Here is a 60,948-nt window from a genome sequence, read left to right as displayed (position 1 = left end):
GCATACCCTTTACTTGATGCCCATACGTACTACGGAATGTGGCAAAACTGACTTTAACTTACAGTAATGTGTTTTTAATGTGTTTTTTAGGTTAGGCTTAATTAGCGTGCTGTCATGGACAAAGAATCCTAAATAAACACAAAAACATGTGAAAATGCGGTACGCTGTTCAGACAATGCATGCCAATCTGACAGAACACCAGAGGAACATGAAACTCTGGCTATGATGAAGCAAAATTATGCATGAGGAAGTCAGAAAACACCAGCTCTGCGTTCAGCTGCATCAACCCCAGCCGACTGATCACCAAACTGCAGACACTGCAGCCTGAAGCCTCCTGCTGTCTGTGGAGCAGACTTCCTGCCTTACACACCCCAACATGACAGGATGAGCACCTTCACATCCTCAACACTGGCGTTCCTCAGGGCTGTGATCTGAGGCCAGTCTTGTACATGCGACACACACGACTGCATCACTACCCATGACTCAAACGCACTCATCAGATTTCCAGACATCACTTTTCTCTAGAAGAACACAAGAAATCAGAGAGGACAAGGCATCTGAGGTGGTAGCCAAACGTCTTGTCCAGTTGGACACTGGTGCTGCCGTGTCATGCAATCACACAACATTGTTGGGCAGATCAGCAACAATGAGCCGCTAAACAGAGAAAGGTCCAGATACTGTGTGCAGTGACCCTGAACCGCAAGACCATGAAAACCTCTGGAAGTTAAGAACCACGCTGCATCAACGGGGAAGAATTTTCTCAGAGAACCTTGGCTGGGCTGTGGACACCACCTGCATTATTGAAGTGGACAGAAGCGTCTCCTTTTCCCCCTAGAACATTGAGGAGGAACAAACTCCCTCCACCTCAGCGGGACTGGATCCAGGTCAAGACCCGATGCAACCTGCTGGTTTTACTCTTCCAGACTATGGCTTGAACTGACGTGTGTGTAAAGTGTCCTGAGATGGCACCATTATGAAGGGAAGCTCAACAAAAACCACTGAACTGAACTTGTTACCACGGTAACTTGGTTATCCTGGTCCAGATCAGACTGGTTCTCCAGCACCAGTTACTGCACTAACTCAACTGGGAGTCATTTAACCCTTTCATGCATGAATTAATAAAAACAATGCAACCTTTTTTTAAATACAGTATTTACCTCCACAGACATGTGCAATACTTTATTAATATTTAGAATTTATCATGATTTATTTAAATGTATTCTATAAAATATATCATTATAACCATATTATGTAAATCTTCTATAAAATGTAGCTGTATGATTTTGTTTCCTGTTCATCACAAAGGCAAACTTATATAACTATTTTATGTTCAATTATATCATATATTTATTTATTCTCCAGTGAGTGGAAACTGGACTCCAGAGGTGGCAATTCCTGGTCCAGAAAGTAAAAGTCCTGCCGTGTTTTTGGATCTACCTGTACATTTAGAACAGGTGTTTTCACTAACAGGCTGGTTTACCTGGAAAATAAACTCTGCTCATCAAATTCAGCTTGTTTGGTGACTGGTCGGAACAGCTGGCGGACTGGACTTTTACTTTCTGGACCAGGAAGTACCACCTCTGGATGACTAACATTCACTCAAGTGGTTTATTTACAAAAATACCATCCTAATTCATGGATATGCAAGAAAAAAGCTCGTAAAAAGGTGTCCAGTATATGGCCACGATGCATGAAAGGGTTATACCACAGTGATGGAGGAGAAGTCTCATTTTGTTGGTAATCAGCGAGACTTCCTGCTGGACGTTTTACTGCTGATAAAGTGAATAAAAAACCCTCAATCGGCAGTTTGCAGTCAGATGTGTTTAATCCAAGCAACCAGTTTTAAAAATAAAAAACACACTAGTGTTTGTTTAAAATAGTCCACAGTGAAGCATCTCGTGTCCTTCATGTCATTATATTAGGTCAACATTCATGTAGCTAGATCTAAACCAGACGCACAGCGGAGGGAGGGACAAATGATCCAACCCCCCCCAAAAAAATACATAACACACAGAGCCGAGGCGACGCAGGCCGAGGCGATGCGGGCTGAGGCGACGCAGGCCGAGGCGACGTGGATACATCCAGACTGTTTGAGCCAACGACAGCGAACAAGCTGGTGACATCGTACAAGTCTGGACGTTTACATGCTCCAAAAACATTTGACACGATTTCTGAGGAAATCTCAGGTGGTAGAAACGGAATAAAGTTAGACTTAGAGCTAAAGTTACCAGTTTTTACCTCAGTTTTATATCAAAATCTATATAAATAAAAATAAAAAAACATTTACACCCTACAGGAACAGAGCGACAATTTCTGGTCATTGCGTTTCTTTTAAACACATGAATAAATAAGACACTCAGCAGCATCTGTACAGTGTACAAACATCTTTTGGTTTAAATAACTTCCCCCAATTTAAATAGCATTAAATCGACATGAAAGCTTTCATTTATTCTGCTACGAGTTAAAACAAGCGTCCATCTCTCACACATCACAGGCAAACACGTCACAGACGTGTTCAGACGGAGTCAAGTGGCACGTTAGAACCAATAATGGCAGCACGTCGTGTCAAACAGAAAACTGAACGGGACTTAGTGACAAACATGTCGGAGTAAAAACAGATTGGCAGAAGGGATGTTCGCAGACACGAGCAGATCTGATGTTCCAGATCCAGTTGGCTGAGGCCGATCAGGAGTCTCCGTTGTCCTCCGCTGCTTTGCCGTGCAGCTCGTACAGCACGGGGGTGATGATTGCTTTCAGCGTGGCGTACATGTGGGCGGTCTTGTCCGAGGCCGGATCAGTCTGGAGAGAGGAGAGAACGTCTGAATGTCCACGCTTTCAGGAGACAGAGAAACACCGGTAAACACTGACCTTAGTAAAAACTCTGATTGCTTGGTTTAGAAAAGTTGTCAGCACTTGTTCAGGCAGTGGCAGGAGATGAGCGGCACAGTTCAGGATGCACAGCAGAGTGAGGCGGGAACCCTGACGCAAGGAGGAAGAGGAGGCACGACGTCATCATCACGTTGCACAAAAAACAAAATAGACAGAAAAAATCACAAGCAGATCAATCACAAGCAGATTTTAACAACAAAACACCACAAATCCAATGAAAAACCAAACTGCAGCCTAAAGACCAGAGATCGCGCAGAAAACGACTTGCTTCTGGAAACGTTTCAAGCCATTTCTTTACTAACTTTTAGAACTTGTTTTATGGAGGTTTGTGTTTTGTACTCCAGAGTGGATCGTCTTTATCCAGATGGGATCCCAGCTCAGCTAGGTCCTGCACAGGGTCCTGGTCTTCTACAGGGTCTCCTCCAGGAGGGAGATGTCCAGGAGGCATCCTGTCCAGATGTCTGATCCACCTCCTCTGGCTCCTCTGGATGTGGAGGAGCAGCGGCTCTACTCTGATCTCCTCCTGGATGATGGAGCTTCTATCTCTAACGGAGAGTCTAGACACCCTGAGGACCAGGATCTGAACTAGCTGAGAGCAGGAACACAGATCTTCTTCAGCAGGATAAACCGATGCAGAGTCCAGATCACTAGACCCATCCTCCTGTAGATCTCATGCTCAGTCTTTCCCCGACTCCTGAACAAGACCCAGACTTACAGGAACTTTTCCAGTATGGCCTCGGATTCAGAGGTGCTGATTTTCATCCCAGCTGCTTCGCATGGCAGCGAATCGGTTCAGTGAGAGAACCTCATGAAGCCAACAGAATCACATCATCCAGCTCACATTTGATGTTTTTATGTGGTTTTAGGGCCAGTGTTTCAAAACAGGAGGCCAGAATGACAATAAAACTATAAAATCTCATACATGAGGTTGAGAAGTATTAAACAAGGCAGGTAAACAGATGAAATATTAAACAGATAAATATATTGTGAAGCCCAGATAAAAATAACTGCAGAACATCGATAAATCTGAAGACGTCCAACTGGAAACCTCTGAATCTGGCAAACAAAAACCGTCACATCCAGCTTCTTCAAACTGGAAATTGTTGCTGAGGTGGAAACGTACCTTTTCCAGAGAGTTGAGGGCGTTTTGTGGGCTGATGTTCTTCTCAGAAAGGGTCTTTACGTCGTGGCTGCTGAGGATCGGATCCTTGAGCTGCTCCAACCAGGACCACATGAGGCTGGACAGGACCAGAGGATCCCTCTCGGAGCACAGCTTCTCCCACGTTCCCTCTCTGGAGTTTAGCTCCATCTGCACATCACAACAAGGCTGATGATGAACTTACTGAAACCAAGACGACTGGCATATTAGTTTGTTATTGGTGGCGATGATAAGGGACCGTATTTTCACCATTACAAGGCGCACCGGATTTAAAGGCGGTCTCAGATACGAGTCGGTCTTCCAATTCAGGCCACCTCGCCTTGTTTCCGCGGAAACTCAGCTTTGTGTTATTGACTTGGTGAAGTTCGTTTTCCTACTTCCTCCACTTGTGAACCACTGATTCATTGATCTTGAATTCTGTCATGGTGGCTCGATTCCCATGTTTGTCCGCATAGGTGATAGGTTGCAGTTTGAACTGTGCTTCGTAAGCATGTCACTTTGCAGGTGCAATTTTAATAAGGCGTCATTACCATAGAACGTATATGAAAGATGGACGGAGCCTCCGGCGGTTAAAAGTGAAGCCTATGCGGAAGTACATAAAACTGCAGTTCCCCCTTCATCCACTAGGGGCTGCAAAACAGAGCGAATCCCCATAGACTCCCATGTTAAAAAGACCAGCTTCACAGCAGGAATAAACATGTTTACAGCAGAAATAAACATGTTTACAGCAGGAATAAACACGTTTACAGTCTGGTTCAAAAATCCATTTTAGGTTTAATAGGTCAGGTTTACCTTCATGACAACTGTGGGGGGGGAATCTCGAAGTTCAGTATTTTTGGGGGCGTGTCCTTTTGATTGACAGGTACCAATCTCCCGCTTCAACAAAGAAGAACGTAGAACAACCGCGGTTTTTAGCCGGCTAACAACGTGACTTAGCTTTAGCCCACTTACCTCTGTTAGCTGGTTAGCTCCTGTTATCTCCGGGTTAGCTCGGTTAGCTTTAAGCTACAGAAAACTTGAAGTTCGCTTGATGTCAATCATCCACCATGACGCTCACAGCCCCTCTCTCAGCTCCACCTCTTTGCCAATATTTGTATTTTCCAGGTAAGACGACGCGCATGCCCCTGCCAAGATGGCGATGGTAGGAACCGCCCACCGAGCTTCAATTCAGCTCTTCAGACCTACGGGTGATGTCATGGAGGCTCCGTCCATCTTTTATATACAGTCTATGGTCATTAGTCACACCGATGTTGTTCTGCATAATGCACATACTGGCACTATATACCTACTGAGGACATGCCTTTAGAGTCCTCTTTCACGCCCACACTTCCCCCTTTAACGTTCTCATCCTCTGTTACATCCGCCTTTAATCTATATAAGCAGCATGTCGGAAACACGCCCAGTCAGTCAAGCGAAACGCTCATCAAAGTCGCACAACATTTACAGATATTGGAACTTGGCACACACATAAGGCGCACTGCATTATAAGGAGCTCTGTCTATTGTGGAGAAAATAAAAGACTTTTAAGTGCGCCTTATGGTCCTGAAAATACGGTATATTTATAGACGAGTTACTGGGGGGTACCTGCCAAGCCGAGACCTTGGAGTCGAGCTCCGTGTCCGTCAGATCCAAGGCCAGGGCTCGCGCCACCAGCAGGCGTCTGCTCTCTGGAGAGAGCTCAGATTGGAGGGTGATGGAAGGAAGGTTGGGGACAGACATCTTGTCCTCACTGGGAACCAGTTCCCTCGTTGGTGACGCAGCATTGCGAAGGGATTTCCTTTCACACTCAGAAATACCTGAAGTCAAACTTTGATGGCGTTTATGCAGAACAGGGAACCTGGCGTGTTGGTTTGGTCCTGCTTGGTGTTTCTGAACGTTGTTCGCGACATCCTGCAGGGAGAGGACAGAACTGGGACGGCTCCAGGATGTAAGGCTGCTGTGGGAAAGCGAAGCTTTCATCAGGCGGTTGATTGGTTCGTTGCTTTTGTGAAGCAGCGAATCACTGAGGCTCCTGTTGTTGGACAGAGACGACCGGAGAGGGCTTTCTGGATTCTGCTGCCTCCACAGAGGATCCAGTTCGTTATCGCTGACGAGAGGCTGATCATAAGCCCCGCTGGGACGAAGTACTGCGGGGCTTAGAGTGGGCACCGAAGAGGGAAGAATCAGGATCCCTTTTCCTCTCATCTCCTTCCCAAGCTGCTGCAAGGCCTGCTGGGACACGGTCTTCTCCACCTCTGCTGTGAGGTCCGGGATCTCTAGCCACTCCTCCTCCATCACTACTTGCCTGTTGGCTGTGATTTGGACCAGAAGACGGCACACCAGCTGGACGATCTTGGGCACGTTTTTCATCTGCCGAGCTTCGTAGCCGTGCAGCAGGTGGCGCTGTCGGGTCAGGTACTGGGACAAGGTGACGGCATTAGCTTTGGGTTCGACGCACCAGAAAATGGTCCGCAGAGGGACCAGGAACTGGGCGAACTCCCGGACGCAAAGCAGCTGGCCTCGGGTCTGGATGGAGTTGGGTCTCTTGGCTCGGACAAACAGGATGGCTTGGTCAGCGTTCATTCGGGTGGTAAAGATCAGGTAACACGCCAACAACACGCCTGAACAGGAAACAGACATTTTAAAAGCAAAACCAGAACAGAAGAAATTCAAAAAAGGCGTTCAGATACCTGTTCTTCCAAGACCGGCATGGCAGTGGACGGCCATTTTTCCTTCCTGCACAGCAAAGGACATGACTTTCACCATATCCAGAATCGTAGTCAGGGACGCCACTCCGTAGTCCTTCCACCCAAAGTTGTAGTAATAAACTGGAACACAGATCAGAATCAACTTCACAGCAACAAACCCAACGAGAACAGATTATTTCTCCGTAACAAACTGTGTGTGAAACCATGTTGGTGTGAGAATAAAGCTCCATCAGAGGTGGAAGCATCGCTACAGGTGCTGCCGTGTTCCAGTAACTCAGGAAGATATGAAGGATTTTACTGGATATGAAAGTAAATAACTGCTTGAAAATGTGCAGCATGAGAGAAAAAACCTGCATAAAAGCATGAAGCAACATGTGGACGTTATCTGCTCAAACGTTCATGGAGTTAAAGTACAGAAAGTTCCAGAGGTTTTACTGAAGAGGAAGCTGCTTTCAGTCAGGTCCTCAGATCAAAGCCGCTGCTGCACGTTTAAAGTTTAGTTTATTTTATTTCAAACGAATGAAAGAAGATAAGAAAATATGAGTACCTACCTATACATACACATATACCTTCATATACACACTAAGGAAGAAATAATAATATTCATTATATCAATATTAATAATAATAACAATAATAATACTTCTTTAATAAACTCAGGGGAAAAAACAGGAGTTTGAACGTTAGCTTGTCCATTCAGAGCCACCGTAGTAAAAACGGCCCCGTGGAGCCTCGGTGAGTAGATATAAAAGCTTCATTCTGAGAGAATAAAAACATCAGTTATATTGGTAAACTGATTAGATATCAATATGAAACCGTTTTAATGATGAATAATGAATAAACAACGTCTCAACTTTTCCTCAACAGTTCTGCTGACTCTGCAAATCTCACCATGATGACTCATGTTTACTCATGCATCATCTCCACTTCCCAGGAGAACACCAGACAGCCGGCAAACTGGTTACAAACTGGTTCTCCGCCGTGGCCTGACGAGTCCGAATGGTTCTGCACGTTAGGCCTGCACACACGCCTCGTCTTTCGGATCTCTGGTGGGAGACTCTCTCCATCCCAGTTAAAGATCTCTGGATGAAACATTAAAAGAAGCTTCAAGGGGCCAAAACTCAGCTGATGCGTAGACAATGTGAGTCCGTTGACGTCTCAGGAGAGCTTGTTAGGAAGAGGAATCAAACCTGCGGTCCCCCCAGAGACGGGATGCGGCGTCCCTAAGCGACCAGTCAGCTGATGGATTGGAACAAAACACTGCTGCTACTGGTGGAAACCTTAAAGTTTCTCCATCACCCACAGTTTGTTCAATACAGCCAACAATTACTGATCAGCAGTGTGGAACTTCAGCGTGTTCGAGTGTGAGATCCGCGTTCTGCACGTCACCAGGACTTTCACCACCGTGGCAACAGGTGAACACAAGCGTCTCAATCTGATTCCAGTGGAGCCACAACCATGAACACTGACTCAGACGCCGTTTTCATCGCCTTATGGCGACATTTTAGTCCCAAACGAGGTGAATTTGTGGAATTTAGTCCGAACTTAAGAATGAAAGCAATTTATCAACTTTAAGACTAAGAACCAGTCCTACTCCCCCAGATGTTTCCTACAGAGGTGTCCTCAATGGTTCGGACACATTTCTCTAATGCAGGCACAGTTTCCTCATTCAGAGATTAGAAACGTTTTAGATTTTCTAATAATGCAGCGAGCTTCATGTTTATACAATAAGCATTAAATTGTGATAATAGGGCTGGGCGATATGACGATATATTTCCTCTGGACAACATAAAATGTCTATAGTTTCATATGAGGCTCTATCATTTACGCCACGATAAGGTGCTTTACTGCAGTATGTGCTTTACGGCACGCTGCAATACATAAACATGGAGGAAGACGGCAGCAGACGCGTTTCAGAGGATAATTCACTAAAAGATGAGCAGCCAACCCAAACTGATGAGCTTGTTCCTAAAAGAGGGAAATTTCTGTCTGGATGCGGTTTGGATGTAAAAAGACGTACGTGGAACCGACAACAGACCAGCTCACAGTCCCAACAACGGACTCCGACACAACTAACTCATTTTATCACCTGCAGGAATCAGGATAAAGAATCCAGAGTAAAGAATAGAGTCAACCAGCAAAAGCAGCGTCAAGTGGAGGCGAAGGCTCATAATAAACTCCAGCGCTGCAGCAGGTATTTACCTGTGGAACGTCATGCGGCCACAGTTCCCCCAGATGGATGGAGATCACTGCTGCTGTTGCCTAGCAACATCTGACACATAACTGATGACTGACACAACATTACACAAACAATTTTATATTATGTGGGTTATGTGTATCGTTATGGGGATATAAAATGAGCTGTATCGGGATATGAAAGTTTGGTCGTATCGCCCAGCCTGATGCGATAAGGCTCCTGTGCGTCTGTACGCCAGTTATACCATTCATTTCTTTTTAAAAGGGGTTACATTGGGAAAAAATTCTTTCCGATTCATTACTGATGTTCGTATTTTGTAAATATTTTTTTTTATTATTGTCATTTTATACACTCCAATCGTCCATTTAACAGTTTCCTGAGTTATCTGTAAGATATTTCCGTATTCTTAGACAAGACTGTTCCATTAAGCAGCTGGTCAACCCAACAGACGTGGAAACGACGTCATCCAAAGCCCTGTTTCTGCTGGGTGCTTCCAATCGGGACAGTATGGTTTGGGAGCCTTAGAACGATCCAGATCATTCAGGTCTGTCCACTGCAAGTCGGACCACCACTGTGCATGTGGGGTTTAGACCAAATATCTAGTCATAGTAACGTCGTAACGATAACTAACATAACTAACTTACGATAAACGATGGACAGAAACGGCTACAGCTGGGAAAGTTTGAAGTTCCAGATCTAACCAGAGCTTACGGATCTTTGAAGGAATCCTTTCCCTTTATTTTGCCAACATTGAGTACGGTTACATTATGCTTTTTTTTTTTTTATTTGAAATTAAAAATTCGGAATTAAATAATCTGAGTTAACGTATTCCCCTATGAGTTTAAATGAAAATAATAATTTCGAAGGAAGGTTTACATGAAACACGTCTTCACTTAATACCTCTTTAGAGAGGCGGGTTGGGAAGGGTTCTGATTGGACAGAGGGTGCACGTGACGTATGACGTATACCGGAAATAAACTAGTTGACTCCCTGCTTCTCGTCTTTTCAGTCGTAACTTGTAAAAACTGCATAAAAAGTACCAGTGTTGCTGCTATTTATTATAAATGTGAAGTAGCAGCTCAACACGAGCATACTACTTCACTTTCTGCAGCAACTGAGAAGGAGAAGAAAGATAGACCACCGAACACGGGAGGTAAAACAACAGACGTCATCGGGACAGGACAAGGTAACGAGCATGCTCAGAACAACCGGAGTTAACTTAGAGCGGAATGAAGGTTTACATGACAGAGGAATTAAATAGTTGGGGATTAAAATGCGAATAAACCAGACACTTACATCGGAATTAAGTTTAATTCCGAATAGAAATTAGCATTAGGAATTAAGTGTTTACATGGTCGTTTTTTTTATCAGTTTAAAGTGGAATTAACTTTTATTCTGAATTAAACAAGAATTAAAACAATGAGACACTTGATGAGTTCCTGTGCAGCTTTTAGCAAAGACATTTTTACTCATAAGTCGACTCTTGTCACATCATGTCCCCCTGATGCGGTTTCCCAATAAAAATAATAAAAACCCATCACCCTACAAAAACAAACAAAACAATGGAACACAGGAAGAAAACAGTGTTCAGACAGAGGCTTCTTCAGGAAGCTACAGGAGGTGCTGCAGCTTCCAGGAAAATAAATCACATGGAAGTTTAATAACATGCAGACTGAACAGTACCACTGCCCTACACACCTGAATGAATTAGTTGGCTCGTTAACAGACTGGCAAAAGATCTTAATGAGCAAGTTCATTAACCTGAATCAGGTGTGTAGGAACATGTAGGAACACGTCTAAAGGCCTTTACACACCGGGACCGATGCGAGTAAACAACATGAAACAAAGATAATTCAGAGGTGAATTATCAATATTCCTGTCTAAGCACATCAAGTCCGATAGAAAACTGTGAATAAATGATGAAAACTCAAAGAAACTCGCAATGGGTCAAAGTGGATTCAAGACAACAGAAAAGAAATTTACTGGGTTCATCCTGATCCAGAAAAGAGAAGAGAACTGTTTAATCCAGGATCTGAAGCTGGAACACGACCGCTTCGGGACGGACTTCGGGACGAACATGGGACAAGTTGGAGGACCTGCTTTAGCAGTTAGCTGCTTGCTTTAAGAAGCAGAGAAGAAGTAAGAAAGACGGTCAGTCATAATGATACAAAGTTTGACTGAAATAGCAGCAAAAGTGACGCCTGCCCAGCTGCAACCTATCAGTCAACACGCCTTCTCTGATTGGTCAATCATATGCAAATTAGGGCTGTGACGATATGAATTTGTCCCAACACGATTCCAATTTTTTGGCATTTGATTTGGACTAAAAACAAAAAGTGAGTGAAAAACAACCCAGTAGCCAGACCATCATTCTGCTGCTATAATGCCAGAGAAGACAAGTAAAAATATCAATAAAAACAATAAAAATGACTAAAATTTTATAATGGATTTTTTTTATTTATTTGGAAAAAACACTTTTTTTTTTTTTTAAAGAAAAAAATCTATTTTTAAAATGTGAAGCAAAAAATCCCGATGCTCAGTTTTTTCGAATTTAATTTCCCATCCCTGATGTTAATATTTTTTTAAAAATGAACCTCAATTTGAAAATAACACTGGACGGAATTTCATCGACGATGAGAACGTTCACATCAATCCAATAAAAAAATATTTCCATGTGAATTATTCTGACGATATACTCACAATAGTTGTGTAAAGGCCTTAAGACATGCAGGGCAGTTGTACTGGTCCAGGAGTGGGAAACTGGTCCAAGAAGAGGAAAGTAAACTTACTTCCAGCTTCCATGAAAGCTTCAGGTCGATACGTGAAACCGCTTTCCTGCTCCAGAGCGTTGCCACAGCTGGCATGTTCCCCAGGTCGCTGCAGGTTGATGACTGTCTTCAGACCGCACCTGGGAACAGCCAGTAACAACCAGTCACACACCTGGGAACAGCCAGTAACAAGCAGTCACACACCTGGGAACAGCCAGTAACAACCAGTCACACACCTGGGAACAGCCAGTAACAACCAGTCACACACCTGGGAACACCGACCACAACCAGTCACACACCTGGGAACACCGACCACAACCAGTCACACACCTGGAAACACCGACCACAACCAGTCACATACCTGGGAACACCGACCACAACCAGTCACACACCTGGGAACACCGACCACAACCAGTCACACACCTGGGAACACCGACCACAACCAGTCACACACCTGGGAACACCGACCACAACCAGTCACACACCTGGGAACACCGACCACAACCAGTCACACACCTGGGAACACCGACCACAACCAGTCACACACCTGGGAACACCGACCACAACCAGTCACACACCTGGGAACATTGACTACAACCAGTCACACACCTGGGAACACCGACCACAACCAGTCACACACCTGGGAACAGCCAGTAACAACCAGTCACACACCTGGGAACAGCCAGTAACAACCAGTCACACACCTGGGAACAGCCAGTAACAACCAGTCACACACCTGGGAACAGCCAGTAACAACCAGCATCACACCAACACATGGCAGATTGGTGTTACTGGGAGTCACAATGAAACCAGTTGAAGAATGAAACCGACCTCTGGAACTGCTGAATGATGTTGTACTTCTCCATGATTTCAGTGGAAGGCCTGGCCATCGCCAGCAAGTTGTCGGTAATCCTGCAGTCAGACAAATAATTAAACAGTCACATTTAATTAGAAAAAAGTTTTTATCTTCAGTTTTAAATCAAATCTTTTCATTTCTGATCAGAATATGAATCTTTACTTGAAGTTAACTGGTCATGTGACCCTCCTACGTCACATCCGATACCAGTATTCAAGTAAAACTGCAGTAAACCGCAGTATTTGGACCACTGGTCCAGTGGCACGTTCACATCCGCCTTTCTGATCCAAATTCAAGTCAGTTTGGTCGGAAAGTCGCTCGTTTGGGGAAATGTGAACGCTCCAAACTAATTCTGATTCAGACCAATGAAGTGGACTCGGCCCGCCTACAAACACAGGTCTCGGTCCGTTTCAAGCGGACCAAATACAGGGAGAAGGTCCCTTCCTGCACGTGGCATAGCATTGCATTGTGGGTAAATCCATAGCAATGGTGTTAAGGGTCCTCTGCCTTGTCTGGTGTTCATACTGCGTCCATTGTTGCAGTGGATTTCTGCAGTATACTTGCATAAGACACAATAAAAACCCAAAACAGCCATAGTTTGGTCTCCATGTTTAACTGGCAGGTGGAGGAAACAGAGTTTTCTTCTTCACGCTGGTCTTGTCCTCTTTTCTGCTAAATACTAGTGCAGCGCCACCTCTGGTGGGAATGGTGATATATTATTCTAATGGTTTGACTGGTTTGACCAAAGTGCAGCGTGAACACGATCTCAGTTGCCATGGATACACCCCCCCTATACTGAGCCGAGACTCCAATCGGCTCGATCCTAGCGGACTGCTCTGATGGGAATGTAGCCTTAATCTGATCTTGACGAGGTCTATTTTTCCTGCCTCCAGTCTAAAAAGACAAACCCAGAATAAATAAAGTATATCTTGCACATAAGAACTGGGTCTCTACCAGTGTTGCCAACTTAGCCAATTTGTTGCTATATGTAGCGAGTTTTCGGAAACTTCTAGCAACTTCCTTTTTCTCCAAAAAGCAACGAAACAATCTGGCAACATTTTCTGCTGTTACTGGAGGCTTCTGGAGACAGATGTGAAAGCAAGAATCTTTCATTTATTTTCAATAAGCATGATGCTCTTCCTGCATCCGAAAGCTCTCGGAAGAGGCTCGGTGGTCGTCCAGTGGCAGTCCCGCCTGCTGCTGGGACGGCAGTCGGAGCAGGACATGATCCCTCTGCTCCACCACCAGACTGAAAAGGAAACATGCAAACTGGCTGATCCCGTCCTGGCTTATCGTCAGATATTAATGTCTCCTGATGAAGAGTGTGAAGAAAAACAAAAGTACAGTAACATGTTGTAGACTCTTAATTAAAAATCAAACTTCTCACAATTTTTTCATATTGCTAATTTTTGTAGATTAAAAACAAAATAAATGTATAAAACCTTTTTTTTTTGCTCGTCATTTTTCTTAATTTCAGTGAAGAAAAAACACAGTAGGCAGACCTTCATTCTGCTGCTGTAACGTCCAAGAAGACATGTAAAAAGATAAACAAAAACAATAAAAATGACAAAAAATTTATAATGGATTATTTTCATTTATTTGGAAAAAAAAAATCGATTTAAAAAAAAAAAAAAAAAAAAAAAAATCGATTTTAAAATTGTGAAGCAAAAAAATCCAGATTTTTGATTTTTCGATTAGAATTTCCCACCCCTATTATTTAGTGCCTTTCAGCTGCTTTTCTTACTGAGGAGCTGGGAACACTGGTTTCTACAGAAAGCATGTGAGATGACGACAGACGTGTCAGAGAAAATTCACCTGGAACGCAGAACAAAATGTCAGTTTTATCCCAAACAAAGCTCTACTTTCAGCAGAAACCAGAAGACAGACGCTCCTTTAAAGGACTGGGCAAAGTAATCCTGGGACTGTGTGGAGTACTCTACTGGTAGTGTCTCATGGTGAGTCCTGCACGGGGGGGGGGTGATACTGCAGGCCTTGCCAACGTACCAGGAAGAGTAGAGTCCCTTGATGGCTTGCTCCTCATCACTCCAGCGGGACGGGTTTTCGTATTTACAGGCTCTGCCTCCACACGCCATGGAGCACTGCATGTGTCCCGGGATGACATGCCTCAAAGTCTCCCCCATCTTGGTGTACTTGGCTGTGGGGACTCCGCCGTTTGCTGCAGAACAGAAATAAAACATGAAGTCAAACGTGCTTTATTAAACGTTCCCTGCATCTAAACCGCACCGAGTAAAGCGGGGATCATTTCTTGTGCTCCATCGGCCGGTTCATGACGACGGGCTTCAGCCAGCTGATCGGATCCGCAGCAGCGTTTGAAGTGTCACCATGACAACCATTCAGACAGCCGTCAGCGGCGCTTTGAACAGATCTGAGGTCTGGAGCCGAACGGGCCTGAACACACCAATCATTCAGCTGGTGGAGATCCAGCAGCGTGTGGCTGAGCCCGTAAACATCGTCGGCGAACACACATTTATCACACCTGCTTTCACCCCAAACCTGCAGAAGTGCCGGCGCGTCTGGAAACGGCCGAGTTTTAAAGCTTTTCTTTTTCCTTTTATCGTCAATAACAACAACATTTCATATTTATACATTCATTCACACATTTTACAATAAACTGCTTCCAGTCAATTCATATCACTGGGATTTTATTTAATTTACTTTAATTTATTTAATATTTATGTATTTATTTCTGGGCAGAGTCCCCAGTCGGAGTCTAGCAGACTATCCTGACGGGATGCAGATTTAATCTCATCTCGACGGCGTCTATTTTTCCTGCCTTCAGTCTGACAAGACAAACCCAAAATAAATAAAGTTTATCAACATTTACTTATTCATTAATAATTCTTTTCATATTTCATCTCTAGTTAATGTTATTACAGTATTTGTCTTTTTGGGTTTTTTTTCTCTTATTTTATTTTTCATTGTATTTAGTTTTTATATAAACAGTAAATAAATCAGACATTTTACAGGATTACATTTTTAATCTTATTTTTTTAACAGTTATTCTATTAATTTGCCATTTATTCTGATTTAAACTTTATATTTATTGCCACCTTTCACTGTTATTTTTTATCAAAAAATATTTTGGCTTATTTGTGTAAAATATATTCCATTAATGTAGTCTTTTTCCTAATTTAATATCCTCTAATTGTTTATATAAATTGATGATTTTTTTTTTTTTAATTTATTTGACCTCCAGTGTTTCCTCACACACTTCTATTATTGCTCTTATTATTTAGAATAATATTCCTTTTAGGAATTTGTTGTTTTTTATCATTATTATGATTATCATTATCATTATTATTATTTTTATTATTGTTATTGTTATTTTGTAAAGCACTTTGTGCTCCACTGAGTGTCTGGTTCAACTAAAGCAACTCTGATATTAAATGTTAGGATTGTGTGCGACGCTGGTTGCTGTTTTTCCGTCACGCTGGGATCTACAGATGGAAACAGAGTTTACAGAGCTGTAAGGAAGGTTACGCGGCGGTAAAATCCTGATCATGTGGAAAGGAGCGAAGCAGCAGAGGCTGTAACGGCGACACCTCTGCTGCAGACGGTTCCGTTTTCACTGAACCGACTCAACATGCAGACAGAAGGATCACTCAGACTTTCCTCATCTGAGTGATAAAAACAACGACCAGGGGACGCAAATATTCAGGTGAATGATGGAAAATCAGATCTTTTCTGTCCTCTAATAAACACATTTTTATCTGTCAGAGGAGCCGACTTTTCTTTTTAATTTCATCCCATGTTGGGCAGATCCTGGATTAAAAGCAGAATTTACAGCTGTCTGTTCTAAAAGATCCGGCAGGTTGGGATGAAATCAGCTGTAAAATGGTCAAACTGGAAGACAATTAATTTCCATTTCAGCATTTAATATAAAACCAGCTCAAACGGAGTTAAAGGAGGAGATGTTCAGAGTTAATTCTGAATAAAAAGCAGAGATTCCATACCTGGCTCCATCTCCGTGCTGGTCGCTCCTCGCTGGCAGTGAGGCAGGTCGGTCATGATGCTGACGCCAGCCGCCATGGCAGGACCTGACAGGTGAGAACACACATTGTGTAAACTGCAGGTAGGAAGAGAAGAAGAAGAAGACAGTCACCAGGTGTGGCAGGACGGATACAGCAAACAGGTGAGACATGAAGAGCGTTGCCTGGCAGGACGACTCCAGGGACACGGAGAAACCAGCCTCCACACTCAGGCGTCAGTCCAACCAAAGCACCTGTACAGCAGGTGGGTGTGGTCTGGAAGCTGTGACATCAGCATCACCAGTACCAGCAGGTGGGTGTGGTCTGGTAGCTGTGACATCAGCATCACCTGTACCAGCAGGTGGGTGTGGCCTGGTAGCTGTGACATCAGCAGAACCTGGCGTGCGTTTTTCATGACTAACCCCGCTGTGTGATACATCTCCCCCGGCGTCGGCTTACCTGGACAAGCCAGACGTTTCTCGCATTACTCTGAGCGACGTGCTGGGCCGCCGCCATCAGGTGACACCTGAGCCATGGCGGCAGGAGTGAAACTCTGCACCTTCACAGCTCTCAGCTTCACCACGCTGCATGAACAATGCCCAACCTTAACAAGCTCACTGTTCGATGGGAAAATGATTCCCTCAGCTTTTCTTCCTGTCTGAGTCGACCAATCAAAGGCCTGAACGGACGAGCTTCCTGTCTGAGTCGACCAATCAAAGGCCTGAACGAAGGAGGACAGAGTTCATCACGGGGTGTTTAACCAATCAGAAATGTGCTTCTAATCATTGATCAGAGTGAGATGAATAACAAGCCTCAGGGCAAAGTAAAGTCATGTGACTGAAATACAGTCAACAGATTAAATCACAGATCTTTACTGGCATATAACCCTACAAACTGGTCAGACTGGTTTCTGTAGAAGAGATGACAAATTGGTAAAAAAAATAAAATAAAATAAAATAAAAAATACAATCAGTATTCTGAATATAGATCTGTCTCATATAGATCCGTCTCATATAGACCCATCCCATATAGATCCGTCTCGTATAGACCCATCCCGTATAGATCGGTCTCGTATAGACCCATCCCATATAGATCCATCTCGTATAGACCCATCCCATATAGATCCATCTCGTATAGACCCATCCCATAGTGGCCATCCCATATAGATCCATCTTGTATAGACCCATCCCATATAGATCCATCTCGTGTAGACCCATCCCATATAGATCCGTCTCGTATAGACCCATCCCATATAGATCCATCTCGTATAGACCCATCCCATATAGATCCGTCTCGTATAGACCCATCCCATATAGATCCGTCTCGTATAGACCCATCCCATATAGATCCATCTCATATAGACCCATCCCGTATAGATCCATCTCGTATAGACCCATCTCGTATAGACCCATCCCATATAGATCCGTCTCGTATAGACCCATCCCATATAGATCCGTCTCGTATAGACCCATCCCATATAGATCCGTCTCGTATAGACCCATCCCATATAGATCCGTCTCGTATAGACCCATCCCATATAGATCCATCTCATATAGACCCATCCCGTATAGATCCATCTCGTATAGACCCATCCCATATAGATCCGTCTCGTATGGACCCATCCCATATAGATCCGTCTCGTATAGACCCATCCCATATAGATCCGTCTCGTATAGACCCATCCCATATAGATCCGTCTCGTATAGACCCATCCCATATAGATCCATCTCATATAGACCCATCCCGTATAGACCCATCTCGTATAGACCCATCCCATATAGATCCGTCTCGTATAGACCCATCCCATATAGATCCGTCTCGTATAGACCCATCCCATATAGATCCGTCTCGTATAGACCCATCCCATATAGATCCGTCTCGTATAGACCCATCCCATATAGATCCGTCTCGTACAGACCCATCCCATATAGATCCGTCTCGTACAGACCCATCCCATATAGATCCGTCTCGTACAGACCCATCCCATATAGATCCGTCTCGTATAGACCCATCCCATATAGATCCGTCTCGTATAGACCCATCCCATATAGATCCGTCTCGTATAGACCCATCCCATATAGATCCGTCTCGTATAGACCCATCCCATATAGATCCGTCTCGTATAGACCCATCCCAAATAGATCCGTCTCGTATAGACCCATCCCATATAGATCCGTCTCGTATAGACCCATCCCATATAGATCCGTCTCGTATAGACCCATCCCATAGTGGCCATCCCATATAGATCCATCTCGTATAGACCCATCCCATATAGATCTGTCTCGTATAGACCCATTTCATATAGATCCATCTCGTGTAGACCCATCCCATATAGATCTGTCTCGTATAGACCCATCCCATATAGATCTGTCTCGTATAGACCCATTTCATATAGATCCATCTCGTGTAGACCCATCCCATATAGATCTGTCTCGTATAGACCCATTTCATATAGATCCATCTCGTGTAGACCCATCCCATATAGATCTGTCTCGTATAGACCCATTTCATATAGATCCATCTCGTGTAGACCCATCCCATATAGATCCATCTCGTATAGACCCATCCCATATAGATCCATCCCATATAGACCCATCCCATAGTGACCATCCCGTATAGATCCATCTCGTATAGATCCATCTCATATAGACCCATCCCGTACCAAGCCATCCAGCATAGATCTAACCAGTATTAACCAATCATGTACCAATCAATCGGGTATAGATCAGTCCTGTAGCCCATGCCATCTTCCAGGAGTTGCTTAAAAAGACCCGTCTCATGACCATCCCAACATCGACCCCACACCTTCACCCAAAACATCTTCCTGTTCATGTAACGGTTTCAGACAATGTTTATTCAAGACGTCTGGGATAAATTAATATCTAATTATCACACCCAAGAATCTGGTTTCAGACTTCTGAGATGCATCTCAGAGAAATACAGGACAGTTTCCTACATGACAGTCGGAAAGAAGGCCATGATGTCATTGGTAGGCCGACACCACCTGGCAGCTGAATAATGAGGCGCTGTTACTTAAGACAAACATGGCTTCATGTGTACTAGATATTAAATATCCAGAACAGAGCCAACGCCGCGTCACGTTTAATCTCTCAACCGTTAATTAAGACCCACTTCCAGCGGCTGCTTCCCACGTTGGCAGTGGCTTTATAAGCTGGTGTCCGCAGGAACGGCAGTGTGGTGTGGACATGGCTGAGACGCTGTGAAAGCCGAGTCCTTCTTCATGCTGCTAATGAGTGTGGGATGTGAGAGTCATTTCCACTGAGTGCTAATCAAGAAATATGGCCGACGAGATGGTGTTTCTCACACCATGTTTAATTCATTGTGACTGGAGGAATCCTGATGAGACAACAAGCAGCAGAAGACAGCCGACACCTCCATTTGGCTTAAATAAACCCATATATAACCGGCTATCATCACAGTCCACAAGCACCTCTCTTCTGTCACCAGCAGTTTCCCAGGTGTGAAATAAACTGGTGATCTATCGAAGTTATTCAGGCGTTTGTCCGTCCAGGAGGTTTACAATCCAGATGTAGTGTTTTTTCAGAGACTCTGGATCAGGGGTGCCCAAAGTGGGGCCCGTGGGCCAAAATTGGCCCGCTAGTCGTTGTTTATGTCAATACCCTACAGAGCGTGATGAAAAGACAATACATTCAGTGTCATGAACCTCAATAAGACCAGACTCAGAGAGACCCTGACTGACTCACACCTCAATGACATCCTCAACCTGTCAGTGACCGAGGTGCAACCCAACATGGAGAGACTGGTGATGTCCAAAGATCAACTGCATGTATCCCACTAAGTATCAGCAACTTGCCTTGTTCAATATGCACTGTTTCCTAATGTTGACATGTTGCACTTTGTTGCAGTTTAGTGGCTGTAATTATTGCTTCTTGCCCCTCCAACTATGGCTGTATTGTTCTATTGCCATATTGATTTTTTTATGTAACACTTTATTTACCCAGAAAGAAAAAAACACACTGTATTTGCTACTTAACACTAATTGAAATAACTTTTTACACTTGTGTTTGATCCTTAAAGCTGCAGTGTTTGGCCCGTGGCTCACTGGTTCATTTTCAGTTTGGCCCTTGGAGGCAAAAGTTTGGGTTAATAGATGGTGGTAAATCCACCATTATTTATCTCATCTTCATCACCATCACTACCATGTTGCTAAGAGACCTCTATTTTCAACTGGACATGATGATGAAGACACTTCCTGTCAGACTTTCCACCGATCAGAGAGCTTAAACTGACGGTAACGTCCAATCAGGAGCAGCCAAAGATCAACAAGTGATGAGAAAAGCAGGAAAATAATGATCCTCTATGGCTGGAATAAAGCCAAGAAGACGTTTGGGATGCAGCTGAGGTGGAGGTGCTGCAGTGAGGAGAGCAGGTAGATAGTACGGAAGCGTAGAGCTGTCATCCTCATAAAAAAAAAATTGGGCCTTATTATGTTATAACGTGATAAGTTTATTGTAAAAACATGAAACATAATGTATCTGAAAACGTGAACTTGGTAATTTTCGACTTTAGATGAGGAAATTGTGTGCGGGGTGGATAGGAGATTACAAATGGCTCATTTACAGGACTTGATAGAGTTTTTCTTCTTACTTGGGTTGAGACATTGTGAAATTATGGTGCTTTGGAACACTTTCGATCCATTGTAATAAATATGCGTAGTTTAAGGACAGTTTTAAAAGGCATGGGTCTCTACAGAAGGAAAAATGAGTCCAATCCCCATGACGTGGCATCATTTCTCATTGAAACTTGAGCGGCACGAGAATCGCTATGAATGCAAACATCATCGGTGCATCCAAGTGCCATCTATCCATCCCTCTTCTACCGCTTATCGGGGTTCTGATCGCAGCAGTAACCAGGGAAGCCCCCCTCCCCAGCCACATTCGCCAACTCTGCGGGGGTCCCAAGGCGCTCCCGGGCCAGCTGAGAGATGTAATCCCTCCAGCGTTCCAAGTGGTTATACGTTTTTACAATAAAACATATCACGTTATAACGTGATATGTTTCACGTTTTTACAATAAAACATATCACGTTATAACGTAATAAGGCCCAATTTTTTTTTTTTATGAGGATGACAGCTCTACGCTTCCGTAAGATAGTAGCAGGAAGACGTGTGGAAACATGGAAACAGTGTATGTTGTGTGTGTGTTTCAGATGTGAGAGAATGATGTGCAGATGAGAAAAGGCTTGGTCACTGCTGATCTATGTGTTATTTCTACAAAATTCTGCTAGTAATAAAATCTGTTTTATCTATTGAGGCGGTCCTGAACACACCCTGTCTGCATGCTGACTGGGATTAGGAGGATTCAGCTTCCACAGCAGGCTGGATTAGATGAAAAACCAGACTACAGGCAGTAAAAACAAGCTTGGAGCTTTAAGGGTTAAATCAGAGGCATAAATCTATGTAGAGCTTGGATACGCTACATGCATTAAGACATGCTGATGGTGTGCTTCAGCTTATGTCAAGGACACATTGTTCATGTCACCTGCTGGCTGTGCTGCTGCCACTAAAGTGATGAGTTTCTGAGATGCAGCAGGTGAAACAACAGTTCAGGAGGCTCCTGTGGCTGTGTTAATGGGAGGACTGGTATTTAGCTGTGTTAATGGGAGGACTGGTATTTAGCTGTGTTAGTGGGAGGACTGGTATTTAGCTGTGTTAATGGGAGGACTGGTATTTAGCTGTGTTAGTGGGAGGACTGGTATTTAGCTGCGTTAGTGGGTGGACTGGTATTTAGCTGCGTTAGTGGGTGCAGTGGGAGGACTGGTTGCAGCTGGACTGGTGCATCTAAAGCAAACTGAACAGAAAGGCCTTGCTAACCTTTTTCCTGTCGTCTGAGCGCGAGGCGGTCCTCACTGTGTCCGACATGGTCTCGTCATCTTTGCAGAGTCGTAGGGGTGTTCCCGCCGGCGCGTGACAAAGCGGAGTTTACCTGCAGCCACATCATCCGGGCAGTAGGTACAGCTAGCTGACTTAGCCTGACATGTTGTCGTCCCACGTGACCGCGCTCCCAGCCCCACGTGACCGCGCTCCCCACTCAGGAACACTCTGGTATGGAAGACAAAAACTGCCAAAGTTAGACAATAAATACAGAAAAATTAGTGACTCAACAAACCGATTCATGTGACGAACAGTGCAGCAAAGTTATATGCAGTTGTGCTCATATGTATTCATCCCCTTTCATTAAAGAAAAGGCTGAATTTACAACAGTCACTCAAATAACTGGAGACTTAAAAGGAACAATAACTAAAAATTTGCGAAAATATAATCTAGTAATATAAGACACTATTTTTTTTTCTTTAATTGAGTTGAAGAAAGGAAAAAAAAACAACAAACAAACAAATGTGTCCTGGACAAATTAGAGCCTTTTCTGTTGAACAGTGGGACAAAATACCTGTCAACAGGTGCAGAAGTCTGACTGAGAGGAACAGAAAACACCTGACTGTAGCGGAAATATTAAAGGATTGTTCAACTAAATATTAGGTTATGAGTGATGTAATATTTAATAAATTATCTTATTTGTCTGCCTTTCAAAAATATTTCTATTGAACCAGAATTATAAAATAATGTAATGATTTTAATAATTTTTTTTAGTTATTATTACTTTTTTTCAATTTCAGCTTATTTTACAGGCAGATGTTTTTTTCCCTTCTTTAGTGAAAGGGTATGAATAAATATGAGCACAACTGTAACTGATATTTGCTTTTTTAATTTTAAAATGTTTTAGTTTGACTTTAAAACGATATTAATTTTTTTTTTTTTATCTTTGTGAAAATTTTAATAAAAGTTTGAAGCGGTTATTAAAGGCTATTCGTTTGATCATAAATCAAACAAATGGCGCCAAATATTGTACAGCTAAAGTTTTATTTTTGTTGCCATAAATTTAAAAATGTTATATATGACGTTATATAAAAAATTTCAGGCACTCTGAATGGCAGCAAATGATTGGCTGTACAGTGTCTGAAAAACCTGACCAGTCTCAAATTTTTTCTTTATTTTTGTTTTTGGTTTTTTAGCCTGATTGTCAATGACTTACTTTTTTCTGGACAAGGCAGAATATAATGAGTAACTAGTTAATTTAGTGCAAAACATTCAGACAAGAGTAAAATCCAGTATCTACATAGATTATTTCTCAGTTGCAGAGGAAAAATAATTTTGGGGACAAACAGAGAAAATGAAGATATTAAAGGAAAATAATATAGACATAAATACAGCAATAAAACTATACAAGAGGGAAAAATAAAATATAGATGAATAAATAAAATGGAAAGTAAATAAAGAAAGGTGTTTATATATAATTAAATTAAAACCATTTAAATTTTTCCATATAGATTTTTTTTTATTAGAGATAAGGTCATTTTTCAAAAGAAAAAAGGAGTTTTCTAATCATTTCCATGGACATTTTCCGCCTCACTGTTACCTCGAGGTAAATGCAGAAAAAAAGAAAGAAAAATTACCGTTCATAAAATCATGAATATATCAAAATAAAATTAATTCATTAAACAATAAAGGGACTTTTTGTAATGGTTTTTTACTTTCATTTCCAGTTTCCATTTCTAATATTTAATCCAAGTTTTGTCCAAATACGCCTTTCAGGAGTTTTCTCTCTCATCTGTCTTTCTGTTTAAGACTTATGCAATGTGTAAACTCAGACCAACAACAATTTCATATTCTGTTCATGAATAAACACATACAACCAATAAAAGCAACTCAGGATGCAAAAGGAAAAATAAAATTCCAATCTTACTGTCTGATGTCTGCTTAAACTGAGATTATAAATTGAATCCATGTATCTCAGATCAGGTCAAATTAAACCCTTTTCCACTGAATATTCCCAGAGTTGTCCCGTCCTGGTCATTCGGTGGTGGATTTAACCACTTCATTGTATTTTTCACTTGCAGCTAAAAGTACACGAAGCAGCTTTTTTATAAACATTTAACATTACCCAACTTTTCAAAATCCAGATATTTAATGAATATTTTTAGAAGTTTTACCAGCAGAAACAGCTCAAGTGGTACAAAAATAAATTACGTTGGGGACATACACACAGAATGGATGTTAAAGGAAAATAAAAACTGTAAAAGTGGGAAAAATAAAAGAAATAAAAATAATTACACATTGAAATGGAAAAGTAAATAAAGAGGAATTCATATAAAACTACAGTAAAACAGATGATATTTAAAACAAATATTTATGTAGTTGTGTTTTTATTGAAGTACATTTCTTGACATATTAAGTTTTTCATGACTTTAAAAAAAAAAAAAATCTAACTGGCAGTTTTGCAGTGAATAAAAATAAAATAAATAAACTAAAAAAAGAAGACTTGTATTTTTTAACTGATGTGATGCAGATTTCCTCGTCCTGCTCGCTTCACTGAAATAAAGTCACCAGTTTATCAGCTCAGCTCTCTCCTGTAAAAGACGAAACAGAACATGAGCATCTTCTTTTCACAGCTAACAGAACAACTTCCTCCCAGCTGCACTCTGAGCTCTCCAGCCAGTAAAAAACAGTCGTCGTGTCTTTTCCCTTCTCTACGCCTTTTATTCTGCTTCTTCACCGTGTCTTCTTGATGAAGCATCACGGTGTGTTTGACAAGCTTGATAACTGTCAGTATATATACTGTCAGCGTTAGAGGACAAAGGCTCAGAGCACTGTTAATGTCCACAGACATCCACAGTTTAATGTCGTCCAGGTGTGGCGGACTGAATGAGACGGAACCTTCATGTAAAAACAAATATATCTTCAGGTCATCTGCAAAGATAGATAGATAGATAGATAGATAGATAGATAGATAGATAGATAGATAGATAGATAGATAAAACTCAGATTTATTCTGTTCTCTAGTACTTGATCCCAGCTGTTCCAGCTGTTAAACATCCAGTTGGAGGATAGATTCCAGCTTCTACAGTTTTCTGATGCATTTCTCTCCTCAGCATCATCAGCAGTCTTCCTTTTTTATTTTCCCAGAATACCGCCTGGTATTCCTCGCATGCTGCAATGAGAACCGCTCGGCTCTAATGGGAGGAAACAGCTGACAGGTTGCTGTCTCAGAAGTGACCACTAGAGGGAGCTGAAATCCAGCAGTGGGGCTCAGTCAGCACACACCCAGAGCTGGAAGAAGAAGCACATCTTGTTCATCGAGGACAACAGTAGAAGGTAACTGAGCGGTTCTCCAGGTGTTTAATAGAGGTGTTTAATAGAGATGTTATTAGAGATGAATATATATATATATATATATATATATATATATATATACATACACCCATATATATATATATATATATATATATATATATATATATATATATATATATATATATATATATATATATATATATATATATATATATATATCATCATTGGCTGATGGCTTCCTGAGATAATTACCTGGTAGCAGGTAACATCTCTAATAACATCTCTATTAAACACCTGGAGAACCGTTCAGTTTCACCTTTTACCTTCTACTGTTGAATAATTCCTCACCACATATTACTTTACTCATTCAGAGGATTACTTTAGGATTACTTCACTCATTCCTAGTATTACTATACTCATTTTTGTATTACTTTATTCATACCTTGCGTAACTATACTCATTCTTAGTATTACTTTACTCATGCCAAGTATTATTATACTCATTCCTAGTATTACTATGCGTATTCCTGCATTACTTTACTCATTCCTAGCATTACTATACTCTTTCTTAGTATTACTATACTCATTCCTGTATTGCTTTACTCGTTCCTAGTATGACTTTACTCATTTTTAGTATTACTATACACATGCTTAGTATTACTATACTCGTTTCTAGTATTACTTTACTCATTCCTAGTATTACTTTATTCATTCCTAGTATTACTATACTCATTCCTTTATTACTTTACTCATTCCTAGTATTACTATACTCATTCCTAGTATTACTATACTCATTCTTAGTATTACGTTATGCAGTCCAAGTATTACTATACTCATTCCTGTATTACTTTACCCATTCCTTTATTACTTTACTCATTCCTAGTAATATCGTACTCATTCCTGTCTTACTTTACTCATTCTTAGTATTACGATACTCATTCCTAGTATTACTTTATTCATTCCTAGTATTTCTATACTCATTCCTGTATTACTTTACTTATTCCTAGTATTTCCATACTCATTCCTGTATTACTATACTCATTCATAGTATTATTTACTCATTGCTGTGTTACTTCATTGCTATTTTACTTTTTCCTCGGAAGACTTTGCTGTAAGTAAAATCTGACTGAAAACGAGACTTTTCAGTATGAAGTATCCGTCAGTCTGGAGTCTCGCGCTTCTCTTCATCATTAAACGCGTGAAATAAAAAGTTCCTCGCGCGGTCCTTCCTCGTCCCGCATCTTTATTTCCTTCCGGTTTGCATAAATCTGCAGGACAAAGTCCAGCTTTGCATGAAAGTCCGAGAGGAGGCAAACCGGGACAGGAGGAGGAGCCACGAAGAGATTCTTAAAACCTAAACCTTCATCTTCAGCTCATTGCCAAGGTGACTCTCCGCGCGACTGAAAAGTAGTCCCACCCTGGGCACGCGGGTGGATTCTGGGGGATTTAGTTTCTACGCAGGTTTTTCTCCTCAACAGGAGCAACTGGTGGTGGGATCTCCTCTGAGGACCGACAGAGGACCAAACCTGAACCCGGACCCGGACTTCGGACTCGCGGTGGGAATATGAGTTCTGGTTCGGCCAACTGGTAACCGGTGCGCGCGCGGGGCCGAGATCATGCAGCATCCTCTGGACATGGGAGCGCATTTCTATCCTCCGGAAGTCCATCCGGATCACAGGACGCACCGGTACCGGAGCTTCATGATCGAGGAGATCCTTACGGACCATCCGGAGCACAAGCCGGGAGGAGATCTGCTCAAGTTCGGTGTTCAGGCTCTTCTGTCCGGCCGGCCCTTCCACAGCCAGCTGGGTGAGATGGGGGGGGGGGGGGGGGGGGGGGGTCCGAAAGAATCCACTTTATTCCCCGTTTACACCTTAATGTCCCATTTTAATCTGTAAACATCAGAAATACTTCTTCCTTTTAGTTATCTCATTTCAGATTTTGTTACAGAACAGAATTAAATATAAATTCTGGATTCAAAAGTAAAAGTGGGTAAAAAGAAAGAAATAAGGATGTTAATAAAAACATACAATATCTGCAATAAACTTAAAAAAGGAGAAAATACCGGACCAGATGAGATCAACAAAAAGCTAAAGCGAAGCTGAAAATAAAAATCTTATTTAATACCGACGAAGCGCGCGCCTGAAACGCTGATTAAGCACATTTTATTCCAATATTTTTGCTGTTTAAAATAAGAATTTTAATATAAAAAAAATGTAACCATCCAGAAGGAGAATTTAAGACAATTTTCCCGACAAACACGATATAATCTTTATTATTCTTATTCTTATTCTTATTCTTATTCTTATTCTTATTCTTATTCTTATTCTTATTATTATTCATTCATTATCCTAACCGCTTAGTCCGATGAAGGGTCGCAGGGATTATTATTATTATTATTATTATTATTATTATTATTATTATTATTATTATTATTATTATTATTATCATCATCAGTAGCAGTAGTAGTCGTGGTGGTAGTAGTATCTGTGTTTTTAAACTGATCTGCTTTGCTTGATGAAAACCTTTTATTTCTCTGAAACCATCGGATTCATCCAGACTTAATTAATCTGATTTATTTTCTGACTGAAGATAATACATTTTTAAAACTTTATTTCTGTTTCATGCAGAAAATATAATAATTTTCTATCAGAGAAAATATCTTTGTAAGATATTATTTCTTACAATAAACACTCAAATGGTTTCACAGCGATTTAAAATGATAATGATGATGATGATGATGATGATGATGATGATGATGATGATGATGATAAAATCAGAACTGGCTCCACAGACCGGTCCAGTGAGTCCAGCAGCTAAAATCAGTGATTTTTCTGGAAGTTGTGTGAATAATCCTCAGCTTGTTTCTCCCACATCCCGCAGTGCTGAAAGCCGACCAGACCAGCCTGCTGAAGTTCCCCATGTCGCCCCTGTCCTGCTCGCTGGGGCCCCCGCTCCTGAGCGCGGCCCCCGGCCTGCAGGTCGGCTCCGGGTCCCACCACCTGCCGCTGGACCTGCATCTCCGCGGGAAGATGGAGCACGGAGCCGACGGAGGCGGCAAGACCAAGAAGGGCCGCCGGAGCCGGACCGTGTTCACCGAGCTGCAGCTGATGGGTCTGGAGAAGCGCTTCGAGAAGCAGAAGTACCTATCCACCCCGGACAGGTGCGTCCGGAGCACGCGCACATGCGCACACGCTCACACCTTCACCTGATTCACCTGCATGACTGTCGTCATTTCACTACGATACACGTTCTTAGTTTTATTTTATTTTAAATAAGTATACTACTACTATTATTACTACTACTAGTATAATAATTATAAAAATTATTTTCATTGTAATAATAAAAAGAAGTAAAGAGGAAGACGTAGAAGAAGAAGAAGACGTGTCGCTGAGTGTTTTAAATAATTCGTGAAATTCAGACTAAAATGCAGGTTTTGCTGGTAAAAGTCTGCTGGTAAAAAGTGAATTATTGATCTTTATTGAGCTGTTCTGCCTCCAGAATCGACCTGGCGGAGTCTCTGGGTCTCAGCCAGCTGCAGGTGAAGACTTGGTACCAGAACAGGAGGATGAAGTGGAAGAAAATCGTAAGTTTAATAGTTATTTTTCCTGATATTTGTAAATATTTTCTCGTTTTTTTCTTGAATGAATTCCCGCTTTTCTCCTTCGTTTGTGGGTTTGGTTTGCGTGGGATGTTCACCAGTGGGTGGATTTATTTAAGGAAATCCAGCAAAGCCTGGAAGTAAATAAAAACACAGAAAGATTCGTGATGTTCAGCTGCTAAATACTGACTTAGGACCGTCAGGTCTGCGTGAAATGTGGGTCGTTTGTGTTAAAAGGGGTTAAAAATAAAGTTTCTTTTGCTTCGCAGACATTTTGTGTCTCTTTTAAGTTTTTAGTTAAAATAAGTTAAAAAAAAAAAAAAAAAAAAAAAAAAAGTTGAAACGTTTTGACCTTCATCGTGTCGGAAAATGTGGATTCTGATCCAGATCTCATCACTGACTCTGCAGGTCTTACAAGGAGGAGGTCTGGAGTCTCCCACGAAGCCCAAAGGCCGTCCAAAGAAGAACTCCATCCCGAGCAGCGAGCAGCTTTCTGAGCAGGAAAGATCCGCGGAGACCGAAGGATCCGGTTCCCACTCAGAGACCCCCCAGGAGGACTGACCCGGACTCAGCCCGGATTGAAACTGTCCTGGACTCAGAGCCTGGATTCAGACGGACCTGGACCCGGACTGACTTGGACTCGGATGTGGGACTAGAAGCTTTGGACGAGCTGGATCCGTTTCGGGTCTGATCCATGAACTCGAGGAGGACTTGAAGGACCTGGACTCTCTGCAGCAGGTTTTTCTTTTCTGTAACTTTGTTTAATTATTAAATATATTTTCACTACTTCTCGTCATTTATCACGCGCACGCGGAGACACGCGTGTTCACGCGCCGCTCCACTGAGGCGTTCAGGGACCTGATTCTGCTCAGGAAACACCCAGATCTGCTCTGAATCTGATTTAACTGCATCGTTTCAGCAGATTTCATCTAAAAACCTTCATTTCAGAGTTTCACGTTATTTTTATGTTTCATCTGAAGCTGTGGATCAAATCTGTTCAATATGAACTTTGATTTAAAACATTAGTTTTTAAAATATTGGGGAAAAACGAACAAATTGATGAAACTAAAACTATTTTTATAGCATAAATGTTTTCCTCCTTCTGATATTTTAGATATAAATTTATTTATTTAACGGACACAGAGTCTGAATGATAAGGATTTTAAAAGAATATAATAATAATAATAATAATAATAATAATAATAATAATAATAATGATAATGATTATGATGATAATAATAATAATAATAATAATAATAATAATGTTTTTCTTTTACGAATTATTCATTAATATTAATCTTTAAACAGATTTCTAATCATCTGTAAATAATTCTCTCACCTCGTTCAGGAAAATCTGGACTGTTAAATCTGTTTCATGTTTTAGACCCAAAATGTTAATTTTTTTCCCCAAATATAAAAAAAATGCAGGGAAAACGAGAAGAGAAAAGTTTGTTTTGCGCCTTTTTAAACAGGAAAGCATCACAGCACGCGCTCTGTAAACAACCAGCCAGCGCGTTCACGTGCATCTTTTTACACCTTCTCATAAAGCAGAAGTTCCCGCTGGATCCGGATCAGTTCAGTCTGCGCCAAAGTCCGCTCTGTGGCGCAAAACGGCGCAGTCTGGCTGAAATGTCCGCAATGTTGCCTCCTGGCTGGAAGAAAGGTGGAAATAAAAAGAGAAAAAAGGCATTTAGGGTGAAAAGTAAAACTGGAAGAATTAAATTTTAACCAGCTGTCAGAAAAACCTGTAAACTAATGATGGAGAATGTTTCTGCAGGAAGAAAGGTGTGAAAATGTTGAGCACGCGCAGGTTTTCCAACCCAGCTCTGCAGGCCCGTCCTTCAGTCAGAGTCCTGTAAACCAGAAGGGACATCTGACCCAAGTTGCGCAGTTTCTACTTAATAAGCTGTAAATGAAACTGCGCCGGATCTTTCTGTAGGACGCAGAAAGACCTGGTTCTGCTGACTGCGGCAGAACCGGGTTTTCTGGACCAGTTTCAGGGTTCTGTTTAGATCCACGCAGCAAAGAAGAAAATTAAACATAAAACTGCAAACAAGCAGAAATAAAGTTTTATCCTCAGTTTATTATAAACCCAGAAGCAAAATGAAGAGACTTGCAGTTACATACACACACACACACACACACACACACACACACACACACACACACACACACACACATATGCGAATTTGCGTTTCTAAACGACGTCATGGTGTGTTTATGAGTAAGCAGCAGTTCATTGGATCATGTAGAAAGTTTGACTTTCGGCTCATGAGAGTCAAAAAGAGTCAAATAATCTGAATTTATAACATGTTTGTGTCTTTTCTGCTGGATTTCACGTCCCTGACCCACGCAGCTCCTCGTGCCACGGGCTGGTGGACCGACCCGGTTCTGCAGGATCCACGTCTGCAAACAGAAAACCAGCAGAGAACCGAGACTGTTTATAAAAAGACACTCAGCAATATGCTTCATATGATTCATTTAGAGAAAAAATGACTTAAATCTCCTTAAAAAGACTTTAATCAGTTTCTTCTTTTTTTAAATAATAATAATAATAATAATAATAATAATAATAATAATAATAATAACGTAATAACAATAAAATATTATTATTATTATATATTATATATATTAAATAATAATAATAATAATAATAATAATAATAATATAGAAACAGGAAAATCTCTAAATTAACCACATTAACTATTTATGGCACAGTAACTATTTATTATCTTAACTTAAACTTTTTTTTTTAAATCATTTAATTTGTTTAATTCCAAACTGTATCGTATTAATATCACACATCCATATATTTATGTATCTGTGTGTGATATTAATATGATACAGTTCGGAATTTAATTTCCATCATGTAACTTGATGCGATGATAATGAAACAATTAAATCCTGTAGAAGATGCTTTTATTATATTTTATTTTCTAATATTTTTTATTCTCTCCATCTTGACTTTATGCTTTAATCGGTGACGTTGTGAACATTTTTCACTCACATCAGTTTGTTTTTTCTTCTGCTTTTACTGCAGTTTGATTTATTTCCAGGGTTTTTATTAAAAAGCAACAGATGCATAAACATTGTTTTGAATCATGTGAAGGAAGAAGCTGAAAAGCAGGAAATTCCAGCTGAAGCTGATGTGAAACTTCAGTCCCAGTTCGGACTTCCAGAATGAAAAACATTTCAGATAAACGTATAAAAATGTGGAATAATTCCAGTATTTACAGTAAAACGTCAGATTCATTGCTGCTGATTTTAAACTTTTACATGATAAAATAAAAGTGAACAAAAAGGAAAAGTGCTGAAAACCAGTAGAAAACTCTCATTCATCCTACTGGTTTTACTGGTACTTATCTGGTTTTTTCTCTTTCATGAGGCGTCTCTTCCTCTCTTTTTACCAAACTGTTAAAGATCCTCAGCTGAGTCGGACATCTGCAGACGCGTCATCAACCAGTCAGTCCTCAGCAGGAGGTCACGCCCCCGTCAGGCCTCCGTCACAAGCGGCTGGAAGAGCAGAACGTCTCAGACAGAGACAGAGTTGCTCAGACAGGGATCTGGGGAGGGATCGGGTGGGGGGGTTATTCTTCAGCTAGCTGCTGCACATCAGACCTTCAGATAACTCCGTCACGCTGCTCTTATTGTCCAACCTGGATGGAAACACAAGGAGGAGGATCAGTTTCTCAGACTGTCTCCTAAGAAACGAGTCCGACAGTCAAAGGAATCAGAAACAGAGTCAACGACGTTTGCAGAAGGTCTGAAAGCCAGAAAGGAAATGAGAAGAAATGAAAAGTTGGAAAATTCACGTTAACATGATGAAATCTAAAGTTTCTGTGTTACAGTTCAGGCTGGACTAAAAACACCCAGAACTTTAACCGTTAAACCACCACAACTGAACTTTCTCACATCATCGCAGTGAGCTGCAGCCTAATGACAAGCAATCCGACATAATCTACGTCCCGTCTCTTCTCTGAGATCTCTCCAGCCAGGAAAAGTCTGATGTCTTTTCTCCTGGCTGCTTCCTCTGTCTTTCCCTTTTTACTTCCGATCATTGCTTCTTAGGTTTTTGAACCCCATGATGATGTATATGACCAAAGTGTGTTGATATCCAGTTGCTAGCATGTGACTTGTTGCAGTAAAGCAGAATGCTGCTGTAAAATGAAGCTTCAGGAGTCTAAACCAAGGTTCTGGAAGAAGTCTCTGCACAGCTGGTGACATTTCTGCATGATAACAGTTTGTTGAATCCAATCTGGCCTCAGAGATACACAAACAGTCGGCGACGAATTGCTGCTGAGTCAGAGAACAACCGTCTTCCATTTTCCTTCTTGTCCTTCCACCATAGATTCTGTCGACCACAACATCGTCCTCCATCGTTTTCAGTCCTGTTCTGATCAAAAACTCGACACTCCACTTTTCACGGTTATTTCTCTGAATAATTTGACGTCCTGGTTCATCTCGGCTCTGTGGTGTCCCACAGGGTTTTGTTCTTGATCCCCTTCTGTCCTCTGTTTACATGAGTCTCAGCAGACAGGTTTATTTCTATGCAGATGATGCTCAGCTTTTTCTGCTGATAAAACCCACAGATCCCAGTATGAGTCCCCCAGTTTGTTTTTGTGACATTAAATCCTGGACAAACCAACAGTTCCTTCAGTTTAATGAGGAAAACATTGTTTTTGTTCTGTTTGGTCTCCAGGTTCTGCTTACTCTCCGGATCCGGCCTTTCAGACGAAATCCCCCAACATGGTGAAAACTGGATTTAGTTTTGATGCTTCGGACGAATGTTAGTCTAGTTTTCAGCTGCAGACTCAGACAAAGGTCTGCAGATTTATCCTGTTTTAGCCTCATTATAGCATAAAGTTTCATGTTAAACAAAAAATAATTTATTTTAAACCGAGATTTAAGTGTTGAAAACCTTAAATGCTTTTCATACAATACAATAAGTGTGTTGTTATAATGAAAGAAAAATGGAAAAAAAAAATGTTCAAACATTAGAATAGAACATTATAAAAATGTTATTTTTCATTATTAAAAGAAGTAGGAGGATTAAGACCACGCAAACGGAATGTAACTTAATCTTGTTTATTTTCTTTCAATCTGATTAATTCAGGTTTACAACTTTTCAAACTTTAAACAGCAAAAAAGAGACAGAAAACTATATATACACACATATACACACGTATCTATCTATATCTATATCTATCTATCTAGATAGATAGATTGATATAGGTATATATATATATATATATATATATATATATATATATATATATATATATATATATATATATATATATATATATATATATATATGTGTGTGTGTGTGTGTGATGATGTGTGTGTGTGTGTTCTGCTTCTGACTTTTCTAATATTCAAAGGTCTGATCTTTTGGTTTGAACTGATTTTAGCTGAAAACTTTGAAATATTCAAATTCATGACAAGAGTTACTGATTATTTAATCTCATTTTATGTTTTATCATCTGTGATGGACCGGCGACAAACTGGACTAGTGGTTCAGAAGAGGACTTTTTTTTTTTAATCCCTATTAACCTCTTACAACTCTTGCAGATCTGAGCGCAATCATCAGTTTCTGAGAAACACACCTACAACTCACCCGATTAAAATGAAGTCAGTCTCTGACAACTTCTGCACTGTGGGGTTAATGTGATGGTCATGTGACCCTCCAGCTGATCTACGGAGGTTTTCCAGCGTTTCTATCCATCCAGGAGGTTTACAATCCAGATGTAGTGTTTATTCAGAGACTCTAGATGGTAAATCCACCATTATTTATCACATCTTCATCATCATCACTACCATGTTGCTAAGAGACTTCTATTTCCACCTGGACATGATGATGAAGACACTTCCTGTCAGACTTTCCACCAATCAGAGAGCTTAAACTGACGGTAACGTCCAATCAGGAGCAGCCAAAGATCAACAAGTGATGAGAAAAGCAGGAAAATAATGATCCTCTATGGCTGGAATAAAGCCAAGAAGACGTTTGGGATGCAGCTGAGGTGGAGGTGCTGCAGTGAGGATAGCAGGTAGATAGTAGCAGGAAGAAGTGTGTAAACATGGAAACAGTGTGTGTTGTGTGTGTGTTTCAGACGTGAGAGAATGATGTGCAGATGAGAAAAGGCTTGGTCACTGCTGATCTGTGTGTTATTTCTACAAACTTCTGGTTGCTCTTTATGCTGCTTTATCTGTTCATACATTCATTTTACATCATTTTAGCCTCAGAATCTGAAGGCTGAAAACATCACATCTCCATGGAAACGTCATATCTGCATGAAAACATCACGTCTGTATGGAAATATCATGTCTCCATGGAAACATCATGTCTGGATGGAAACATCATGTCTCCATGGAAATGTCACGTCTCCATGGAAACATCATGTCTCCATGGAAACATCACGTCTCCATGGAAACATCATGTCTGGAGGCTGACTGGGATTAAAAAAGATCCAGCTTCCTCAGACTGGTTTAGAAAACAAAATCAGCAAATAAATAGAAATATCAGAGTTTTAAGGGTGAAATGAAACATAGTGATGCTTCTGCTGTGGAAAAAGTGTTTGCAAATACAGAACGTCATGGGAAGTAGAACGAAGTGTTGCAGCTGTGCTGCTTCGATGATCTGGAGAACTTAAAACTGTTCCTTTATAAAAGTAAACATCATTATTTCCTGTGAGAAACAGTATCCTCACCGGGGACACTTTAACTGGTCGGCATCTTTAACTCTCAACAAAAAGCCGTTTAGATGAAAAATCTTTTGGGCAAATAAAAGCGAAAGCCACATGTCTGGAGGAAACAGAATAATCCTTCAGAAGCTCCTGAAACCAACACCTAGAAAAACCCTGAGAGCTTCTGAAATGGTGGATTAGAGGCTGACCATTTAAATTCATCATAATTCACAGAGTTACCATCATTCAGCAGTCACACAGTAAATACTGCATGAGCTGTAAATAAATCATGATTCATTTCCTGTTTCACTCTAATTAATTATCCTGACAATCAGCTGCAGCAGCTTGAACACACGGTGCGTTCACTGACGCTGGGCTTTGCTCAGTGTGGCTCCCATTCATTACCTGTCGAGCTGTCAGCACTCGAAGGCGGCATGTCGCAAACCACAGAGCAGCATTTAATAAAGTCCTCAGTGTTTCAGCCTCCCACCACTGCAGGATAAATAAATGCTATTTTCTACCTGCAAACTCCATGTTTTCTCATCCAGTTTGAACTTTTCAGCTGGAAGACGGAGAATAAAAGTCTCAGCATAGACTGACTTCATGGCCTTCAAAGACCCAGAAGATCAGATGAGTTAGAGAAGTTATGTTATGGTGGTAAAGTTCAGTTGGAGGCCAAAAACCTGGACTTGAACGGATCTGATGTTCCCCTCAGTGATGAATAAAGTATCTTTAATTTGATTGATTGATCAGTAAACATGCTCATGACGTGTAAAATGACTCAGGTATGTGAAGCTAAATCCACCTGGAATGATTAAACCTGACATGAATTTATCCTATAACCTGAAACTGCAATTGTAGCATAATAAACTAATATTTTATATTAATATTATTATTTTTATGTATTTAGATTAAAAACGTAAAGGTGTAATAAGTATTTCAAACAGTACTCATAATAACAACTCGCTGTGTTCAGTAAACGTCTCCTTCCTTCAGCCGGAGCCAAACTGAGGGAATATTATTTTAGTACAAAGGTAGTAACAGGCTAACGTTATTAGCGCTGTGCTGCTACGCTAGTTGCTAATGTAGATGCTAACATAAACTTTCCTACTGCACATGGATTTGTAGCAGTTTTTGTCAGGTGTTGACCACCAAAGTGCTTTTAAACTACACGCACATTAATACACAGACAGACATGTCAGAAGGCAACGTGAGGAAACTTGGGAGTCAAGGTTTTGCCCAAAGATACTTTGGCAAATGAACTGCTCCACCAACTTTCAGGCTGGTGTAAGACGGCTCTTCCTCAGAGCTACAACTCCTCCAGGTGGCTTTTAAGGTGGATGTGGTGGAGCCAGAGGCCTTCTTTTGATCAGGTCTGGGTTCAGGTCCAGGTCCAGGTTTAGCGACATTATGTGTCCATAGAATGAGGTCAGATGACAACCTGAATGAGCTGGTAGAAAACAGCTTTCCAGTGGGGTTCCCACTGAAAGGGTCACTATGTACGAAAGCGTTAAAAAGTGGAACAACCTCCTGCAGAGCCTCCACCTGGAAACTAAACCATGGAGATGTTGTCAGCGATATGAACAGACACAGGATAAATGTAAACCCGAAAAGCTAAAATCACTGAAATCCTACATGCAGAATCTTCTAGAACAAACGTAATGATGAGTCATGGAGGCTTTCATGGTGACGGTGCAGCAACAGAAAAGCTGATGTTCTGGCGGAGGCTGGGTGGAGGCAAAGGTTCATAAAACACGAGACTAACTAACTAACAACAGTAATCCCTGTTTATGCTAACAGCTCCTCAACTAAATGTTTAGTATCGTAACCATGGTGACAGATAGCCAGTGTTTGACCCGGCCTGTGAACCTTTCCTGAACCGCACTAAACCGTGTTATATTTACGCTCCAACAGGTGCTGATGGTTCAGCCTGGAAGATAAGAAACAAGGTGAATTATAATTTTAGAAAACTGGTCCATCACGCCACCACTCTTCAAACTTCACCGCTAATGGAGTGGCGTTAAGGTAAAGTTTCGTCCTGCAGGTGGTTTCCTGTGAGGCAGATCACGCCACTCAGAGAGCAACTAATGGGAGAAGGCTTAGAGGACATAAACAAGAGCTCATCAACTCCTCCATGATGACGCCCTCCTCTTAGAACACCAACTCTCCCTCCGCTCAGCTCAGCTCTGCAAGCACCGTTTGCAGGAAACATCCGCCAGCCTGATTGATCTGAGACAGACAATTCCTGACTTTAAACTTGTATAAAGCGAGACAGCTGTTTGGAGAAATCACATTCCTGCAGGAGCTGGAAAGACATTTTCCTCCATGTGTTTAATGGAGTCGATGCCTTTTTTGCTTGACAAGTAAATAAAGTAACACGACCAACATGTGGTAGGAGTCAGTGAAACGCTCATTACGGAGAAATACAAACTCCCCACCCCATTTAAAAATCCAGCTTGGAAGTCAGTCCCACTTTCCAGAGCTTTGCAAAAGAAAGACATGACAAGGTAGCAATTTAAAATTAGAAACTACTCCAAGACTTACAGTATGCATAGTGCTTCTGGGGCTGTCTGTAAACCCACACTCAGGTTTACTTAAGCCCTGATCATTTTCTATGGTCACATGATCATTTTCTACGTCTTCTCTATTTCTAAATGTGATAAATAATGGTGTTATCATGGATCATAGCGGATTTACCACACAGTCTCAGAATAAACACTACATTTTGTGGCTGGATTGTAAACCTCCTGAACGGGAAGCAAATGCCTGTAAAACTTCCCTAATCACGTAAAGAGTAAGCTATCCATCACGAGAATGACACACTGCCGCTCCTGTTACACTGACGATAGAAGAGATAGACCTGAGAGAGCTGATGGAAGTTTAAGGGTTATTGTGATAAAACATTCTAAAAGGTAGATCTAGGAAAACAAGAAAAAACAAAAGAGAAAACAGGGCATAACACATCTAATTTGGCTGCTACTTCTCTTCTTTCATCTTTGGAAAAGCTGGGCAGCAGCCTGAAGCTAAACCTCCAGGAGGTTTAGCTAGCTGGCTAGCTACTCATAAGTCTGCGTCGAAAATGGATGGAGGTTTAAGATGTTAAGCTGACTTCCTTTTCTTCCTGGGCAGTAATTTGTAGTAAACAACAAGAATCTCTTTGCTACTGACCCACTAGACCAGATACTCGTAGTGTCTGCAAGCATGGACATGCAGGCGTTAGTACCACAGAGGCTAACGGCTAACGGCTAGCTTATCTATTCAACTGTTTTTTATTCAAGCTTTTAATGTTGAATTATTTTATTAACCTGTACAGCACTTTGGATACATTGTGGTTTATGAAAGTGCTTTGCCAATAAAGTTTTGATTGATTGATTGATTGACCAAAGAAGCGACTCTGTCCGCCAACAAACACAGGTCTTGGTCTGTTTCAAGGGGATCAAATACAGGAAGTGGACTACAAAAAAAGTCACTTAAGCATTACGTGTAGCATTGGACTGTGGGTAAATCCATATCGACGGCGTTAAGGGCCCTCTGCCTCGTCTGATGTTCATACTGCGTCCATTGTTGCAGTGTATTTCTGCAGTATACTTGCATAAGACACAGTAAAAACCCCACACAACCATAGTTTTGTCTACAAAGTTTAACTGGCAGGTGGAGGACACAGAGTTTTCTTCTTCACGCCGGTCTTGTCCTCTCTTCTGCTAAGTACTAGTGCAGTGCCACCTCTGGTGGGAATGGGGATATATTATTGTAAAGGTTTGGCGTGAACACGATCTCGGTTCACGCCAAACCAGGGCGGATACGCCGCCCTGCAACTGAGCCGAGTCCCCAATCGGACCAAGTCTAGCAGACTATCCTGATGTGAACCTAACCTAACCTAACCTAACCCTAACCCTATTAATGCAAACGCAGCCATCATACTGAGCAACCAACTCATTTTTGTAACTCTGTTTATTAGCATGCCTAAGCTAACAGAGATGCTATGCCAACTTTCCTGTTTTGTAAAAGACCAGAACTCAAAGGAACCTCCTGTTAAAATAAATAATACAACTCCAGCCCAAGAATACTGGATGGACAATGAAAACCTGGAACATGTTTTTCCCCTTTACCGAAGACAACGCTGATGACTAATTCACTGCTTGAGTCATGTGACTGAATGGATAAATTATTCCCCTTACAGCTATTACAGATAAGTAGGCTACATGAATTGTTTTGGCCATTTATAATATTGTGACAGCTTGACAGCAGCTGGATCATATTATTGAAATTACAAACAATTCTCAATCAATTAAACTAATATGAAAGACAAAACATTAGGAAGAAACCGATCTGGTGTGCATGCAATCAAGACCCCCACCTCCCTAGATCTGACTGCAGCAGGATTAACATGTCAGAAGAGCTATTTTCTGAACATTAAATGATTTCATACATTGATGATCTGAACGGTACACAAAACAATCACAAATTCTAATATCCGGAAATTGTTTTTGCTTTGAAAGTCTTGTGTTGTCGGTCCAATCCTCTCCCATTAGGTTTGATTGCAGACTGTTGGAATATTCAGCATGGATTAAAATAGCAGAGGGCTTTGGGAGCTTGTTGCCTGGAAGACATAACCATAGTAATCTTCCAGATGTGCCTGGCACGGCTCTGGAATCAATGGAGAAGTTTCCTCGCAGCCTTTTGTGGATGTGAGTGAAAACAATCAGAAAGTCCTGGCACAGGAACAGTACGTAATTCCATGATGGCCGAGGAGGCAGTAACAAGAGGTGACAGTTATAATCACTGTTGTATAGCCATGACCAGTGGCAAATGGGAGGAAGAGATTTCTGGACATGGATGTAAAAGATATGTATGGAAAACATGTTGGACATGAGTCGGACCGAATGCAGGAAGCGAGCCTCCTCTCTTGGATTAAAGCTCGACCGTGTTATTTAATGAAACTGCACTTTTAACCCTGAAAACTCTGCTAGATTCCCAACAAGGCAATGAGGACGGAACTGTCGTTTTTTTTAGTAAGTCCAACAAGGTCCAAAGGTCCTGTCTCCAAAGAGGAGACTGAGGTGTTGTTGGAGTGTTGCTTAATGTGAGTCTGCAGGTGTTCTCATGCATTTATTCATTAACCCCTAAACCTCCAGCAGGTCCATCGCTTCTACCATCATCACTGGGTACGGTTACATGGTGTTTTTTAATTCGGAATTAATAATTTAGAATTAAATCATTCGGAATTAACGTACTCTCCTACAAGTTTAGGAATTAAATAGTTCGGAATTAAAATGCGAATAAACCAGACACTTACATCGGAATTAAGTTTAATTCCCAATAGAAATTTGTATTAGGAATTAAGTGTTTACATGGTCGTTTTTTCATTAGTTCAAAGTGGAATTAATTTTTATTCTGGATTAAACAGAAATTAAAACTCCCATGAAAACGCACAGAATGTCTCAGGAATGGTAAAGCGTAACTCTGTGGGGTAAAATGTGATGTATATGTGACCCTTGACCCTATGTGATTGCTGGGATAGCTGGGATAGACTCCAGCTTCCTGCAACCCTGAACTGGACTAGTGGTTCAGAAAATGGAGAGTTGGTTTTTTTTTTTTTAAATCACTATTGACTGCTTACAACTCTTGCAGATCTGATCACAATCATCAGTGTCTCAGAAACACACCTACAACTCGCCTAATTCAAATTAAGTCAGTCTCTGACAACTTCTGCACTGTGGGGTTAACTGTGATGGATATGTGACTCTTCAGCTGGTCTACGGAGGTTTTCCAGCGTTTCTATCTGTCCAGGAGGTCTACAATCCAGATGTAGTGTTTATTCAGAGACTCTAGATGGTAAATCCACCATTATTTATCACATCTTCATCATCATCACTACCATGTTGCTAAGAGACCTCTATTTCCACCTGGACATGATGATGAAGACACTTCCTGTCAGACTTTCCACCAATCAGAGAGCTTAAACTGACGGTAACGTCCAATCAGGAGCAGCCAAAGATCAACAAGTGATAAGAAAAGCAGGAAAATAATGATCCTCTATGGCTGGAATAAAGCCAAGAAGACGTTTGGGATGCAGCTGAGGTGGAGGTGCTGCAGTGAGGAGAGCAGGTAGATAGTAGCAGGAAGACGTGTGGAAACATGGAAACAGTGTGTGTTGTGTGTGTGTTTCAGTGTTAATATTCTATCCAGTAAAGCACAGTTCCTATATTTCATTAATAACCCACAGAGGCCCCAGATGCAGTTCATGGTCTGGAAAGTTTAACTGGGGTTGTGATGAGGTGAATTTGGCTGTTTAGTGCCTCTTATAGGAAACCCTAATAGATGTTTTTATTTTACGTTTCTGTACAAAATGAGCTGTAAATCTCTTTAGAAACGCTCTGAGACGAGCAAAGCGTTAATGGTGCCGGTTTTGGTTGTAATAAGGATAATTACTTCTTAGTGACTCATGAAGCAGGTTAATATTTCTGCTGAATGATTTAAGCTCCATCACGACTTATTCCAGCGTCTCTCTGCAGTTTCCAGATAAATCAACAATAAAGACAGAAATCTCCAACATTCAACACTTTACTTCCCAAGAACTTCAAGAAAATAAATAAATGATTACAATTTGGCAAAAGATTAATGTTGACACAGTGGGGGTGACGTAACAGCGTGCATCCAGACGTCCAACCCCAGGCAGGCCTTTACTTTAACCCAGATGCAGCGGTGGTTTTTACCTGACGCTCAGCTCAGACACATCTTCATTTACTGCATCTCTGGTCCCAGTTCTGATCCCACATGGACGTCTTTCTGCTTCCCTCACATCTCCCGCTCTTCCCTCTGCCCCAGCATGAACACCATGCTGATTCTCTGCAGGGTGCCGTGGAGGTTCCCCTCCCTCCTCCAGCAGACCACACCAGGAGCGTCCTGCGCTGCAGGCGGCAGAAAAACGGGCACTACAAACCCAGCTGGGGAAGTGCTGATGTCCATGGAAGCAGTGAGGGGAAACCCGACGCTGCAGTGGAACCGACCACACACATCCTGTACATCCTGCAGGCGGGAGCTGCTTAGCAGGGCTAGCAGGCCAGAATCTGCCCTGAACACGGTTTAAATGTCTTCAAATGAGTTAATCAGAAACTATTTACATATGAAGCCATACGGAAGGTCTCTGAAAATGTTATTTATCCGGTAAACTGGTTTAAATGGTCAGCAGTGGAAGCATTGGGATGAAATTAAATAGAAAGACATTTTAAAAATCCCTGAAAAGAAATGAGAACACATAAAAAAATTACTTTATTTATGATAATTTAATTATTTTAAAGGAAAGGAAAGTAAATATCCAAGTCCTGTTTCCTTAAAGACTTCATGGTTGTTTCAACTCTGAGACTTTTAATCCAAACAGAGTCTGTCCTGCAGGACGGAGACGCAGACGAGCTTCACCTTTAAAATCACTCATTTCTTCATAGTTCCACACAGCGCTATAATTAGCTGCATCATTAGGATCACTCAGCAGACTAGTTAGAAGTCCCGGCATGAAATAAATATGCTAACGACAAGAGGACGGAAAAATGTAGCGGCCGTTTGCAGAAACCACCACAGGCCTCGGTAATGATGGCATGCTGGTCGTCTCCGGAGGCTCCATCCTTTCTGCACTTTATCCAACTTAAGTTCTCAGATTTACTGAAATTATTTTGTTTCATTTAAGTTAAAATTCTGAATCAGAAAGTTCAACAATAACCTGATTTTTACGCTTTATGTCATCATGCAGCGTGAAAGAAAATAATGTGTGAAAGATTTATTTCTGCTGGAATAAATCCATCATCAGACGGTGGTGAATCCACTTTCCTCCACATTCATCTAACTTTTATGTTAAAACAGAAAATTCCTACAATGTTACCTGCATGTAAACACAACGAAGATGTAAAGGCTTAAATACCTGCTGAGGATGAATTTCCCACAAGTCTGAGATTCATTTTAAATGAACCGAATCAACAAAAATTATTCTTAATAAATACAGATCAAATCTTTTCACTTTAGCAGCAGAAACATTCAGGACAAACAAGACGAGTTTTCCTCCAGATGAAGTCACATAGAAAACGTAACAATTAATCAACTTTAAATTTTAAAAAAAACAACAACAAGGAGATTTTTAAGTAAAAGAACAAAATATAAAGCTGAAATAAAACAAACAAAAGTAAATAATAATCATTTATGTAGAACATGTTCCAGTAATGACATGTTTGTCTCCCGTGTCCGTAAATGTCCACTCCATGTATCTCCATTCTATGTATCTCCACTCTATGTATGTCCACTCCATGTCCTTCTGCTCCATGTCTGTTCAGTCTGTATCCAGGCCAACTTAGTGTCCGTCCAGCTAGAGTCCATGACGAGTCCATGTCGAGTCCGTCCAGCCAGGGTCCATGCCAAGTCCGTCCAGCCAGAGCCAATGCCGAGTCCGTCCAGCCAGTGTCCATGCCGAGTCCGTCCAGCCAGAGTCCATGCCGAGTCCGTCCAGCCAGAGTCCATGCCGAGTCCGTCCAGCCAGTGTCCATGACGAGTCCATGCCGAGTCCGTCCAGCCAGTGTCCATGCCGAGTCCGTCCAGCCAGTGTCCATGCCGAGTCCGTCCAGCCAGTGTCCATGCCGAGTCCGTCCAGCCAGAGTACATGCCGAGTCCGTCCAGCTAGAGTCCATGACGAGTCCATGCCGAGTCCGTCCAGCCAGTGTCCATGACGAGTCCATGCCGAGTCCGTCCAGCTAGAGTCCATGCCGAGTCCGTCCAGCCAGTGTCCATGCCGAGTCCGTCCAGCCAGTGTCCAAGTCGAGTCCGTCCAGCCAGAGTCCATGCCGAGTCCGTCCAGCCAGTGTCCATGTCGAGTCCGTCCAGGTAGAGTCCATGTTGAGTCCGTCCAGCCAGTGTCCATGCCGAGTCCGTCCAGCCAGAGTCCATGCCGAGTCCGTCCAGCCAGTGTCCATGCCGAGTCCGTCCAGCCAGGGTCCATGTCGAGTCCGTCCAGCCAGTGTCCATGCCGAGTCTGTCCAGCTAGAGTCCATACCGAGTCTGTCCAGCCAGTGTCCATGCCAAGTCCATCCAGCTTGAGTCCATGTCGAGTCCGTCCAGCCAGTGTCCATGTCGAGTCCGTCCAGCCAGTGTCCATGCCGAGTCCGTCCAGCTAGAGTCCATGTCGAGTCCGTCCAGCTAGAGTCCATGTCGAGTCCATGTCGAGTCCGTCCAGCCAGTGTCCATGTCGAGTCCGTCCAGCCAGTGTCCATGTCGAGTCCGTCCAGGTAGAGTCCATGTTGTGTCCGTCCAGCCAGTGTCCATGTCGAGTCCATGCCGAGTCCGTCCAGCCAGTGTCCATGTCGAGTCCGTCCAGCCAGTGTCCATGTCGAGTCCGTCCAGCCAGTGTCCATGTCGAGTCCGTCCAGCCAGTGTCCATGTCGAGTCCGTCCAGGTAGAGTCCATGTTGTGTCCGTCCAGCCAGTGTCCATGTCGAGTCCATGCCGAGTCCGTCCAGCCAGTGTCCATGTCGAGTCCGTCCAGCCAGTGTCCATGTTGAGTCCGTCCAGCCAGTGTCCATGTCGAGTCCGTCCAGCCAGTGTCCATGTCGAGTCCGTCCAGGTAGAGTCCATGTTGTGTCCGTCCAGCCAGTGTCCATGTCGAGTCCATGCCGAGTCCGTCCAGCCAGTGTCCATGTCGAGTCCGTCCAGCCAGTGTCCATGTCGAGTCCGTCCAGCCAGTGTCCATGTCGAGTCCGTCCAGCCAGTGTCCATGTTGAGTCCGTCCAGCCAGTGTCCATGCGGAGTAGATCCACATTTTACAGCAGGGGAACGGTGAGTCACAGGTAAACGCTTTAACAGATGAGCGCATCGGGAACCTCTGGTCACATCGCGGACGTTAAAAGCAGTCGCACAGCTTTGTTTTGACAAGCTAAAATGTTCCTCAGAGCTGATGTTTACAACAGACAAGCGTCTTCGCACTAGACTCACGTCGAGCTGGATGAGCTCCAGAAGTGCTTTACATCAATTTAGCTGCTAATGTCCTCGTCTGACGGAGAGCCGGGACATAAATAAGGTGAAAATCTAATGAGTTTGTGTTATTGTAAACCTAGTTGGATGTGATAACAGAAGTCCAGCTGGCTGGATCTGCCTCACATCTCTTTGTAAACACCCTGACATGGTGCAGGTGTCTTCTGGCACCACAGAGGGAAACATCAGATGGAAGCAGGGCTTCGGGTGCAGGTCAAGGGCTCCCATCCAAAGCTCTGATCAGTCCTGCGACCCCTTCAGTGGTCAGGACCATCCAGCCTGGAGCTGAATGAGGGAGCGCTGAAAGCAGACAGTGACCGATGAACCTCCTGTCAGGTTACCTGCGCCTACAAAGGAAGCCTCTGATGGATGAAGATAGCTCTTCTTCCATGTTTGTATATAAGAGTCGTCACTTCCCAGCACTTCTCGTCTCCTCAGTGGACAGAAACGTCCTGCAAGATGACTAAAGACTTCATTTTTCACCTGAAACCTTCGAGCAGACTGATCCAGGTTCAGGGGTTCATCTGGTGCTTCCAAACACCTCCAAGATGGTTTTCTCTTTCAACAGAGTTTATCTTTCTGATGTCCACGTATTAACGTAGCAGAGTCACTTTTAATGATAACCTGGTGAAACAACATGTTGGTGATCCGACATCATCAATCCAAATGGAAAATATCCGTCAAACATCCATCCAATAATCATTTGAATCAGAAGGTGTGTAACTCTGACCAAGTCAGACGGTATCAACCTGTATTAGTAATAAAAATATTTGAACATCTGGAAAGTTTACAATAAAAATACACAATGTTTGGTGGGCAAAGACGCAAATATGTCATTAAAAATATGATCTGATGTCCCCGCGACACTTCATCAGACAAAGTGGTTAGGATAATGACTTTTCCATGAAAAGGTCCGCTAAATTAACAAAAGTGAAAAATAACCCAAAAAGAAATCAGTAAAACCAGTAGTATGATCCTAAATATGAATGTCATCAAATCTGCCAAAGAAAAATGAAAATTTCAGGAATTATGAGTTAACAAGTCGACAGGATGAAGCTGGGAGCCAGCTTCCTTGGAAGGAAAATGGCTGATACTGGAAAAGACAAAAAAACACAGGATCAAACAGCGGGCTTCCTGTTTACATGTTCTCTCCGTCTCCTCATGTGATGTTTCATGTGCTTTCCCGGTTTTGGTTTCCTGATTTATTTATTTGTAGTTTTCCTTTAGTTCCCTCATCTCTTGTTTCCTGTTTTGCCTTCCTGTTCAATAAGTACACCTGGATGTGTCTTGCTCTGTTTCCCAGTATTTATTGGTTTCTGTTCCCAGTTGCTGGTTAGCGTCTTATGTTTGCCGTTCTCCATGCCTTAGTTTAGTCTTCCAGTTTTAAAGCATCTTTATTCTACATCCTTGGTTCCCATCTCTGCATTTCGGTCCACACCTCCACCAACCGGGACAGCCACTTGATCCTGGGATTACATTACTCAGAGCGAGGAAAACTTTACGTATTCCGAGGATTACTTTATTTATTCCTAGGACTACTTTACTCAAAGCTAGTATTACTTTACTTATTCTTAGGATTGTTTTACTTATTCCTTGGATTCATTTACTTATTTTTAGAATTACTTTATTTATTCATAGGATTACTTTACTTATTCCCATGACTATTTTACTCAAAGCCAGGATTACTTTACTTTTCCCAGTACTACTTTACTCAAAGCTAAAATTACTTTACTTTTTCCTTGTACTACTTTAGTAAAGTTATTCAAGGAATAAGTAAAGTAATCCTAGGAATAAGTAAGTAATCCTAAGAACAAGTAATCCGAGCTTTGAGTAATTTCTCATCTCAGACGACAGAAAGAAATGAATATACAGTAAATATTTAAGAATAGAAGAATTATTCCTATTTTCTACATTTTCAGGCTTGTCCAATGGTTGATGGATAAATCCCAACATCCGATTATATGAACTATGGGTCTATAGATATATAGCCACAGAGTTTAATCCTTTAGTTCAAGGATTACCAAACTGACAAGCACAGAAGACTGATTAGAGGTCCGGCTGGCTGCCTTAGCAATGTAAGCATGGAACATAGCCCATTTGGACTCAATATCTCCTTCGCTTTGAGTAAAGTATTACTAGAAATAAGTAAAATAATCATAGGAATACATAAAGTAATACTAAGAATAAGTAAAGTAATCCTAGGAATAAGTAAAGTAATCCTAGCACTGAAGAAAGTAATCCTTTAGTCATAGGAATACGTAAAGTAGTCCTAGGAATACGTAAAGTAATCAAAGGAATAAGTAAAGTAATTTTAGGAATAAGTAAAGTAATCTTAAGAATAAGTAAAGTTATTCAAGGAATAAGTAAAGTAATCCTAGGAATAAGTTAGTAATCCTAAAAACAAGTAATCCTAGCTTTGAGTAAAGTTTTACAAGAGATAAGTAAAGTAATCATAGGAACCACTTAGACATGGAGATGGAAAACTTGTTGCCTCACACTGCCAGATTTTAATCCTTTACAGATTAAAGGATTAAACTCTGTGGCTATATATCTATAGACCCATAGTTCATATAATCGGATGTTGGGATTTATCCATCAACCATTGGACAAGCCTGAAAATGTAGAAAATAGGAATAATTCTTCTATTCTTAAGTATTTACTGTATATTCATTTCTTTCTGTCGTCTGAGATGAGAAATGATGTTTTTCAGAACCATCTTTTAATCTGTTCTGCTTTGTATTAAGTACCATTATTTAGTGACCGCTTAGTTTTCTACAACCAGATATATACAACACCAATGATTAACCTGTTGAAGGGAACCGTGTTGTCATAAAATATGTTTGCCGGTTATTGTGCGTTACGGGGTCGTGGCCACCTGATCAGGGTCAAACACAGACTGAATCAGAATTCTGACTCCGAACTGATCCTGTGTTTACATTTTTACCCTTGTTTAAATTGAATGAGAAAGGTGTAAATTGAAATATTGTTGCTCCGACAGCTCTGAAACATTCCCGTCCTGCTCCTTTCTCCATCCCTGTGCTGGAATTAAAGACTGCTGATTTGAATTTAATGCTCTGCTGCTTCTCAGTTTCTGCAGACGGAGCAGTTCTGCTTGGGATGATGAGTAACGACCTCCTCGTCTACCAGAACTTCACTTTTATGTGCTGCAAATTTGACTGATTGTATCTAATTCAGGAAAATCACCAAAAGGCTTTTTGGAAAAGTTAGAGACATTAGTGAGAAAACGACATGTTCTTTTGATGAAAACCTTTTTATTATCTTTCTAATGTTTCCACCACAGAGACAAGGTCACAGGTTTTACATTGTTTAAACTTGTTAATGTTGATTCAAGATGCCGAACCGTTTCCTTACAATGACTGAATCCAGTCAGGTTTGGCCCTGCGTCATCGGGTTTCACTCAGTGGATCATAGCGTCATCCATCATAAATTCTTACCTTTCAATAAAACATCTGTCACCATCTGTCAAAGTCATGCTGAGACATTTTCCAAGTGTTCAGCCTGCGCACCACATAGATTTCCATCACAGCTCAACAAAAGCAGGCTACTCATACAAATATAATAATATAATATAATATAATCCAATACAACACCGGAACTGGAACCTCTTTTTAGGCTGGAATTAACTATTTAACGAGCATTTATCTAATCGGAGTTTGGGTAAATTCACCATCTGTTGTCCCAGAAATGAGAAAAGTAACCCTAGCTTTAAGCCAAGTAATCCTAGCACTGAACAAAGTAATCCTATAGTCTGAGGAATAGGTAAAGTAGTCCTATGTAAAGTAATCCAAGGAATAAGTAAAGTAATTTTAGGAATAAGTAAAGTAATCCTAAAGACAAATTAAGTAATCCTAGCACTGAAGAAAGTAATCCTTTAGTTATAGGTTTACGTAAAGTAGTCCTAGGAATACATAAAGTAATCCTTGGAATAAGTAAAGTAATATTAAGAACAAGGAAAGTAATCTTCGCTTTGAGTAAAGTATTACTAGAAATAAGTAATCATAGGAATACATAAAGTAATACTAAGACTAAGTAAAGTAATCCTAGGAATAAGTAAAGTAATCCTAGCACTGAAGAAAGTAATCCTTTAGTTATAGGAATACGTAAAGTAGTCCTAGGAATACGTAAAGTAATCCAAGGAATAAGTAAAGTAATTTTAGGAATAAGTAAAGTAATCTTAAGAATAAGTAAAGTTATTCAAGGAATAAGTAAAGTAATCCTAGGAATAAGTAAGTAATCCTAAGAACAAGTAATCCTAGCTTTGAGTAAAGTTTTACAAGAGATAAGTAAAGTAACCATAGGAATACATAAAGCAATACTAAGAAAAAGTAAAGTAATCCTAGAAATAAGTAAAGTAATCCAAGGAATAAGTAAAGTAATCCGAGGAATAAGTAAAAAATAATCGTAAGAATCAGTAAAGTAATCCTAGCTTTGAGTAAAGTAGTACAAGGAAAAAGTAAAGTAATTTTAGCTTTGAGTAAAGTAGTACTGGGAAAGTAGTTCTGTGTAATCCTGGCTTTGAGTAAAATAGTCATGGGAATAAGTAAAGTAATCCTATGAATAAATAAAGTAATTCTAAAAATAAGTAAATGAATCCAAGGAATAAGTAAAACAATCCTAAGAATAAGTAAAGTAATACTAGCTTTAAGTAAAGTAGTCCTAGGAATAAATAAAGTAATCCTCGGAATACGTAAAGTTTTCCTAGCTCTGAGTAATGTAATCCCAGGATCAAGTTAAGTAGTTTTAGGAATAAGTAAAGTAACCTTATCTTTGAGCAAAGTAATTCTAGCAAGGAGTAAAGTAATCCGAACATTGAGCAAAGTAATCCTATGGTCCTAGGAATAAGTAAAGTAATCCTAGCATGGAGTAAAGTAGTCCTCAGAATGAGTAAAGTATGAGGAATCTCGAGGGATTCTTAGCGCAGCTGAGTGACGTAATCCCTCTGGTGAGTCCTGGGTCTTCTCAGGGATCTGCTCCTGATTCTGAGGTTTGACTATCCAATGGACCCTCCTTTCCAGGACCACTGACTAGACCTTACTAAGGAGGCTCAGGAGTCTTACTGCTGGTGTCCACCAACAAGTTCAAGGATTACCAAAATGACAAGCACAGAAGACTGATTAGAGGTCCGGCTGGCTGCCTTAGCAATGTAAGCATGGAACATAGCCCACTTGGACTCAATATCTCCTACCTCACTCGGGGCATGGTTAAACCTCTGCTAGAGGTGGAAACTGAAGCTCCTTCTGACAGGGAACTCTGCCAGACGTTCCCAGGAGACTTTTACAGTCCAACTTGGGCCTGCCAGGCCTGACCAGAATCCTTCCCTACCATCTGAGTCAACTCACCACTAGATGGTCATCAGCTAACAGTGTCCAAGACAAACAGCCATTTGTGATACCACTACAAAGTCAATCATCAAACTGCAGCCTAGATTGTTTAGGTGCCGAGTGCACCTGTGGACACTCTAATGACTGAACATGGTGCTCATTATGGACAATTCATGACAAGTGCAGAAGTCCAGAAATGAAACATCTCTGAGGTTCAGATAGGGGACAGTTCTTCCAATCATGCCCTTACAGGTCTCACTGTCTTTGCCCATGCAATCATTGAAGCCCCTCAGCAAAATAAGCTCGGTCCTTAAGCACAAAGAACATTCAGGATCTGTCCCCAAACCCAAGGGCAGAGGGAGGCAACCCAATCGACCACCATAGATAACCCCAAAATACAGGCACCAAATAGGGGGGCAATATGTATGTCCACACCTGCTTGGTGTATCTCACCAGGAGCAACTCCAGAGTAGAGGAGAGTCAAGCTCTTTTCAAGGACAGTGATGTCAGAGCCAAAGGTTGAGTTGAGTCCAACTATATCTAGCTGGAACTGCTCCACCTCATGCACCAGTTCAGGCTCCTTCCCCATCAAGAAGTTGCATTCCACATCCCTCAGGCTACTTTCTGCAGCTGAGGATCGAACTGCCAGGGTACCCTCCTTCAGCTGTGACCCAGCTCACATCACAAGAGTTTCTGTCCCACAGGGACGAGACAGACGTCTTTGTATCCAGCAGAGTCTCTGCTTTCATATGTTTGTGTGGAGAAATGATTAGATAAGTGTGTCAAGTCAAGAAGAAGCTGAACTGCAAAGTGAACAGTGTGAAAGATAAATAGATTGTTCAATTTAGTTGAGTCAACCAGGGCGCTGCTCATTTCAGATTATTTTCTGCAGAATTTCACTTTGTTATTTAAATTAACATCAAGCTACAGATTACACATGATTCTGATGCAGTTATCAGTAACAAAAAGTAATATTTCACTACCATGTTGTTATGGCCTAATTCCCCCAGTTGACCCCTGGCATGTGAAACGTGGCCCAAAGTGGCATCCAACTTCAAACCGCAGAAGTGCAGGTGTTACAACACTCCAGTGAGCTCTGGATAATTCTGACATGTTTTTCTTTCATTAACACTGCATTAATCCACTGGAGCGTCGTGTACACCTGCGCCGTCAGTGCAGCACTTCTCTCAATGCTTCAGCATTTTTCAGTGACAGCTCGGCTTGTCTGGCCTCTCTTTCTCCTTGTACCCACCTGTGGTAGTCACAACAACCAACCCCCCTCCACCTTTCCGTCCTAACGCTCTGTTTTGACAGAGAGAAGAAAAAACAGCTGCTGGAAGTGTACGACAAAGCTTCATGTAAAAGGTTGCTGAGGTGTTGGCTGACACAATCAAAATGCAATCCATTAAGAGCTTGGAGATGATAGCAGCAGCAGTTTGTAACTCATCAGCTCTGTTAATGGCCCATCTTAATGCTCGCTGTTAGCTGATGTCATGGCACGCCGGTTGAGCCTGAATACGAGTAGGAATGTGTCCTGTGCCGTGACATGCAGCGATTACGGAAAACGGGATCATGCTATAATCACATCTCAATGACTCACTTCAACGTGCATTACAGGGTTTGAAGTGAGAAGTGACAGCGTGGATGAATAGAAGTATCTTAGATGGGATAACTACAGCTAAGATTCTTACTGGGAAACTTAATTTACTTCAGCAAAACATGGAGAAAAAGAGGGAACAGAAAAACAGAGAGTTAATGGATGGCCGGGCCATGAGGCTGGGGAGTAGGAATATAAAACAGCACGAGATTGGATCAGACCAAGTTTCATTAAATATTGTTCTTATATAGATCTCATAATTCATTCGTTGATGTAACAAAAGGGAAAATTCTCACAATGTTTCCATGTCATCATTGTTAGCGGCACACAGCAGCTAGCAAGCTGCACCTGAGCAATCTGATTATTCTCTGTGTTTCCTCAAACTGTGGCGACCTGGAGCAGTGGATAAAACTGCTGATACAAATCCAGTTTACTCCATCAACACATGTTTTATTCCCAGCATAAGGTAAACAACATATCAGAGGATTAAAGTGGATAATCTGAGCTGATTATGAATCTGAGCAACACATCTGTAAAAAGTAGTTCCAGGATGATGTCGTAGCATCTCCTCTTCTAACATCTGTCTGTAAACATCTGGGAAGTGAGGAGAGCAGCTGCTGGAGTTTTATGAGAGGAATGTTGTCTCGTTCTGGTCTGATGCAGGATTCAAGCTGCTCTACAGGCCTGTGGTGATGGGAACATCAGCTCTTTTCAAAGATCCGGCTCTTTTGACTCAGTTCTCTTAAAAAAATCAGCTCTTCCGGTTCCCAAATAACTCTTTATTTAGTTTCACTCAGATTTTAAATTTCAGTCTAATTGAGCAACTATGAATGTTTTATACACAGTCCATTTCTCCTTTGTTTCCTTCTCTACATAGCAGTATGAACCTCGTCTTTCCTCGTATGGATAACTGACAGTATGATGTGCTCATCAGAATAAAGTCCTGCCCCTTTTCAAGATTCAGCTTTTAAAAATAAAAAACAGTTCTTCTTGTTCACTTTAAGGAATCACCTTTTAGATTCGGCTCATTCATGCATGACACATCACAACAGTCCTGGATCTTGGTTGGTGGACTTCTGCTTCTGTGATGCTCCAGATGTTTTGTGCTGGTGAAAGGTGTGGACTGCAGCAGACCAGTTCTCCTGTTCCACCATCAGGATGTGGTCCAGCATGGTGAAATCTTCGAGGTCTTCCCTGAAAGAGACGTTGTCTGGATGGGAGCAGATGTTTCAGCATTGATGGAGCTTCCCAGATGTGGAAGCTGCCCACGCCATCGGTACTAATGCAACCCCATCCCATGAGAGATGCAGGCTGATAACAAGCTGGATGCTCCCTCTCCTCTTTAGTCTGCAGGACACGCGGTTCATGTTGTCCATAAAGAAAAATATTAAATTTGAACTATTTCAGTGTCTACAGTCATTTGGCAGATGCTTTTATCCAAAGCGTGCCATACCTAAAACATGCACATGCTCTCTCTTGAGAGGATGCCCACACATACACAGAGAGAACATGCAAATGCCACACAGAAAGGCCACCATTTGAACGAGTTAGAAAAAAAATTCACTCCCCCCACAGTTGTCATGAAGGTACACCTGACCTATTAAACCTAAAATGGATTTTTGTATCAGGCTGTAAACATGTTTATTTCTGCTGTAAACATGTTTATTTCTGCTGTGAAGTTGGTCTTTTTAACATGGGAGTCTATGGGGATTCACACTGTTTTGGAGCCCCTAGTGGATGAAGGGGGAACTGCAGTTTTATGCTCTTCCGCATAGGCCAGGGGTGTCCAAAGTCGGTCCTCGAGGGCCGCTGTCCTGCAGGTTTCCCATGTATTCCTGTTCCAACACATCTAGCTTCCACTAAATGGATCAAACAGCCAATGACGTGCACAACTGATTAAGCTCTACTACTAATTAATTTGAATCAGGTGTGTCTGAGCAGGGATGCATAGAAAACCTGCAGGATTCTGGCCCTCGAGGACCGGAGCTGGACACCTCTGGCATAGGCTTTACTTTTATCCGCCGGAGGTTGCTGCTTGGTTAACGCGGAAAAACACTCAGAAGATCCCAAATCAGTCCGATCAGATTCCAACGGACATGTTTAAGTCATGCTGGATCAAATGATCCGATCTGGTGTGTTTACATGATATAAAGATTTAGTACAACTGTGTGAGCAATGCAAACTGTTTCAGAGGCTTTAATTCTTTCATCACCAGGATGATCAATAATAATCCTGTGCAACAAAAACATGACATCTTACCGGAAACCCCGTTTAGTTTAAACATGCTTAGAAACAACATCCATGACAGGATCCATCAGGGTGTAAATGTGGTTAATGTTTCCTGATCGTCTTGTTTCCCAGTATAACACCTACAGGCCTGAAATCAGCTTTTCACACTGACATGAGAAACCTTTGAGTAATATTTGACTCGGACCTGTCCTTTGGCCCACATATTAAGCAGGTTACTAAAACAGCCTTCTTTCATTTACATAATATAGCCAAAATTAGGGACATTCTGTCTCAGAGTGATGCAGAAAAACTGGTTCACGCTTTTGTTACTTTGAGACTAGATTACTGTAACTCTATTACTGGGCTGTCCTAAATATGCCCTGAAAACCCTTCAGCTGATCCAGAATTCTGCAGCCAGAGTCCTGACCAGAACCAGCAGGAGAGATATTTCTCCAGTTTTAGCCTCTCTTCATTGGCTGCCTGTTTATTTGCTTGGTATCGGGTCGATATCAGTTTGGCATACTGATATCTCCAGCAAGCAGCTCATTTCCACATATATTCCACAATTACTTCCAGATCTTCCCAAAATGTGTCAAAGTTAGACCTAGAAAACATCACATTAATCTACCCAGCAGTTTTTAGGGAAAGTTGCGAACCGACCCATAAGTTCAGGCAAAAATCTCCATGGTGAAAGTAAATATTACCAGGAAGTGTAGGTGGTCCCCTGCAGTGTCTCAGGTAAACTCACCTTAGCTTTGTACTTCTGCAGTCCAAATCCTAGATTTAGCTATACATAGAAAATGAACTGGGTCGGACTGTGTCAGACAAACAGTTATGGGTCACAAATGGATAAAAGATTCAGATTTCAGCACTTTTACTATCAGTAAGAATGCAGCCGTCAAAGCTGAAACTTCCCACCGTCTAGTGAGACCTGAAGTACCCGTTAGCTGTGGAATGAGTTTATCAAAACTTTTAGCTTTACAGCGGTACACTCCTGCACATGTTAAAAAAAGTTTTATTTACCTGCTGTCACCACTCACCTGTCAGTCTACAACTTTCACATTAATACACCGTACACTTGGGATGTGATCATTAGCTAGTTTAACGAACAACTGCAGTCATGATACCAGACGTTAGTTTCCAACAAAACGCTAATTCTTCAGCTTTTATTGGATCAATGTGTGAAAAACACAGCTTATGTTTACTGTCTCGTTGTGGGTGAGGGGCTAGTAGGATCCAAAGAGCGGACACTTTCTGAGTACAGAGAGAGGTTTATTGATTTCCCACAGATTCCTGTGAATTCTTCCAGCGGAACTTTCAGAGACTGGCAGACTGGCGAGCATCAGGAGGCAGGCAGGGGAGCAAGCGAACGAGCAGGCAGGCAGGCTTTCTCTGGCAGGAGGAAGACAGGACAGGTTACAAATCAAGGTCAAGCACAAGCAACGTAAGCTGAGGCCGAGAGCTGGTTTACCGCAGGGCAATCAACAATCTGGCGCTGGATAGCAGGCAGAGCTGGTCTTAAATAGGTGGTGCGTTGATTGCTGAAATGTGGATCAGCTGTGCCTCCAGTTCCCAGCTGACCGCGCCCACCAGGGAACAGGAATCACCACAGTACCCCCCCCCCCCCCCCCCCCCCAACGGGAGCCACCCGGCGACCGGAACTTCTCGGGATGGGCCCGACGGAAATCCCTGACCAGGGAAGAATCAAGGATGAAAGAGCGGGGAACCCAGGCCCGCTCCTCAGGGCCATAACCCTCCCAGTCAACCAGAAACTGGAAGCCCCGGCCGCGACGGCGCACATCCAGAAGACGTCGGACGGTGTACGCCGGGCGACCAGCCACAAGCCGGGCGGGAGGAGGGACCAGAGGACTGGAAGACAGGCTTCAACTGGGAGACATGGGAGGGATGAATCTGCATAGATCGGGGGAGCTGCAGGCGAACCACTGTGGGATTGATGACCCGCTGGACTTCAAAAGGTCCCAGGTAGCGGGGAGCCAACTTCTTGGCGTCAGTTCGTAAGGGAATGTTCTTCGAAGATAACCAGACCTTCTGACCAGGAGCGTATCTGGGCCCAGTTGTGCGATGGCGATCGGCCTGGCGTCGACTCCGTTCCCCAGCCCGAAGCAGAGCAGTCCGAGCCGTCCTCCAGGCCCAACGACAACGGCGGATGTGGTGCTGAACCGATGGAACAGCTACTTCAACCTCTTGGACAGGGAACAGGGGCGGCTGATACCCAAGAGAGCATTCAAAAGGAGATAAACCAGAAGCTGAGGATGTGAGGGAGTTGTGCGAGTACTCAACCCAGTCCAGATGGTCGCTCCATGATGACGGGTTGGATTCAGCCACACAAAGGACGGTCTCCAGGTCCTGGTTTGCTCTCTCGGCTTGACCGTTAGTCTGGGGGTGGAAACCGGAGGACAAACTGACCGTGGCACCAGTGGATAGACAAAAGGCTTTCCACACCTGTGAAGTGAACTGGGGTCCTCGGTCAGATACTATGTCAGTGGGCAATCCATGGAGTCGGAAGACATGGTGCACCAACAGGTCGGCAGTCTCCTTGGCCGAGGGAAGTTTGGGGAGAGCGACGAAATGCACAGCCTTGGAAAAACGGTCCACAATAGTCAGGATGGTGTCTTTACCTTTGGAAACAGGTAGGCCGGTAACAAAATCCACTGCAATGTGCGACCAGGGTCTGCTAGGGACAGGCAGAGGACGTAGAAGTCCAGCCGGGGGTCGATGCAATGCCTTACTCCTAGCACAAGTGGTGCAGGCAGCCACGAACTGTTGCGCATCCCTCTCCATGGTAGGCCACCAAAACCTGCGTCTGATAAGGGAGAGAGTGCGTGAGGAACCAGGATGACGAGCCAAACGGGAGGAATGACCCCACTGGAGGACCAGGGATCGGGCGGTGTCGGGGACAAACAGTCGATCCGGGGGACCAGTACCCGGGTCAGGCTGATGTTGCTGATCTGCTATGACTTGGTTTTCGACCTCCCATGAGACCAGCCACGATGCAGGAGGCTGGCAGGATGGTTTCCACCACGGAGGTGGTGGCTTCAGGGGCAAACTGACGGGACAGTGAGTCGGGTTTCTGGTTCTTGGAGCCTGGTCTGTACGACAGTGTGAAATGGAACCGGTTGAAAAATAGAGACCAACGGGCTTGGCGGGGATTCAATTGTTTAGCCGACTGCAAATACTCCAGGTTTCTGTGATCTGTCCAAATGAGGAATGGAACTCTGGATCCTTCCAGCCAGTGCCGCCAGTGCTCTAGAGCCAGCTTGATGGCAAGGAGTTCTCGGTCCCCAACATGATAATTGCGTTCCGCAGGGGTAAGACGTCGGGAAAAGTAGGCACAGGGGTGTAATTTCTGGGTCTCAGGAGATCTCTGGGACAACACGGCTCCCACCCCGGTGTCCGAGGCATCCACCTCCACTACAAATTGGCGGTTCAGGTCCGGATGGAGAAGAACTGGAGCTGAGGTGAACAGTTCCTTAAGCTTGTTGAAAGCTTGGGCTGCTGCGTCTGACCAGAAAAAGGGAACTGATGGGGAAGTGAGACGTGTTAGGGGGAGAGCTGTACGGCTGAAGTTGCAGATAAAGCGTCGATAAAAGTTTGCAAAACCCAGAAAGCGCTGCAGTTGTTTTACAGAGGTAGGAGTCGGCCACTCCACAACAGCCTTGATCTTATCAGGGTCAGCTCTGACCTGTCCACGCTCAAAGATATAGCCCAGAAATGAGATGGTATCTCTATGAAAGTCACACTTTTCTGCCTTTACAAATAAGCGGTTTTCCAACAGTCTCTGAAGTACCTGTTTGACATGTTGCTCATGTTCCGAGTGAGTCCAGGAGAAAATGAGGATGTCATCCAAATAAAACACAAAATGGTTAATAAGGTCTCAGCACGTCGTTAACCATGGTCTGAAATACTGCAGGAGCGTTACACAACCCAAAAGGCATGACCAGATATTCAAAGTGGCCGAGAGGGGTTCTGAAAGCAGTCTTCCATTCATCACCTTCCTTTATTCTCACCAAATGATATGCGTTGGAGGTCCAATTTAGTGAAGATTGTGGCGCCATGAAGGGAGTTGAATACAGAGTCAAGCAGAGGTAAAGGGTACTTATTCTTCACAGTGATAGCGTTTAAGCCACGATAATCTATACAAGGCCTGAGTGAACCATCCTTCTTCACGAAGAAAAATCCAGCCCCTACGGGTGACGAAGAGGGCCTGATTAGTCCTGCCGCGAGAGAATCTGAGATATATGTCTCCATAGCCTCAGTCTCTGGTCGGGAGATGTTATATAGACGGCTGGTGGGTAATGGCGCCCCCGGGAGCAGATCAATGGAACAGTCATAAGGTCTATGTGGGGGAAGAGCTGAGGCGTTGTCCTTGCTAAAGACCTCCCTTAAGTCATGATAGACTGGGGGAACGGTGGACAGGTCAAGGGGAACAGGTTGGCGGCTGGAAACAAGGGTAGCAGGAACAGCTGAAAGAAGGCAGGTGGCATGACAGAAGGAACTCCAGTTAATAATCCTCCCACTCTGCCAGTCCAGGTGGGGGTTGTGCTGAGCCAGCCAAGGGTGGCCTAAAACCAGAGGGGATTTAGGTGAGTCAACAATGTAAAAAGAGATAAGTTCTTGATGATTACCCGAAACAATCATCTTTATAGGAAGGGAATACAGTGTGATGGTGTAAAGACTGCCATCCAGGGCCTGCGCAGATATGGGGGATGAGAGGGTCTTCAAGCCAATATGTAGCGAGCTAGCTAAGGATCTATCCAAAAAAATTGGCCTCTGCACCAGAGTCAACCAAGGCATCAACAGAATGGGGGACATTATCGCTGAACAGGACTGCTAGGATGAGAGTTTTAGTGTGGGGAAGTACCTCAGAGGATGTGGTCGTCAGTACCCCCACTGCTGCTGACGACCCTGGTCTTTTGATCGGTTGGGACAGAAAGAAACACGATGTCCAGGTAGTCCACAGTAGTAACAGTCACCCGAGATCCTTCTCGGCCGCTCCTCCGGGGAAACGTGCGCTCTTCCCAGCTGCATATGCTCCTCTGTGGGAGTGGCTGTGTGAGGGAAAGATGGTATTGCTCCAGAGAAATACTCCTGCTTGTCACTAGATTGGGATCTCCGTTCCCGGTCCCTCTCCCGCAGTCGGTTGTCCACCCGGATGGCAAGGGAAATTAGTCCCTCCAGGGACTCAGGCGTGTCACGGGTTGCTAGTTCATCCTTCAACCGGCTGCTCAGACCGTTAGCAAAAACGTCACGGAGAGCATCATCATTCCACCCAGAATCTGCGGCGGCTGTCCTGAAATCAACAGCAAAGTTAGCCACACTCATACTTCCTTGACGGAGGCTGAGGAGACGTGTAGCAGACTCTCTGCCTCTTACAGGATGGTCAAAAACCTTTTTCATCTCTTGGACAAAAGATGAAAATGACTGCTGTCTGAAACCCTGTTGTTCGTAGGCTGCTTCAGCCCAATCCAGAGCTCTCCCTTCAAGGAGTCCGATCACAAAAGAAATCTTAGATCGATCCGTGGCGTAGGTGAATGGTTTCTGATCAAATACCAGTGAACATTGAAGCAAGAATCCTCTACATTTGCCTAAATCGCCAGTATACGGCTTGGGATCTGGAATATGCGTCTCTTACGGGGTGTGCTGAGTCAGGTTGGTGAGCGGGCGGATCGGGAGCAGGCAGCTGAGTCGGTGCAGGACGGCCCAAGCCGGCGACGTGTGTTGTAAGCTGGGTTAGCTGAGAGAGGATTGCATGATAG

The 60,948-nt window shown here is 42.5% G+C and overlaps 2 protein-coding genes across 2 annotated transcripts; one reads left to right on the top strand and one right to left on the bottom strand.

Moving 5' to 3' along the window:
• Positions 1-1,876: 1,876 nt before the first annotated feature.
• ptpdc1a (protein tyrosine phosphatase domain containing 1a) lies at positions 1,877-22,573 on the bottom strand. The gene is made up of 10 exons (XM_079242914.1): positions 22,399-22,573; positions 16,530-16,613; positions 14,560-14,731; positions 12,531-12,611; positions 11,721-11,839; positions 6,718-6,855; positions 5,633-6,648; positions 4,013-4,198; positions 2,869-2,979; positions 1,877-2,799 (listed from the first exon to the last, which is right to left on the bottom strand). The coding sequence occupies exons 2-10, from the start codon at positions 16,603-16,605 to the stop codon at positions 2,686-2,688; spliced, it is 2,013 nt and encodes a 670-aa protein (XP_079099040.1). The 5' UTR covers positions 16,606-16,613; positions 22,399-22,573; the 3' UTR covers positions 1,877-2,685.
• A 4,755-nt stretch (positions 22,574-27,328) lies between these two features.
• Positions 27,329-29,874, top strand: barx1 (BARX homeobox 1; the record flags this gene model as incomplete). The annotated part of the gene is made up of 4 exons (XM_079242845.1): positions 27,329-27,521; positions 28,596-28,875; positions 29,214-29,298; positions 29,722-29,874. The coding sequence occupies 4 exons, from the start codon at positions 27,329-27,331 to the stop codon at positions 29,872-29,874; spliced, it is 711 nt and encodes a 236-aa protein (XP_079098971.1).
• Positions 29,875-60,948: the final 31,074 nt, after the last annotated feature.

The sequence above is a fragment of the Telmatherina bonti genome (assembly GCF_933228915.1).
Source record: "Telmatherina bonti genome assembly, chromosome: 6".
NCBI lineage: Eukaryota > Metazoa > Chordata > Actinopteri > Atheriniformes > Telmatherinidae > Telmatherina > Telmatherina bonti.
The sequence above is the reverse complement of the archived record's forward strand: the minus strand, read 5'-3'. Positions and strand labels throughout refer to the sequence as shown.

Coding starts and splice junctions, on each gene's coding strand:
- ptpdc1a (XM_079242914.1), bottom strand. CDS start 16,605: ATGGCGGCTGGCGTCAGCATCATGACCGACCTGCCTCACTGCCAGCGA. Junction 6,856..11,720: donor AGCTTTCATGGAAGCTGGAA/GTAAGTTTACTT, acceptor TCTGTGTTCCAG/TTTATTACTACAACTTTGGG. Junction 2,980..4,012: donor CCCTCAACTCTCTGGAAAAG/GTACGTTTCCAC, acceptor TCCTTGCGTCAG/GGTTCCCGCCTCACTCTGCT.